The sequence below is a fragment of the Muscardinus avellanarius genome (genome assembly GCF_963383645.1).
Source record: "Muscardinus avellanarius genome assembly, chromosome: X".
Taxonomy (NCBI): domain Eukaryota; kingdom Metazoa; phylum Chordata; class Mammalia; order Rodentia; family Gliridae; genus Muscardinus; species Muscardinus avellanarius.
Window position 1 is genome coordinate 129,614,790 of NC_137792.1, and position 71,700 is coordinate 129,686,489.

The window sequence follows — 71,700 nt, forward strand, 5'->3', positions numbered from 1 at the left end:
ACTTCAGGAGGAACAGCTATAGCTTTAGGGTTAATATAGCTTTAAGGCAACTTTTGGCAGATGCAAACGTCCTAACATCTGGGCAGTGTTAACTGAATCCCGGAGGCCCGGACAGACCAGGAGCCACTGGTTCTAGGAATGTTCAAGTAGAAGGGGTTGTTTTTTTTTTTTTTTTTCCAACTGATGAGAGTTGCAGAAAGGAAGGAGAAAGAGGAAGAGAGAGGAGGAAAGCACCGACAAGACCTATCAAACAGGTAAGCTCTGGAATCAACTCCTCACATTACATTACCCTGTTTCACAGTGATGGAGGGGAAAAGGGACCCAGGACTTGGACAACTTGGCTGGGGTTGGGAGGGGAAGAGGATCTTTTATCCAATCGGGTCGTATGATCCAGGGCCATGACCTGGCTGGAGACACTTGTTCCCACTGCCTCTCAGCTCGGCGGGGCTCCACTGTGCTCACAGCAGAGGGACTGCCGACTCCAGACTCCCGGAGCCAAGCTTTCAGTCTGAGACCGGGGAGGAAGTAGTCAGGTAAGAGGTCACAGACTCAGAGCATCGGCCTGCGGAAGGCAAACTTCTGCTTGGGGACAAAGGCTGACCGGGGGAGCAGGGTCACTAATCATCTAGATAGCTGCTCATTTTCCTGGCTCTTTGGCTAATCTCCCTTCTTTGGTTTCCTGGTTTCTGCTTTAATTCATCCTTTTCCTTCAGTGATTGTCAGACCCTCTTTTCTCTCTAGCATCCTCTCCACATCTTTGTACTTTTCTTAGCTCCCCGGCGTGCTCTCACTCTTTCTCCATCCTACTTAACTGCACTTTCTAGGTAAACTCTGAAGCCAGCAATGAACAGGAAAATGAATCTTTGCCTTTCTCGGGTTTTGCATGTCCTAAAAGGGACTCTGGCCAGAATCTGCCACCTTTTTGCAGTCTCCATTTCTGAAACTCACCCCTCCAGTGAGTGGCATTTCACGGAAAGCGTGTGGGTGAAAGGTCCGGTGGCCAGTTTATACCAATGGGCAGCAAGTTTTAATGCTATCATTTATAAGCCACTTGCTCACGGGGAACCACCAAATGCTCTTATCCCATTAGAGTGAGACAGGATAGGTCCTCCTCCCCAACCTTTCTGACTTCCTGCTGGCTCCACAGAGTAAAACCAGAAGGTGAGGCTGGACTTGAGAATCAGAAGCCACTACCAAACCACCAAGCCAGGGACAGAGCCAAGTTCTAGTTACCACCTGAGACACCAGAGAAGGGAGACCTCCTGTCATGTCCAGTATGTAGTTGGTAATAAAACATAGATGTTTATGAATTGCTTCCATATGTGCAGGTAACTGGATATTCTATAAGGGAGCTATTATTATTATTATTATTATTATTATCATCATCATCATCATCATCACCACTTCATAGATGAGGAAACAGGGTCTCTGAGAAGTTAAGGGATTTGTCTAAGGCTCTGGGGCTAATAGGCAACAGAACTGGATTCACTCCAGTGTTTAATGCTAATGCTGCCGAGTAGTTTCATCCATCGTTCCTCCTGGCTCTATGTGAGTTTAATTAGGCTGTTCCTGGTCTTGATATGTCAGTGTCCATCTTGGGCCACGGAATCAGTGGCAGATAGACCCTGTCATCGTCATCCTTCTCCTCCCGCTGGGAGGAGAGGGGAGCACGGATAAAAGAGTGTGGTTATTTTATGAAGTGGGGATATTAAAGAGGGAGCTGATATAATTCTGACTCATTTCCACGTCTTCCCTCTTTCTCACAGGCCCCGTGTTTCCGCGTTCTCTCGTTCTGTGAAGCTCACAGAGGACTGCACTTGGAAAGCCATTTTCTCCTGGTATTTTTGTCTCCCTGACCCTCCCTTTCAAAGATGGCTGGTCAAGGAACTCAAAAAGGAGCTCTCTCCCTGCTGCTCTTCCTAACTCGAGCAGTGGCAGCAACTTGGTATGCAGGTAAGCTCTGGGAGCTGCTGTCTCTTACTCCCGGGGCGGGCGGGGCCTAGACCAAGCCATGGGGAGGAAAGAGTACACTGCAAGGGGCCTCCTTACAGATACACGGAAAACCATGCCAAGACAGTAAAGATGGCCACACTGGAGCGGGCTGCCAAGGGTGGCCTTGGAGGCGCCCTACCAAGAGCTAGCTGAAGCCGGCCTTGGTGGCACACGTCTGGAATCCCAGGACATAGAAAACTGACCTAGGGGGCCTGATGGTTCGAAGCCTCCCTCAGCAACTTAGCCAGACCCTGGTTCAAAATAAAAAAGGCCGTGGGTGTAGCATGAAAGCAGAGTGCCTCTGGCTAAATCCCCACTACCCCCAAACAAAGAGCTATTTGAAAATGGGCTGCACTGAACCTGAGTGAGAGCAGGTTGGACAACAGGGCCTCTGAAGTAACTATCTTACCTGCTTTAGCGCCTAGCTTCCTGAAAACCATTTTCTAACCATTCCTTTCCGAGTCAAATATGTCTTCATATTAATTCCTTTATGAGTCGAATGCCATTGTCAAGACCACAAAATTGGTACTTAGACCACGTACCTCACTCAGGAAAAATAAGAGAGAAAGGGCAATGTGTTCAAAGGAAACCAGGAGCCATCAGACTTCTCTCTCCTCCTCCCTCTCAGGCCTTATTTATGAGATGCTTTTAGCCCCTTTCTGCTAAAGTTGTTAATGACAAGCACATATTCCCCCCCCCTCTCTCTCTCTCTCTCTCTCTCAGTACTGTGGTACTGAAGGCTGAACCCACAGGCATTCTACCTCCAAGCTGCACCCGCTGCCCTATTTTATACTGTTTTCATTTTGAAACAGGGTCTTACTAAGCTGCTAAGGGCCTTGCTAAGTAGCTGAGGCTGGCCTCAAACCTGCAGTCCTGCTGTGTTGGCCTCCAAGTCCTGGGATTGCGGGCGTGGGCTTGAGTGGCATTCCCTTAATCAAGGACTCTCTAGTTTATTCTGGCATGTTTCTTACATGAGAAAGGATAGAGATTTCTGAATATGTCCCTCCTCACCAGACACAGGCAGCCCACAAGAAAGGTTTCAATGAGGAGAGGGAAAGGGGGCGAAGGAAGCATGAGAGAAGTATACGGAGCTGGCATGCCGAGGTTTTTGATGGGGCCCAGCTGGCATTCCGAGCGCTAAGAATATTCTGTGGTCCGCAGCGCCTTCCCTCACGGGGGCCGGGCAGAGTGGGGGAATGAGGCCGGCGCAACCAGTAGGGTTAGGAAAATATCCAGAGATGAGTAAATAACAAACTGCTCCCATCTCAGCCACAATCCTCGCAGCTAAAATTTTCCACATGCCCTTAGCTCCTGGTGGAGGCCCTTGGCAGTGAGCTCTGTTTGTCTGGGACAGCTGCATCAAGCTTTCAAATAAATATGCAAACTCCTTCCCCTCTTTGGCTTAACCTGGCTTTGTAGGGGGTGGAAGCACAGGGGCTGACACTGAGATGAAGAAATTCAAATCAAGCCCTTGGCAGAACACACACCATTTGGGGCTAAAGGAGCCCCAAGTCTCCAGGAAAGAAAGATGCAGCTGCTTTCCCCAACCTCCCCCTAGCTTCAGTTCAAGCCCCAAAGACCAAATTCCAGCCAAAGACCACAGAACTAAGGCGATGGATATCTGATGGCTCAAACTCCAATTCTGAACGCTCGTATAAATGAAACCTCAGTGTGGGCGAAGGCCTCTACCTTCCGCGGGATGAAAAGTCCGAGCCCTCGGAGTTCTGAGAATGGGGCACTTTTGCAAACCTTCCGTCCCTCTGAGGCTCTCGAAGGGCTCCTTTGCAAAGGCGACACGGCACGCCCTGCTCCCGTTTTCACCAGCACTCCTCCCGACGGCCTTGAGGGCCAGCAAGCCTTCTCAGGAGGCCAGGCGAGGAGAGACATTTGGGGTTCCTCTGATTGCCTCTTCTGTGCTCAGCTCTGCCCCTGGGCTTGCCCCCGTTCCACTTTCATTCCACAAATACTTACTGCACACCCCCTATGCATCCAGGGCCGCTTTGCTATCTTGTCCGAAGTCAAACATTAATGAGGCTCTGAAAATAGACTCCAACTATTAATTACATTTGGAACTATACTGTACGAAGAGCAGTGCTTGGAGGGGCTCACTGTACTGTGGCTAGGGGAGGAACCCAGTCACCAACCACCGACCTAAAATAGATTCCCAAACATATCGGCTTACCATCCACTTTTGTTTTCTTTTTGGCGGTACTGGGGATGGATCCCAGGGGCATTCTACCTCTGAGGTATACCCCAGCACTACTTTTTAGTCTTTTTATTTTTTTGAAACAGGGTCTCACTGAGTTGGGAAGGGCCTCACTAAGTAGCTGAGGCTATCAGAGAACCGTGATCCTCCACTCTCCACCTCCCGAATGCTGGGATTACAAGTGTGCCACCACACCTGGCATGGCTTACCATCCACTTTTCAGAGGGATAAACAATTACCCGGCCTCCCTCTGGATGTTTCTATCACCCTCCCCACCTTGCATTCGCACCCAAGGCTAACACCACCCCTGGTCATTCCAGCACCCCTCCACCAGGGGGCAGCATTGCCAACTTTGGGAATCTGGAAATCCTTATGCTAAAGGAACTGAGAAATGTCCAATCCCCTCCCCACAGTGTCAAAGAGAGACAAGGAGATGGTATCACGTGGAATGTGCCCCTCCAGTTTCATTCTTATCCCAGCCTATGCATAAAAATACTCAAAGGCGAACAGAGGATGAACCAGAAGGCTTAGAGTAGTAAGGTTGCCAGAGCCCATTCCTGGCACAAAGGAAACTTGGCACTGATGGAGCTACCTCCGCACCCTAGTGGAGACTGTAATTATCCGATCGAGTCTCCCCCTCTGTTTTCCACATCCCCTGTAATTCAGGGTTGATGTAAGATACCTAGTGGCCTCCAACCGCCCCCCCCCCGAACTAGGTTTCAAGAAAGATTTAGGGTTTTATTTTATCCCTACCAGACATCATCCAAACCTCTACCCCACTGCCCTTTTCTTCCTGGTGTGTATGGGCCTGGTGGAGAGGGTCAAACAGACCTTGGGAACTCCAGCCTCTGAGCCTGCTCCTTCATCTGCATAGCAGAGAGCGCTCAGAGTGTGGACTGTTGAGTTGCTATGGCAACACATGCCTAACACCACACAGCGTAGGGCCGAGTGATGGCGGTAGTCCTTACTGTCACTGTCGGTGTTCCCACCTAGCCACAGGCCCTGCCACTCCTCTTTGCTCTCTGGTAAACAGCTGTCTGCTGAGCAGTTCTTCCCAAGCTCCCCGTGGAGCGAGAGTGGGGAGACCTAATACTGCCGGGAACCACCACATCTGCTCTCCTGTTTACAGGAGCTGTGTGGCTTTAAGGCTAATACTAAACTGAACCAGCTGACAAGTGTTCTGCGCCTCACAAAGAAGCCTCCCGTGTGGGCCAAGAGAGAGCGAGGGAGCGAGGCCGAGGGAGAAATAAAGGGAGCCAGAAGAAACGAAAGGGGAAACCGCAAGGAAAAAGGAAAGAAAGGGGAAGAGTAAACGATGAACTCTCCTCTGGAATGAGGGCAGCCCGACAAGGGCATGATTTCATAAGGCACTTTCAACTTGATTCATTCCCTTGTTCACCGAGTTGGACTGGTTTCCAGCCTCCCCCAGCCTGTCCCCAGCCTGAGCCTGTGGGGAGTAGAGGAGCTTTATGATCCAGCCCAGGGCTCCACCCTGGAGTGCAGAGGGGAGGCCACCACATGCGGCCTGTTTACCCCGCACTGTGCTGGAAGCGCACTCTCTCCTGGAAAAGGCGGAGTTTTCTCAGACTGCAGCACGCCTGGTGGCCCTGTGCCCCAGCCTGTGTGTGCCTTGAAGCTCTGGGGGGCTGGAGGCAGAGTTTCCGGAAACCTCACTCCGGAAGAACCAAGTTGCTTTCCACTTAGTCCGCATTCATGGCCAATTTTCCTGCTGTCTGGTGGAACATACTGTTTAGTCTCCCAGCCAGCCGGCCGCAGACCTGCCGCCACAGGGACAGGGTCACTCGGCTGGCCTGAGGTAGATGAGGAATGCTGTATAGCTCAGCGCTTCCTACAGAAACTTCTGCTAATTAGAGAACAGGAAATGGGTCCAAAGGACTCTGCCTTGGGCTGGGGGTGTAGCCAAGTGGTGAAGGGCCTCTCTAATATACATGAGACCCTGGGCCTGCTCCCCAGCAATGCAAAAGAAAACAAAACCCAGCTACGATAACATACACTTAGGATCCCAGTATTCAGGAGGCTCAGTGGGAGGATCGAGGCTCAAGGCCAGCTTCAGAACTCAGCCAAAGTTTAAAAGTAGAAATGGCGGGGGTGTGGCTGGGGGTATCTGATGCAGAATTCCCCTGGGTTCAATCCCCAAGACCACATACAGAGAGAGAGAGAGAGAGAGAGAGAGAGAGAGAGAGAGAGGCAGGCAAGGTTGCCTACGCTTGTAAATCCCGTACTTGGGAGGCTGAGACAGGAGGATCGCAGGTTTACAGCCAGCCTCAGCTACTTAGCAAGACCCTTTTTCAAAATAAAAAGTAAAATTGTGCTGGGAGTATAGTTCAGAGGTAAAACACCCCTGAGTTCAATCCCCAATAACATACAACACACACACACACACACACACACACACACACACACACACACGTGTGCACACACACCCTTTTGAGCCATCTATCTCTGCCTTGGTATGCCACCCTCAAACACGGCGATCAAGCGGCCAGATGCTCGAGCTCTGGGAGCTAAACTTTGAGTGAAGGCCTTCCTCTGAGGGTTCTGAACAGGCACTAGAGAAGACATTAGTCTCAAATCCTTTCCCTCCTACCTGGGACAGCGGTCCACCCTCAGAGCTTGGTTTCACAAGGACGTGTATGTCTCAGCCTTCTAAATACTGGGATCACAAGTGTTTGTCATCATACCTGGGCCAGACTTTTTTTTTCCTTTTGCAGTACTGGGGACCAGGCCCAGAGTCTCATGCATCAAGGAAATGGGTCATTTAGAGTCCAGATTCATAGGGTTGATCAATGGTCAAAAAGTTCACTTATTTTGAATTCGAAAGGAGCCTTCTGAGCTGGGTGTGGTACCACACACTTGTAATCCCAGTACTCAGGAGGCTGAGATGAGAGGGTCACTGGTTCAAGGACAACCTCAGCAACTTGGTGAGGCTCTGTTTCAAAGTCAAAAGTCAAAAAAGAGCTGGGGCTCTAGCTGGGATTTAGAATGCCCCCCCTGGGTTAATCCCCAATTAAAAAAAAAAAAAAGGAGCCTTCTGGTGCAACCAGCGAACTGCCTGGCCGTGAGCTTGCCGTCTGTGCACCTGATATGCTGCCGTTCACCCACAGCAGAATGAGATGGGCCTCCCTGCCCATGGGGTGCCATGTCCTCAGGGAAGGCCAAGGGTGAGGGCAGGGAGGGCTTGAGGAAGCCCCTCCAGCAACCTGCGCTGTCTTCTTCATGCTAGGTTCCGGCTACTATCCAGAGGAAAGCTACAATGAAGTCCATGCAGAGGAGGTCCCCCGGGCCCCTGCCCTGGACTACCGAGGTAATCCCCCTGCTTCTCCGGCCACCACAAGGCTCTTCTCTGCCCCAAGGCCTAGGCATCTTCGTCCAGGTTTGGCTGCTAGGTGCCCAAACTGCAGCACAAGGAATGGGCAGGGGCTGCGATTTCTACTCTTGAACCTGGCTACTGACTTGCCTGTGACTCATCTTATCACTAAGTATTGACCGGGACCTACTTTAGCCCTAGTCCTTGCAAAGGAAGCCAATGGGCGATCCAAAATCCCCCTCAAAGGAGCCTGTGCTCCACTGGGGGCGAGAGGAAGGTAAAAGTAGCAGGAGTAAGGCAAGTGAACGCACAACTACAGGGCAGCAGTAAGGTAACGGGGACCGAGACAACACGAAGCAAGGAAAGAGGCCACGAGAGATGACACGTGTGCTGAGCCTGGCAGGATGAATGGCACTGAGGGCTGGGTGACATTGGCAAAACAGATATGGGGTGAGAAGGCCTGTCACCACTGGAGGGAACTAAGAAAAACAGTCTAAAGCCCGGCGCAGGCCTATACTCCTGGTACTTGGGAGGCGGAGACAAGAGAATCAGGGGTTCCAGGCGAGCCTCAGCACCCTAGATCCTGTTTCAAAAGAAAAAATAAAAATAGTTAGGGATGGAGCTCAGAGGTAGAATGCCCCTGGGTTCAATCCCTACCACAAAAAGAAGCAGTGCGGGTGTAGGCGATGGGACGCGGAGGCAGTAGCAGAGAGCAGGTTGAAGGGGAAGCTCTGTGATCCAGGGGCCCGGAAGGACAGGCAGGAGGGCTCCCTGGGAAGACGTGCCAAATAGTGATTCCTGGTTCGCAGGAAAGCCAGGCGGTAGCTGATCTCCCTGTCCTTACTGATCATCTTTCTCTACTTAGAAAGCCACGCAGAAGAGCCTTTGTGCTAGGAGTCATGCCGGCCAGCCGAAGCTTTTGCTGAGGGGAGTGGCATTGTGAATAACTTCAGAACACCCGCCTGGTTAATCTAGTCAAACAGTAGGGGCTTGGTGGAGTAGAGCGGGATCTAGGAGTCTCCGGGAAATGTGAGCTAGAGGGGACTAAGGGCAGTGGCAAGGACGCGAGCGTCGAGGCGCACCCAACGGCTGGAGTACATCTCAGTGGCACAGCGCTCGCGCAGCACGTGCAGATCTGGGTTTGATCCCTGGCACTGGAATAAGAAAATAGGAGGTATCCAGAGATGGCAAGAATTGGCACAGACTCGATATGCCAAGAAAGACATCAACTATTCTAAATGCCTGGAGAACTGCAAGACTCTTCTCAGAAAAACAAGGTTATAAAAGAAAACTGGTTTGATAGGGATGCCCTATAGGAGGCTGGGCGTGGGGGGCGCACGCCTGGAATCCCAGCATTGGGGAGGCAGAGACAGGAGGATCGCGCTTCACGGCCAGCCTCAGCTACTTAGTGCGGCCCTCCGCAACTCTGCGAGACCCTGTTTCAAAATATAGAATAAAAAATGGGGCTGGGGTGGAGCTCAGAGGGAGAACGCCCCTGGGTTCCACCCCCAGGATCGAAACAAGAAAAGATCGTATATAGGCAGCTGAAGGTGGAAAGATGGAGTCTTGTGCGTCGCCGACTTAGGCGGATGACTGTGCGAGGACGCAGAGGCCAGGTCAGCAACTTAGAAATGATTCGCAGATACGGATAGCAAAGTAGGAAGAGAGGGCCAGTGGTCAGCCTCGACGAAGGAGGTCAGGCCAGGGTCCATCATCCTGCGAAAGCCACAGAGGAACAGTTGGAAGAGAGCAACTGTGTCACGGACGGCCAAGAAATCCAAGCGAAAGCACAGGAAACCTTTTGTCTCTCCATCCCCCAAACCTAGCAGCCCACTGTGACATTCCACCTCTACACCCCAGTCCTACTTTTTATTCTTTATTTTCAAACAGGGTCTCACTCAGTTGCAAAGGGCCTCACTGAGTAGCTCACTGAGTAGCTGAGGCTGTCTGCAAACTGCGATCCTCCGGCCTCAGCCTTCCCAATGCTGGGATTACAAGCGTGTAGCACCATGCCTGGCTTTTAATTTCATTTTTTATATTAACCGCTCTGAATTTTTTGTGCTTGTGGGTGTGGTACTGGAGATTGAACCTAGGAGCATTCTTCCTCCAAGCTACAACCCCAACCCTTTTATTTTTTCATATTAAACAGAGTCTCACTAAATTGCTAAAGCTGGCCTCAAACTTAGCATTCTCCTGTCTTCGCCTCCCAAGAACTGGGGTTACAGGCATGCTCCACCACACCTGGCACTCCCAACCCTTTTTGTTCTATTTTTAATTTTGGAAACAGGATCTCGGTAAGTGGCAGAGGCTGGCCTCGAGCCTGCAATCCTCCGGTTTCTGCCTCCTGAGAACTGGGATTAGAGGTGTATGCCACAACTGACGACCACTCTGACCATTTTAATCTCCAACTTGGCCCCGAACTAACATCCCTGTCTGACAGTCTTACCTCTTCTTCCCCCATGCAATCTGCGCTTCAGCCCGGGCGCTCTACTTTCTGCCTAGAGCACTCTTCTTTGTATTACTCTCAACAAAATGATTATCCGTTTGACAGAAAGAGCCATGTATTGCCGGGCGTGGCGGCGCGCGCTTGTCATCCCAGCATTCGGGAGGCTGAGCCAGGAGGATGGCGGTTCGTGGACAGCCACAGCTACTTAGTGAAGCCCTCTACAACTCCCTGAGACCCGGTTTCAGAATAAAGGATAAAATATAGGACTGGGACGCCGGGCGTGGTGGCGCACGCTTGTAATCCCCACGCTTCAGCCCCGCTGGTTTAAGAGACCCTGTTTCCAAAAATAAAAAAGTATAAAATAGGTCTGGGAGTGTAGCCCGGAGGTAGAAGGGCTTCCAGGAACCCCAGTACCACCAAAATAAATAAATAAATAAATAAATAAATAAATAAATAAATAGGCCTGGGGGTGTGGCTTGGAGGTAGAACCCTCTGGGTTCCATCCCCAGTACCGCAAAAAAATTAAAAATTAAAAAAGAGTCCTGTACTGCTCCCACAGAGCCCTGGAAAGGTCACTGCTGGTTGTCGGCATCCCAGAATTGGAAGCCAGATAGTAAGAGACTGTGAATGGGCAAAGTTTCCAAATAAAAGATCAAAAGGGCTGGAAGGGCTGGTGGTGTAGCTCAGAGGTAGAACATCCCTGGTTCTACCAGCACCACACACACGCGCGCGCGCACACACACACATGCGCACACACGCACACGCACACCAGCAGCAACTGCAGCGGCTGATTTTGTGCTTAGAAAGAATATGGGTTTTGTAGCAGGCAAAGCTTGCGTTCACGTCCCAGCCTTGTTTCTTACTGGCTGAAGGACCCTGGGCAGGTTACTGCCTTGTCTGCAAAATAAGGGTAAATATCCACCTAGTGTCATGGGGCTGTTGGGAGAAGTATATGAGATGATGTATATGGAAAGAAATGAGTAGCATGGCGCCTGGACACTCCATACAGACATTTCCTAGCAGAGATTTGGGCCAGGCAGTATTTAATGACATCCGGAGGCACGTCGTTTAGTTTCCCATTGGCATTCTTTTGGTACAGTTGTCCAGCCAGTTATGAATCTCTTTAACCGTATGGCGCCTCTCCTGCCTTCTTCACCTTGCCCACGTCACCGGCATGGCAGTACGGTCGCGGGCCTCATTATTTCCATATGCCTCCTCTTCCCCGCTCCCCCCACCTGGCGGCCCTACCCAAAAAGGAAATGAGGTCGCGGCAGCCCTTGAAATACGCACCGGCGTCACCAGGCTGCGAGTCCCAGAAGCTACCTTCTTCCTAACTGGAAAACCGGGACTGCTGTTTTGTGCTTCTCCAGCCGTCGAACATTTTATCTGTACGCCACGATTTATTTTGAAACAGGGTCAGCAAATGTGAACGTATCTCTAATAGCTGGAGCCCCCTTACTGTCTCAGCAGGAATCCTGGGCTTCCTATTTCCCCGCACCGGTCCCGTTTCTCCTGCCAGTTTCCGTCTGATGTGTATTTTCCTTGACAGAATCCAGGAGAGACATGGAACGGAAGTGACTGTCGAGGTCCCAGCCTCCCACGCGAGGGCTTCGTGGCATGCGCGGTAGCCTCATAATCAACAGCTCTGCAACTGGAGTGCTTAAGAGACTTCCCATAAATTGGAGAGAAGGTCTCGAGTGTCTCCAGAGCAGCCCTGTCACTGCCACTGGCTTCAAACGAATGCTAGGAGCCCCGAGCGTGCTGTGGGTTGAAGACCAGCTTCCCGGGGCGTCTGCCTTCTCCCGCAGCACTCAGGCAGAGGCTTCAGCCTTTCTTGGTTCCTCCAGCTCCGGAGAGGCTTTGCTCAGAAGTGTCCTCAGGGCTTGTGTCCCTCGGGTTCAGGCTCGAATCAGCTCCGGCGCGCTTTAGCCTTCCCGGCCTTGGGTGACAGATCCGCGCCTGGCTGTGGAAGCAGGCTTGGCCACGTGGCCCCGTTGCTTACACGTGTCCCTTTAACATCGCAAGCACTGACATTTATTTTGTACAGCCAGCGAGGCATCCTGTGTGGTGTGTGTGTGTGTGTGTGTGTGTGTGTGTGTGTGTGTGTTGCTGGGGATGGAACTCAGGGACATTCTACCTCTGACCAATTTTATTTTTATTTTCAAATTTTATTCTATAGCCAGGCATGGTGGCACATGCTTGTAATCCCAGGATTCGGGAGGCTGAGACTGGAGGATAGTGATTCGCGGATAACCTCAGCTACTACTCAGTGAGGCCCTTTGCAACTCAGTGAGACCCTGTTTCAAAATAGAGAATAAACAGTCGGGCGTGGTGGCGCACGCTTGTAATCCCCACGCTTGGGAGGCAGAGATGACAGGATCACACAGGTTCGAAGGCAGCCTCAGCTACTGAGTGAGGCTCTCAGCAACTCAGTGAGACCCTGTTGCCAAATAAAGCATAAAATAGGTCTGGGGGTATAGCCCAGAAGTAGAAAAGCCCCTGGGTTCCATCCCAAGTTCCACCAAGGAAGGAAGGAAGGAAGGAAGGAAGGAAGGAAGGAAGGAAGGAAGGAAGAAGGAAAGAAAGAAAGAACAAAAACTAGGGCTGGGGTGTAGCTCGGAAGTAGACTGCTCCTGGGTTCCATCCCCAGTATTGCAAAAGAAAAAGAACTGTTGCTGAGATCCCGCTAAGTGGCCGAGGCTGCCTTCCAACCTGTAGCCCTCCTGTTTTGGCTTCCCACGTACTGTAATGACAGGACTAAGCCACCATGCCTGGCTTTGCCTATGTATTGTTATCCTATGTCTCTGTTATAGAAAGAGAACGCTGTAGAGCGCGGTGGGTATCAGCACTCCCTTCTGTTTCTTTTTTTGCCTTATGGACATTGATGTCCACGTTTTTAAATTCTTTTTACTGGTGCACTGTAATCAAACGTCTCAATAGCACTCCATTCTTTCCTACGGATAAACCAAAGCTGGTCACAGAAAGACATTTAAGCTGTTTCCAGCTTGGGGCAATTATGAGCAGCGTTCTTTTAGACATATGTCTCTAGAATTTTGTGTGGAGCCAGCTTTTCATTTCCTTTGGGGAAATACCCTAGCGTGGAATCGGTGAACGTACTTGCCTTTCTTTTGCTTCCCTGGGGCATCGTAACTGTACGTGGTAGTGAGATGCGAAGGGTTCTATTCATACGTGCTTCCCCCCCCCCCCCGTGCACGCTGGTCCGCTCGACGGTGATGCACTCATATACCAAAATGCTTGAACTCTTTCCTTCCTCGGCCTCTCTGTCCCCTCCTCTCCTCCCTCCCTGAGAAAATACGCCGCCTGGCTGAGCCTGGCTGCTCTCACCTGGCATGAAGTTCTTGGGCTCCGTCCTTTGCCTGCAAAGGACATTGTCCCCTCTTCTTCACGGCGGAGGAAAACTCCATTCTGTGTATATAGCACGTGTGAGTCATCCACCTGCTCACACACCCAGGTTGGTCCGTGACTTAGCCGTTGTGAATCGCGCTGCTAGAAACACGTGCACGCTAACTCAGATGATTTGGGGAAGACAGAAAGGACTGGGATAGCTTCTTGACAAGAAGGAATGATGTTACCTTTATGAGAAACTACCAAACTTCTTTCCAAAATGTCTCTGTTTCTCCATTTCCAACAACAACATATCAGCGTTCCAATCTCTTGTTCCGTCGTCATCAGCACTGGGTATTGATTGCCACTTTTAAAAAATGTAGACCTTCTAGTGGGTGTATTAATGGTATCTGGTTTTAACTTGCATTTGATTACTAACATCTTTCCGTGTGCTTATTTGCCATTGGTATAGATCCTTGTTAGCAACATGTCTGTTCGTATCTTTCAGATCTTGTGTGCAAGTCCTAATTGTTCACTTCTCTTTTTCTTGCGGAACTGGGGGTGGGACCCGGGGCACTGTACCCCCAAGCCCCACCCCCAGCCCTATTTTTATTCTTTATTTTGAAACAGGGCTTCACAATTTGCTGAGGCTGGCCTCAAGCCTGCAATCCTCCTGTCTCAGCCTCCCAAGTGCTGGGATTACAAGCGTGCGCCACCACGCCCAGCAATTGTTCACTTCCTTATTGTTAAGTTTTGATAGTTCTTTCTATATTCTAAGTAGAATATAGAGAAGTACAGTTTTTATTTATTTATAAAATTTTTATATTTATTTAAAATAAAATAGTTTATTTTATTTAAATATAATAAATATTTATTATATTTTCTATAATTTTTCTCCCATCTTTGCTCTCCTAACACTGCATTTCACAGCGTAGAAGATGGAAAGTTTGACAAGCTCACACTTACTGATCTTTCTTTTCTGAATCATGTTTTTGGTGTCATAGCTGAGACGCCTTTGCCTACCCCCAGTTTCTGGAGGTTTTCTCCCTTTTTAAAAATTTTTTATGTTTTCCTTTTTACATTTAAGTCCACCATTCATTCTGAGTTAGTTTGTATATAAGATGCCAGATTTGGTTGTATTTCTTTCCTGTGTTCTGTTTTTTTTTTTTTTTTAGGGGAGGTACATATGAAAGTTCAATTGCTCCAATTCTGTTTGTTGAAAGGCTATTATTACTCTTCCACTAAATAATTTTTTCATCTTTGTCAAAAAAAGCCTCTGGACATACTTGCATGGGTCCATTTCTGGGATCTCTATTCTTTTATTTTTTCTTTTTTATTTATTTTATTTTTATGTTAATCATATTGGGAAATGTCACTGTGTGACATTCACACAGCGCTTGGTGCCCTCCCAACAATGAGCGTCCAGATTGACCACGCTACATTCCCACTTATGCACCTATTCAAATGTAGCTCCTCTCTTTATCAACCTCAGCCTTCTTCCTTTCCTACCCTTCCTTTCTAGCTTTGCTGAGGTCTCCCCTCCATTATCTGGAGTCCCTCTGATATCCCTAATACTCCCTAGTTTGGGCATATTCGAGAAAACATATGTCCCTTCTCTTTCTGTGCTTGGCTGATCTCAATTAACATAATATTCTCCGGGTCTTTCCATCTTCTTGAGAATTACATGATTTTGTTCTTCCTTATTGCTGAGTAGAATTCCATTGTGTGTATTTCCCATAATTTTGCGATCCATTCATCTGTTGATGGAGACCTAGGTTGGTTCCATATTTTGGCTATTACGACTTGTGCTGCTATGAACATGGGTATGCATACGTTACTGTAGTTCTCTGATTTCAACCCCTTTGGAAAGATCCCGGGCTTGCTATTCTATTCCGTGGATTTGTGTGTCTGCCTTTCGCTGACACCACACTCTTGATTACTGTGCTTTGAGTTTCCTTTTCTTCTTTTGCCCTAGTCCCCCGATGGTGCTATACATTAAATATCCAGGATGGAGAAGCCACATGCTACTCGCCGAGGGGAGGAAATTATCACAGCAGCCTAGGAACACGTTGTGAGCTCTCTTGTGATCGGGGCTTTCGGCTGATTGGACGGAGGTCGGTGCAATGCCTGCCAAGCCGCCGCTGGTCTGGAACTGCCTACTGCAGGCGTAAGTTGTACGTGTGCATGTGTGTGTACGGAAGAACGTAGCGCCGCACACCTGCGGGTGTTACGGTGTTCTTCCTTCCAACGCAATTTGGAAATGTTCCACAGGTCTCCAAGAGGGCCTTTCCTCATTCCCGCATTCCACTTCCTTTGTTCTCCCTGTGATTATTGTCAAAACAATATGGCTATTTAAGAGTGGCCAGGCCTTCTTCCTCAGGGAAGCCAGGAGTACCAAAGGAGGCTGAGGCTTGGCCCTGAGGCCTGATGTGGCCCCGGGCCTCCTTCTGAGCTCCAAGTTTGTGTAGTCTCAAACTTCCCATTCATGCGAAGTGCTGTACTTCCTGGCCTGTAGCCTTAGAAGGCCTTGCTAGTGAAGCTATGAACTATCTGCTAGCCTTCATTTTCTTTTGAAAGTCAAAAAGAAGGAGCCCTAATGCTAAAATATGGCTAATAGACACACATTCAGGTTATGTCCCCTTTATCCTCCATATTCCTACTTCTTTTTCAAGGCCCACAGCCTGCCCCCTTTTAGCAGACGGGCTTTGTCCGCAGGTCCATCACTGAATACCATTTGTAGGGCATCTATGTGTGCAGGGCCCTGTACTGGTCCCCTCAGTAGCTTATTCGATTTCTCAGAGTAATGGAATCGAAACCCACATGCGTGCACGTCAATGCTAGGTACCTGGACACAGAAAAAATGAGCATTCGAAGAGGAGTGAGGTGGTCAGAGAAAATGATACAGAGGAGAGGAGAAGCCAGATAGCCAGGAAGAAGGAAGTCGGCACAGCACTGAGGGCAACTGTAAGGAAGTTGTTTTACAAATGAAACCCTAACATTTGCAAAAATGAACTGGTATTAATTTGACAAAATTGAAGTATATAAAGCTATAAATTAAGCCGGGCGTGGTGGTGCACGCTTATAAGCCCAGTGTCTGGGAGGCTGAGACAGGAGGATTGTGGTCCGAGGACAGCCTCAGCTACTTAGTGAGGCCCTCTGCAATTTAGTGAGACCCCGTTTCAAAATAAAGAATAAAAAAATAGCACTAGGAGTGTAGCTCAGAGGTAGAATGGCCCTGGGTTCCATCCCAAGTACCACTCAATAAATAAATAAAGCTATAAATCAGAAATGGAAAGAAAACCAGTTGAGATTTTGAGACGTATATTTCCAGGTGTCTAAAGCGAGTTGTTGCCTCTGAGCTTTAAATCGACCTTTCTTCTTTTTTTGGCGTTAAATCTGTCTTTGACCTTCCTCATAGGAGGCAAGAGGGCAAGCACTTTGGACCTGTCGTTTTTATTGTCATATAATACTAAGCAAACAAGTGCATCTGAAGAGAGAATTCTTTTCTCTTGGCCTTGATTTCCAGGAGATCATTTTTGCATAGGTCTCCACATAACAGATACTGGAAAGCAGAAGGAGAATAATCTTCAAGTCTATTTGACCACGAAACAAATGAACATATCCCAGATAGGCTCTTTATTCAAAACTCCCAACAACTGAACTTATTTAGGATCTGAACACAGACAATCTAAAGAAACATATGGCCTCCTTCTCTCAAGTGTCAGCTTTCTCAGGCCAGGCTTTGGCAAGCACAGGCTCACAATTAATCCACGGTGGCAGTTCCTGGCATACGCGGCGTGTAACGCACACGGATTCTTTCTTTATCAAATACCACCACACCCGCTTTTCCAGGCACTGGACTGACTTGTATTGTCACACACATACACATGGACAGAAAGCCATTCCACTCTGGCGCGTAAGTGAGCCTCAGCACCAAAATGCTACCCGAAAAGGAACCGTGGACACGCTCAGGGCATATCCAAAGCATCTGAGGAGCGGGAGAAGAAACCAGTGACCGCCGAGGCTCGAGAGGAGCCCGGAGGCCTCGATGCATTGTCCCTTTACTCTGCACAAAAACTCTGTGAGGCACTCGCATTTTGCGAAGGAAAACACTGAGACTCAGAGATGAGGCAACTGCTTCAAGCGACAGAGCAAGCGAGACGCAGAGCTGGCAGCACACCCAGGTCTGACTCTTAAGTCCATGCCCTTCAACAAGTAATTATGTGTCTTTGATTTGAGACCCCTACACCCCAAGGGCGCTTCTGTTCTTTATAATATGAAAAGGAGAAGACATGGGCAAAGGCAGTGTTAGGGTTTGGATTTGCAGTACTCCCCCTACAAGCTCCTGAGTTGAAAGCCTGGTCCCCAGTGTGGGAAGATTGAGAGGTGGCATGTGGCTGGCGGGTGGGTCACTGCGGGCATGGCCTGTGAGGGCTCTGTCTGTCCCTGAGCCCCTCCTCTGGCTTTCTGTTTCTGGGCAGCAATGAACTGAGCAGCTTTCTTACACAATCCCCCGCTACCACAAGGTTTCAGCCTTGGCACTGTTCACCCTTGGACCGAACCTCTGAAGCCATGAGCCCAAATGAGCCTTTCTTCCTCTAAGTGCTTCTTATCAGGTACTTTGGTCACAGCAACAACACCCACACAGCTGACTGCTACAGGCCCCCAAATGTCAGGGTAGCACTTTGTGTTGGCTTTCTGTGTTTCCCTGTATGTCTCTGATAGGGTTCTCCCTGTACTAGTTGCCCGGGTATCAGCTCCAGCTACTCTCACAGACCACCGAGCTTGCCACTTGGTTCTCTCTTAGAGATGCGATGCCATGCTCTGCCGTTCATCACCAGCGGCACCTACACCTGCACAAATGGGGTGCTTCTTGACTCCCGCTGTGACTACAGTTGCTCCCCTGGCTACCACCTAGAAGGTGACCGCAGCCGAATCTGCATGGAAGATGGACGGTGGAGTGGAGGCGAGCCTGTGTGCGTAGGTAAATGCTGGCCGCTCCCAGCTCTCCTGCTGCAAAGAGCCATCCTCACACTATGTCCAAAAAAGGCGCACGATGTAGTCACAGAAGGCAATCCTGTTGGCCGCGGGGGCCGTGCAGGAGCATGAGCTTAACAGAGTACCTACTTCCCCTGGGGTCAGGCTTCTTCCCTCGGTTTCTTGAAAGCCTCGAACACTTTCCCCACTCAGCTCGGCGTGCTGTTGTTTCCAGGGAACACTTGATTTTTAACCTCCACAGACATAGATCCTCCCAAGATCCGCTGTCCCCACTCACGTGAAAAGATGGCAGAGCCAGAGAAACTGACTGCTCGGGTTTACTGGGACCCGCCCTTGGTGAAAGATTCTGCTGATGGAACGATCACCAGGTGAGCTCGAGTCATGCATACCCCTGGTGCTTTCTAGAAGCTTCCCTCAGGCCTCAGGCTGCTCGCGTGGAAAGCACGCCGGCTGAGGCTAAGTGATCGTGTGCCTCACATGTCGAGTCTAAGAACCATTTTTGTCAGTAACTCCGTCACCCTTATTCCTGCAGGGTGACGCTCCGGGGCCCAGAGCCTGGTTCCAGCTTTCCTGAGGGAGAGCATGTGATTCGTTACACTGCCTACGACCAGGCCTACAACAGGGCGAGCTGCAAGTTCATTGTGAAAGTACAAGGTCAGATCGCAGTTGGGTTCTTATCCTGGCTCCACCCAGAGCTGCTAGAGGCCCCACTCCAAGCTTCTCCTCTGCGGCCCGGCAGAGGGGAAACCGAGTCCCCAAGCAGGCTCGTCCCAGGAGCCTCCGTTACCTGTGCGCGCACATGATACACAAGCCTCGACTCATGATACAGAAGCCTCGGCTCTTCAACAGGGCTCTCTCCTCCTACATCCAGATAAAATTCTCAGAGACACTCTAGCCATTTCTTTTCTTGGCCTTCAAAATGATCAAATCAGCTGGGCGTGGTGGGCACGCTTGTCATCCCAGCATTTGGGAGGCGGAGACAGGAGGATCATGGTTCGCAGCCAGCCTCAGTTACTTAGTGAGGCCCTCCGCAACTCAGCGAGACCCTGTTTCAAAATAAAGAATAAAAAATAGGGCAGGGGGTGTAGCTCAGAGGTAGAATGCCCCTGGGTTCCATCCCCAGACCCCAAAAAAAGATCAAATTGAATCCGTTTTCATGCTCAGTACTTTCCCTCTACCAAAACAAAAACTGGGTTGGTAAGTACCCGATTCTTCCTCTTTGCTTTGTGCCCCACTGTTTCGCTTTGCTTTTCCCATTATAAAAATAATTCCCACTCATTTTTGGACATTTGAAAAATAACAAAGGTTATCCTTCTGCATTAAAATACAAGTTAATTTCTCTATGTTCTTTAAAATTTCCTTAGACATATTTTCAATGACAATAATAATTCAAGGCTAGCAGGATGCAGTAATGATATAATAATAATAATGCAATAATATGAGACCCAGTTACAAAATAAAAATAAAAAAGGGCCTGAGGCATAGCTCAAAGGTAGAGTGCCTCTTGATTCAGTTTCCAGTACTACATTAGAAAAAAGAGCTATGGGTTCAAGGCCAGCTTCAACAACTTAGACCCTGTTTCAAAATAAAAGTTAAAAGGCCTTGGAGTGTAGCTATGAGGTAGAACAGCCCTGGGTTTAGTCCCCAGTAACAACACCAAAACATCTCCTCCAACTTATCTGTGCGACTGAAAGTCATTCTTTAAGGTGGCCGTTTTAATACAGCGGCTCCATTAAGTCTGAAAGTAGATGACAATATTTTCTTTGATAGGTTGATAGTCTTTTGATGCCAATATGTATATTCACCTGTATCTCCAACCTCTGTTTGAATATCAAATTTAATTCCCTACAAAAGGAACTTCCGGCTTCATCCTTGAGCACGGGAAACATAGAAAAGGCATTTGTTCTGATGAGCCCAGCCCTGTGCTCTGGGCATCGCCGCGTGGGCCCCGGCTTAGCCTTTCCTCCCCGGAAGAGACACAGACCGCTAACTAGCACCCCTCCCCAACAGTGAGACGCTGCCCAGCTCTGAAGGCGCCACCGCACGGCTACCTCAGCTGCACCTCAGCGGGGGATAACTATGGCGCCACTTGTGAATACCATTGCGACGGCGGCTACGAGCGCCAGGGCACCCCCTCCCGGGTCTGCCAGTCCAGTCGCCAGTGGTCAGGATCGCCGCCCCTCTGTACCCGTGAGTGAAACGGGGAGTTTGGATGATCCCCGTGGCGTGGGGGTCCCATGGCTATGTGTAAATAGGGGGCTTCTGAGATGTCTCCATTTCAAGAGCCCCAAGGAATACCTCTGCCCCGAGAAGGCGGCTTTAAAGTCCCCAAGTTTCTTTCAGGATTTCTCTCCAGGGAAGGGAGAAATAACCAGAAGGCTAACCCCAAAGAGTGGAAGTCCCCAAGAAGTGAGGCGCTCAGTGAGGGTGCCGGAGACAGCGGCCCTCTGCTTCTGCCCTAGCTCTGAAGATCAGTGTCAACGTGAACTCGGCTGCTGGCCTCCTGGACCAGTTCTACGAGAAGCAGCGGCTGCTCATTGTCTCGGCTCCCGACCCCTCCGACCGGTATTATAAAATGCAGCTGTCTATGCTCCAGGTGAGACCGCCCCTGCTGAGGGCGCAGGCCCCGGACCTTGCCCATCCCTCTTCCAGCTCCAGTACGTGCCCTCTGCAGTAAACCCTATCTGCCACGTGATCGGCTGGGAGCATTTGATCAGTTTAGCACGGGCGTATTTAGTACATTGTTAAAAAGAAGTCTACATTTGGGGCTGAAAAAGCAATACGCCACTGGCACAATAGGCGTGCCTTGCAGGACCCGGGGAATCGGGCAGGGAGTGTGGCGAAGCGCCATGGGGAGACCTGCCAGGCTCTGCGCCTGCCCCCTTGTGTCTGCAAGGAACGGTAGCACTAACGCCTCTGCACTAAGCGCCGCGTGAGCGCCAGGAACTGACCTACTCGCTTTACACATACGTGTCGAGTTCTCACAAGAACCTGTATGAGGCAGGTTCTATTATAATTCCCACTGAGTAGGAGAGAAAACTCAGGCACGGACGGTGGTTTTTCCAGAGCTTTAGCTAGTAAGAAGCAGCGTGGTCTTGAACCCTGGAGGTCCAGCTCGAGGACCTGTGCGCTCCGCCACTGCCAGTAGGAAAAGGACGGTGATGGCAGAGAAAAACGAGGAAGCTGCGTGATGGCTTTCTTGGTAGCGTGCATTGGACAAAGGGGTGTTCTCCCTCTGAGCTCCAGCGCTAGCCCTATTTTCTTTTCTATTTGGAAACCAAGTCTCACTAGGTTGCTGAGAGGCTCACTAAGTTGCTAAAACTGGGCTCAAATCTGTGATCCTCTTGTCTCAACCTCCCAAGTACTGGGATTGCGGGTGTGTGCCACTGCAGCCGGCTAATGACTTTTAATGTACTAAGAGATTGCCAGCCAAAGCCACTGGGGGATGAGAGAGAGGTAGGACAGAAGAGATATGACCATGAGGACCTGTAAAAAGAACGGACTCGGCGGGCGTGGTGGCGCACGCTTGTAATCCCAGTCCTTGGGAGGCTGAGACGGGAGGATCGCGGTTCGCGGCCACCCTCAGCTACTCAGTGAGGCCCTCTGCAACTCAGTGAGACCCTGACTCAAAATAAAGAATAAAACATAGGGCTGGGGGTGGAGCTCTGGGGTAGAATGCCCTGGGTTCCACCTCCAGTACCGCACACACACAAGAGCACAGCCAAGTTCCTCACAAGAACCCAGACTGTGCTGACAGAGCCGCGTGGGGTGCACACCTGTGACCCGCTACCTGGGAGGCTGAGACCGGGGGTCACAAGTCTGAGGCTAGCCTCAGCATGTTTGAAAGACCTCAACAACTTAGTGAAATCGTATTTCAAAATAAAAAGGGAAATGTGCTGGGGGTTAGCTCAGTGGTAGAATGCCCCTGGGTTCTACCCCCCAATACCCAAAATAAATAAATAAACAAATAAATGAAACACTAAAAGAAGCACCTCCAGAGAGCCGACAGGTGCCCAAGTAAAAGAAGCAGCTGCTTAGAAGCTTTCTAAAAACGGAATCACAGAACTTCCCAGTTCCATGTTCAGCAGCCCATGATGGCAGCGCTTTTGCCAACAGCACGAACCCGTAGGTCTTGATCAAAAAGGACCTTGTTCCTCCGGGAATCCAAAAAGGCAGACACAGAGGAGGAGTGTGCAGGGATGCCGAGCCCGAGGCTCAGGGATGAGGACAGCATCAAGGGTGAAAGGAGGGCCACCAGGGAAGGATTCCGGCAACACTGCCAGAACACCTGCAGGACGACCAGGGAGGAAGGCAACAAGGGGGACGCAGAGAGCACGGGCCCTGCACGGTGTACACTGCCATCCTCCTACTTGGGAGGCTGAAGTAGGAGGTTTGTAGGTTCGAGGTCAGCCTCCGTGATATCTAATTTAGTGATGTTCCGTTGCAAAATCAAAAGAAATGGGGGCCTAGCTCAGTGATAGAATGCCCTGAGCTCAATCTTCACAGAGCGAGATTGAGAGCGCGAGAGCGAGCGAGAGTGAGAGCGAGAAAGCAGCAGCACTGGGCCCTATTTGAATAAATCCTGGAAACCCAGAGAAGGCCCTGGGGCCTGGGGATGTGGTCTGGTGGCAAAAGCACATCTTTGACCTTGGGCATCAGCTGAGACTCAGCGCCTTACGGTCTTACAAATGCGGGCAGCTTCCGTTCTTTCCTATGGAGTAAGAATGCCACCACGTCCCTTGTTTCCCGTTTGGGGCCTTAAGAGGATTCGGCTGTTTCCGCACAGCATCAGGTCCGGGTCAATAAACAAAAAACAATAGCCATTATCACAACAGTCATCTGTTCAGAACCATGGGCTGAGCGGCGGTTGTTCCTGCAGGTCGGTGATTGTTCCTCTTTCCTACTCTCCTCTGTGAGCCCGGTTGCATGCAGTTCAGTGGAACCAAGGGAAGCCTCTGGCAGCCCTTCAGAAATGCCAGGGGGAAGCTGTGTCCTCCGGAGATCTCCGGGGGACCGTGTGATCACTGCAGGAGCCCCTCCCTTCCTACACTGCCCCCCCGTGGCCAGCAGGGTCAGCCAAGGGGCCTTAGTTTGAGAAGAAACTAACTGCTCTCTCCCCTCGCAGCAATCCACCTGTGGTCTGGACCTGCGGCACGTGGCCATCATGGAGCTGGTGGGGCAGCCACCGCAGGAGGTGGGGCGCATCCGAGAGCAGCAGCTGCCGGCCGACATCATTGAGGAGCTCAGGTGCCGGCTGGGGGGCTGCAGGGTTGGTGGGCAGGACACTGGCGGCGGGGTTTGTGGCTGACCCAGCAGACACTACTCTCTTGGGACACTTTTTATTTTTTATTCTTGGTACTGGGGATGAAACCCCAAGGGAATTCTACCTCTGAGATCCACCTACAAACCCTTTTTAAAACTTATTTCAAAACAAGACCTCACTAAGTTCCTGAAGGCCTTCCTAAGTTACCAAGGTTCGCCTCCAGCCTGTGATCGTCCTGTTTCAGCCTCCCAAGCACCGGGATCATAGGTCTGCACCACCATGCCCAGCTTCCTGGGACATTTTTTATGTTTGAACTTTCGTGGATGTGTTAGGTAAGACTGGAGAGTGATTCTTAACTGTGGCAAGAGAATCAAATGAGGGCTTAAATCCAGCCGGGTGTGGTGGTGCACACTTGTAGTCCCAGTATTTGGGAGGCTGAGAGAGGGGGATCGCGGTTCGAGCCGGCCTCAGCTACTCAGTGAGGCCCTTTGCAACTCATGGAGACTGTTTCAAAAGAAATAGGGCTGGGTGGAGCTCAGAAGTTGAATGCGCCTCCGTTCCATCCTTAGTGCTGCAAAAACGCAGGTTGCCAAGCCTTGTCCCCAAACAGGTGACGCGCCTGAGACATTTAACCCTAACTTGACTGACATGAGCCTCCGACCCTGCTGTCCTGTCCTCCTCTCTCACCTCTGAAGGAGCAAAATGCCTCCCTAGGCCCTGGCACTTGAATGCTGCCCACCAGCCCCCAGGGAAAGCGAAGGCTGAGTAGCAGAACCTGACTTCTCGGCATCTCTGCCCATCCGCCTCCGCACATAGCAGGGCCAATAAAGTCATCGGGGCTCTGTGTTCTAGAGACAGTACCTACCCCTACGGCCCAGACTCCGTGGGGACGGAAAGATTCAAGTCCTGGTGACAGAGGGAGGAGGCTGCCGACTTGCAGCTGCGGACAGAGGAGTTAACTAGGCGTTGTTTCTCGCCTGCGCTAAAAGGCGCACAGACGCTCCAGGGCCCCGTAGCGAGCGCCCCTAGAGTTGGTCCAGGAAGACGCGGCATGCAGTCATACGTAGCCTGCCTAAAGGAACGGACCACGAAGGCGCGAAGCTGGTGCTAATGAAGCTGCCCCAGGAGGGTGAGGGCGGGAACAGCTTAGTAGAGCTAGCGCGGTGGGGCGGGAAGACTGCAGAGACTCGAGATGCATGGGACCAAGGATGTGGTGTGGAAGGGCTCCATCCATCGGCGCATCAGCAGGGTAAGAAGAGCCCTGCGGGACCACTGCCCAGGCCAGGTCTCACATCTCCTGGGGTGCTCTCTCTAGGCAATTTCAGCGCCTCACTCGCTCCTACTTCAACATGGTGTTGATTGACAAGCAGGGGATCGACCGAGAGCGCTACATGGAACCTGTCACCCCGGAGGAGATCTTCACATTCATTGACGACTATCTGCTGAGCGACCAGGAGCTGGCGCGGCGCCGGGAGCAGAGGGATGTGTGCGAGTGACCTGGGGGCGGGGCGGGCAGAGGGCCTGCGCACCGGGCTCCCCTGGCTAGCTAAAACGGAGGCCTCTGGGAAGGGGACTCCAAGCAAGCTTGGCCAGTGCTGGGATACCTGCAGGGACCATTTGGGGGCGGTGCAATGGCTTCCCTGGGGGCGTAAGCAGCTAGGTAGGGGCTGAGAACAGGCCCTGCACAGTGGGCTGGGGCTAGTCTTCCTTTCCTAACCCGGGCCTCTGCCCAGCCCTCAAAGCCTTTTAGCGAAGTAAAACCTAACTTTATTCACCTGCTGGCCCTGTTTGCAGTGGTTCCTCTACCCTGAGGTGCCAGCAGAGGGCAGCACCATCACATCAGAGGGTTGAGAAACTCGTTAAGCAAGCCATGTTGCATTTTCCTCCCAGTTTAAGAATATGGGGGTGGGGAGCTCTGCAAAACTTCTGGAAACTGCTCGTCATTTCCCCTTCTAGGGCACTGGGTTAAAAATGTTGTCTGAACCATTGTTTCATCAAGAGTTAGCAAAACATGCTGGGCACCGAGGTGCAGGCCTGTAATCATAGTAGATAAGAGGCCGAAACAGGAGGGTGGCAGGTTCAAGGACAAGACCCTCAGCAACTCAGTGAGACCCTGCTTCAAAAAAAATAAAAAGGACTGGAGGTGTAGCCCAGTGGTAGTGCACCCCTGGGCTCAATCCCAGTACCAAAAAGAAAATACATACACCCCTGAAAGTAAATTTGAGGTCAAGCTATTGGGAAATGGAGCTACAAGCAGATCCCTGGTGAGTGTGTGTGTGTGTGTGTGTGTGTGTGTGTGTGTGTGTGTGTGTGTGTGTGTATGTGTGTGTGTGTGTCCCCCCGTCCGGTCCTGGGGATCATCCCCACAGCTTGACACATGCTAAACAGGCTACACCCCAGGCCCCAATCCCTGCTCTGACCTCAGCCACCCACCGGTGGCAGTGATGGAAGTTCCCCTTGCTGCTCACAACCTACTCTTGTACATTCGTAGAACGCAGAGCCCGAGTTGAGGCTGTGCAGCGCTGTCCTTCATTGTTACCCATGGAAAACCAGAGGGGAAGAGCCTGATGGTGCCGTGTGCTCACTGAGCCAGGCATCCCTCTAAACCCCACCGAAAGCCTCACAACGACTCCCCAAGTGAGAGCTGTTATTAGCTCCCCCACAGATGAGGGTTTCAAAGCTCAGTGAGCAAAGCAGAGTGGCACACACCTGTAAGTCCCCTTCGTGGGAGGCGGGGGCAGGAGGATCACGGGTTCCAGGCCAGTCTCATCAATTTAGTGAGACCTGCAGCAACTTAGCGAGACCCTGTTTCAAAATAAAAAATAAAAAATAGGGCTGGGGTATAGTTCGGAGGTAGACGGCACTGGGTTCAATCCCCATACCAAAAATAAATAAATGAAAATAAAAATAAATTTAAAAAGCGCTGGGGATGTAGCCCAGAAAGAATGAGAATGCCCCTGGGTATAATCCCCAGGATATCCCCCCCCCTCTCTCTCACACACACACACACACACACACACACACACACACAATTCAACAAAGTCTGCCAATCTGCCTAAAATCAGACACCTAATAAGTGGCAATATCGGGAATTGGACAGCAGCAGCAGCTTCCAGAGCCAGTGTTCCTAAATACTATGCCATCTGGCTTCTACTTCCTTTTCCACTTCCCATTTAAAGATAGCTGAAAACTCTAAGCAGGGCGAAAGCTTCTCTCCTCTCTATTCCTACTCAGACATGAGCCTCAGCACGCTCCTTGGAGGAGAGAGAGAACTGAAAGGCTCTTGACCCAAGAAAATCCACCTGTGTGTGCTGCTGGGGATCAAACCCAGAGGCGGTCTACCTTGACACATACCAACAGCTCTTTTATTTTTTGAATTTGAGACAGGGTCTCATTAAGTTGCTGAGGGACTCGCTAAGTCATTGAGGTTGGCTTCAAGCCTGCAACCCTCATGTCTTAGCCTCCCAAGTACTAGGATTATAGGCTTGTGCCACCATGCCCAGTAAAACTTGAGTCTTTAAAGCAGAGTGATGGGATATAAATTCTGCGGCCAGAACATATGGGGGTGGCAGGGAGTCAGAAGCGTATTCCCACGGGGGGTTTAGTGGCAATCTCATTTTCGTAATGCAAAACAAAAAGGCAGTTGCTGGGTGGGATGGAATGATAGAAGACATGACCGAACTTGGAGCAAAGATGGACCCTTCTCCACCTTCCCTGCTGGGAAATACAGGAGCTTTTAAAGGCCGAGGACATGTTAGGGGTAGAAGGAAACATACAATTAGTTCCTGTGGGAAAGCTCTTGTCAGACAAGGTGCGTGGCCCCAAAGGCAGATTGCTCATTGGGAAAGAAACCCTGGTTGGGTGGCGCACACCTGTAATCCCGCTACTGGGGAGGCCGAGACAGGAGGACCACAGGCTCACAATGACTCAGCAGCATAGTGAGCTCAGACACTTACTGAGACCCCATTTCAAAACAAATAATTTTTCAAAAGGGCTGGGGGTGCGGCTCAGAGGCAGAAATGCCCTGGGCTTAATCTCCAACACCAAGAGAAAAAGGGGGGGGGGGAGAGAAAAAAGAAATCCCAACTCCTAAAAAGGAAAACAAAAAGCCCATCTCTTTTCCTGGAGGGAAAGAGGTGGCCTCAGAATCTGGCCCACAGCCACACCCTAAGGAGTTAACATGACCCCAACGTATGCCCCCAAAAATATATATATATTAAATATATATATTAAACGTATGCATACTTTCTCTCTCTGAACCTCTCTGGCTCCGCTCTCTCTCTCTCTCTCCCTCTTCTTCCCTCCCTTCCTCATTTCCTCCCTTTCCTCTCCTTCCTGCCGTCCTTCCTCCCGCCCCCCCCCAACACACGTAGCTCTGCGGTCACCGAACTGCCTGGCTAACGTGCAGAGCACTGTGGTGAGCCACTCTCTGGGTCTTAGCGATGAGCTGCCCTGCCTGCGACCGCCCGTGACACCTATGTCCTTCTCATAGGTACGCGAGGGTCGAGTCAGGCCTGAATTCAAATCTGAATTGTCACGGGACAGTGGGCTTGAGTTTCCTCATCGGTAGGAAGAGGAGAGTTCCTACTTCATAGGGTGGTTGGAAAGATTAGGGGAATAGTATTTAAAGGCTTATACACACAATGTACTTGATATCTATTAATGCCCTTTTGCACAGAGGTCAAGAACCACTCAGGCTCTCCTTAGACACCCAGAGCCTTATTTCGGAGATGGGTTGCTTAGGGCCCTGGTTATTTATTTCTGAAAACTAAATGATGGTATTAGATGTGAAAGACTCCAGAAGCCCTTGTCAGGGGACATCCCCCCTCGCACCGGTGTGAAGGGCCCTGTCCTCCGTGAGCTAGCAGCAGGGCCACTGGATGCAGGAGCGAGATGGGCACCGCTGCTCAGAGGCCTCCGTTCTCTCCTTGGGCGCCATGGGAAAGGAGGCTTCCCTGCAGGTTAGGGTGGGACAGTGGCGCCATCGCCACTCCGCTCCTTGCTCCTCGAGCCAAGCGGAGAAGGAACTGCAGAAAGTCAGGCCCCGAGGCAGGGCAGCCTGAGAAGCAATGAATGCAGCCTGTACCAAGCGAGCAAGCTTTATTGAAACACATTCGTGTGAGGGGTGGGAAACAAGAGAGCGAGCGTTACAGCCCAGGAGCCCAGGAGCGGGGTGGGCTTCACGTTACAGTCCCAGCCCCGCCCGAAGAGTCTTCCCAAACACTGCTTCATCTCATTCCCGAATACCCCAGAAAGCAGCCTCGGTGCCTCGATTGCGCGTGGAAGTCCGCTAGTGCCACTCTAGTGAAAGGGATTGCTTCTCGGAAGCCGACTCCCTCCACACGACTTTGGGCAGAGTACGCTGGTAAGAATAAAAAGGTCTGATGGGAAGAGGGAATGAATACCAAGACATGACAGCTCACCAGAACTCTCTCTGGAGAGCCTGCCACACAGTGCAGCTGCGACGCACAGGTCAAATTTAGGAAAGAAGAGAACAAATGGGAACGAAGCATTCCGTAGGAAGGTCGAAGGCCTGGGGGAGCCTCTGTCCACGGTGCCTCGGGGCACTAAGAGCCCCGGCCTGGGGAAACGCTGCCCGGCAGGTGCAGGCGATCCTTGACTCTTCGGGCGAACACAGAGGTATCTGGACCATACTGTATGTGGCAGCGCACCCTGTCACCCACACTGAGAAAGCTGTGCTACACCAGAGTGAAGACCGCGGTCTGTCATTAGGGAAGCGAGGCGCTCTCTCTCCAACACCACCGTGCCCATTTGAAAATGCAGGGGACCGGCCTGGGCTGGGAGACACTTCAGCCTTGGTCCCTCGGGTCCTCCGGGGTCAGCCAGGGCTCCCTGGGCATGTTCATGACTCCGGCAAAAGGTCTGTAGCTAGTTCAAGTGCTTTCCCAATGCACCTCCATTAGGAGGGCTCCCCGGGGGTCTAGTAAAGGGTCTGGAACTGAAAGGAGCTGGGGACTTTTCTTAGCAGGTCAAGGGAAACCATCACACTCGAGCCAAGGGGGAACTCCGTTAAATGAAGGCAAGTTAAAAGCTAAGTTTTAGGAATTTGTCAAGGTGAGATGAGCTAACGGTGTAACTTGGAGAGGAAGGAGAGGGCCTCCCCTGTTTTGTGACCCAGCTCTGCTTCCCAGAGCCGTGGCCTCAGCTGGGGCACACCTTGAGCTACAGACTGAAACCGAAGGCACGGGTAGCCAGCGCTCCCCGGGGAAGGACGGGCAAGGCTAGCGAGGCGGCAGAAAGCTCTTTTAAAGGACTTTTCAAAGTTAGCGAACCCTCATACAGATACAAGCCCGAACAGACTTGAACACACACTGGATTATGCACGAATCAAACCACTTTGAGGAGACTCTGATTCTTGAGCTGCTTTTACAAAGGGGAGAAGCCTGCATCAGTCTAGCTAGCCTAGTGAGATTTGCAGAAACACGTTTGCACACACAACCCCCCCACACACACACACAAGTGTTAAATTAGGAATCTCGCTGCTTCCTCTGATGCGCCCTGGCCAGGGCTGGGCGCACACGACCGACCGCGGACTCAGGAGCCCGCTTTCTGCTTGGCCATGGAGGGGCGGAGCTGCAGCGTCCCTTCAGCCCAGGACCCCGGGTACTGTCGCATCTTCTGCCACAGGCTGACTTCTTCTCCGGTGGAATCCATCCAGTCCACAGCTTCTCCGTGGCTGATCCCTGAGGAGAGCGCCAGAGCACCAGGCTGAGCCGGGGGGGGGGGGGCTACGTGGGGAGGGGCTGTGCCCAAGACAGTGCGCTGTAGGTGCTCCCGGGATCCTGCACAGATACTTCTGTGCTCCTGAGAGTATCAGGACACCGGGCCGATGAAACGGGACTCCATATGGCGCCTACGCACTAGGGACTTTTGATTCAGGGGCCATTATTACAGGGCTCTGGTGTCTGGCGCCTCATGCCACACCTACTGCCCTTCTGTTATCACCAAATTATATATATATTGGTGGTACTGGGGATGGAACCCTTCTACCTCCGGGCTATACTCCCAGACCTATGTTTTTATATTTTATTTGGAAACAGGGTCTCAAGCCAGCGAGGCTGGCTTCAAACCTGCATGATCCTCCTGTCTCCACCTCCCAAGCGTGGAGATTACAAGTGTGCGCCACCACGCCCAGCTATATATATATATATTTTTTTTTTTTAATTGAACGCTGGTCAGGCGTGGTGACACATGCCTACAATCTCAGTACTTGGGAGGAGTATGGGTAACTTAGCAACACCGTCAGCAACTTAATAGTACTGGGATGGAGCCCAGGGCGCTCTACCTCCGAGCTATGCCCCAGCCCTATGCTTTTATTCTTTATTTTGAAACAGGGTCTCACTGAGTTGCAAAGGGCATAAGTAGCTGAGGCTGTCAGCCAACCGAGATTCTCCTGTCTCAGCCTCCCAAGGACTGGGATCACAGGTTTGTACCACCACGCCTGGCTGACCCTCAGCAACTTAGCGAGACCTTGTTTCCGAAGAAAAAATTAGAAAGGAGCTGGGCATGGTGGCACATGCATGTACTCATAACTTGGGAGGCTGAGACGGGAGGACTACAGGTTGGAGGCCAGCCTCAGCCATTTAGCAAGACCCTCACCAACTGAGCGAGACCTTGTTTCAAAATGAAAAATAAAAAGGGCGAGGGGTACAGCTCAGAGGTAGAATGTCCCCGGGTTCAATCTCTACTACCCAGAAGAAAAAAAAAAGACAAGGCAGGATGGAGGGGCGCCCTCACCGGTGCCGACGCCCAGCCTGACCCCTCCCAGGAAGTCGTTGCTGGCCAGGGGCTCCCGGTCCCACACGGTCAGTTCCAGGCACACGTGCTGCAGCTCCTCCGGCCTCACCCCGCTGTACACGAACGTATGGTTGTAGTGGGGGTTCAGGGTCTTCTTCATCACCGGCGTTTTCCGCTTACTGGCCTTGTTCCTCATGGGAAGGAGGTATCTGGCCAAGGGCAGAGAGGAATGAGCCTTTTGGGGCCGCCAGCACCTGTGTGCAGTCCCCTTCCCTTGCCCTGCGCCTCGAAGGCGAGTCGGCACCAGCCCCGCGCGCGCACGCCCTCCTCCCGCCGCTCACTCGACAATTCACCTCCTTCAATTCCTCCAACCTGGAGAGAAAATGAATACAGGATTAGTCGGGCTGTCGTCTGTGTCTATCAAAGGTGCATTTTAAAGATTTGGTTCTACTGGTCTTGTGTCAGGTAAACAAAACACTATCTACAGGCTTGGCCGGACGTGATTTGCTTGCAAGCTCAAGTCCGTGAGTGATGTATGATACGAGGAAGGCCAGCACTGCTTAAAACTGACGGGGAGTCCAGCGTGGTGGCGCACGCTTGTGATCCCAGCATTCGGGAGGCCGAGACTGGAGGATCATGGTTTGTGGCCAGCCTCGGCTACTTAAGCCTTTGGCAACTCGGTGACACCCTGTTTCAAAATAAAGACTAAACAACTGGGCTGGGGTGGAGCTCAGAGGTCGAGTGCCCCTGGGTTCCATCCCCAGACTCCCCCACACACAAAAAAGCGCTGACAGGGAATCAAGTAATTAAAGTTAGAATACCAGAGCGACACGGCCATGGCCGTGTTTACACAATTCTCAGTTATGGAATCAGCTGCCCCTTGACGGGGATGGGTAAAGAAAACGCAGTATGTACACAACGAACTCCTCAACATAAAGATCAGAACGCTGTCCTCTGCGGGAAAACGGCTGCTAGGGAACTGCACGCTAAACGAGGCCGGCCAGGCTTAGACAGTCAAGGCGCCCGCGTTTCCTCTCAGGTGCGGAAACCAGAGAGAAAGAGGAAACACGGGGGGCTTGCGATGCAGGGAGAGGGCAGAGCGGTAGAGCAGCGGAGCGAGGGGAGCGCGAGGAAGGAGCCGCTGGGACGCGCACATCCAAGATGGAGGCCAACCTCGAAGATGGAGGCCAACCTCGCCGAGCGGGGCAGCAAGGGAGGAGGAGGACAGAGCGGGATCCAGAGGGAGGCGCTGTGTGCGCATGTTGTTATCACTTTGACCCTCGCTCTGATAGCTAATCGCAGTGCACTAACAAAGTATTTGACAAATTATGGGCAAGAGAGCGCCAAGTCCCCAGAGTCCACCCGGTCGGGAGGCGCAAGCTTAATTGCGAGCAGGAGCCTCGTGTTCGAGTCACAGCCCAGTTGCAACTGAGTTCAGGCCCAGGGCGAAGGTGGCGGTGGGTTCTCCCAGCAGCCAATTTCAGGAACAAAGTTGTTGCTGGGATCGGTAGGTGCACAAGGATGGTACCCACAGAGAAAGGGGAAACTGGGTCCCTCTCTTCTGGGACGCTTCGGTTGGCGCCAGTCCAGGGACTCACCCTTTGACAAAGCTGTCTGAAGTCCCTCCTGATTTGGCAGCCGTCAGGTTCTTGGCTTCTTTGATCCACACCTGGAGCTCTCCCCCTTCCCCGCCTTTACCTGCAAGGGAGGCCGGCGCAGTGAGTGGGCCGCACGGCTCAGGCAAGCGCTCCCCCCGCACTCTGCTCAAGACCTGGGTCTCTCAAACCGGTGCTCCGTCTGTCTGTCTCAGCTTCCCAAGCGTGTGCCACGTGCCCGGCCACCATTCTTCGCTGCATCCTTTAAACGGTGACTGCGCCCTGAGGTCAGATCCTCCCCTCTCTTCTCCAGGCACTCTACACCCCCCTTGAGCTGCTCGCTCATCCCAAATCTTCTTGCTCAAAGTTTTTTTTTTGTTTTGTTTTGTTTTGTTTTTGTTTTTGTTTTTTTTTGCAGTACAGGGAATGGAACCCAGGGGCATTCTACCTCCGAGCTACACCCCCAGCCCTACTTTTTATTCTTTATTGTGAAACCGGGTCTCACTGAATTGCAGAGGGCCTAAGTAGCTGAGGCTGTCCTCGAACTGTGATCCTCCTGTCTCAGCCTCCCAAACGCTGGGATTACAAGCGTGCGCCACCACGCCGGCTTCAAAGTATCTTTAAAACCCTGTTTTCCCATGGCTGCCGATCTGGCTGAACTTCTTCCATTCAAGGGCAGTTGGCCTCAGCCTCATCTCTAATCCCCGCCCTGTTCCTACATAAGCAAACGTACCCTGCGCCAGCCCCGCTGAAATAAGGGTCTCACTCCCACGCGCGCACAGCTCCATGTTTACCAGGCCGTTTTTACCCTGTGCTCGCGCTGTGTCCACCTCGGGGTACATTCTCCTCCCCTGCTTGCCTTCTTTCTCTCTCTGGTCAAACCTGAAGGTCCAGTTTCTACAGTAATTCCCCTACCGGTGCTCTCAAGTGTATCGCATAAAACCGATCACTCCTGTATCTGGTCCCCTTAGCACACGACTGCCTTTCTTGGTAAACTAGCGTCCTCACTAGCGTGCAAAGGCCACGTCCTTCACACCTCTGCAGTCACCAGCCAGCGTCCGGCACGCTGACCGACTCCGCCTCAGCCTCCGACGTCCAGTCTCACTTCGCACCCTTTCCAAAGACCACTCAGCCTCAAAATAGCCGTTCTCCTTTGCCCGCCTACTGGCTCGCCACAGCGACCCGGCTCGGCAGCCTGAAGTAACGCTCTTTAAGAGGGCCGCCGCGAGAGAGGGCGCGCACAGAGGGACCATCGCTGGGATCTCACTCCAATGGACAGTCGTGTTGCACTGACAGAACCAGCCACACAGAGCCGCTGCATAAGTGCGGGTATCACTTTGAACCATGTGTTTAAAATGTTTTGCGGTACTGGGAATTGAACCCAGAGGCATTCTACCTTCGAGCTACAACCCCAGCCCAATTTTATTCCTTATTTGGTAACAGAGTCTCACTAGGTTGCCGAGTCTCACTACTTGCTGAGGCTGTTCTTGAGCCTGTGATCCTCCCATCTTAGCCTCCCAAGTACTGGGATTACAGGGGTGCACCACCATGTCTGGCAGTGTGTGTGTGTGTGTGTGTGTGTGTGTGTGGGGTACTAAAAATTGAACTCGGAAGCTATACCCCTAACCCTATTTTTATTCCTCATTTTGAAAAAGGGCCTCACCAAATTGCAGAGGGCCTCGCTAAGTAGCTGCAGACTTGCCTCAAACCTGTCATCTTCCTGTGATCTCAGCCTCCCAAGTACTGGGGTTACAAGGGTGTGCCATCACGCCCGGTTCATATCGGGCTTTTGAGTCATATTATGATGCATAATAATAGTGCACCAATAAATCCTAAAAAAGAATGCCAAAACGAAGGCATCCCCTTCTAGTTGAATGCAGAGAAGGCTTGCTCAGTAAAGGAACATTGCCTAGAAGGTCCAAGAACATCCTGGTCTGGTGTCTTCAATCGTGCCAATACCACCCTCACTTACCCAGCTCCTAGACGGAAGACTGAGCAAAGATCCAGGCCCCCCAAAACTCACTCTGTTTCCGATCACTTCCAACGGGGAGTTTGGAGGCTGGGACGTACTTCAGGGAAACCACCAGGTCTCCCTTGTGTGCCGGGCCGCCGCTTGGGGACTCGGCGCTGACCTGAAACACAGGGGGAGCCGACAGGGCAGGGCAGGCTTCTCAGCGATTGTAGGGACCTCTCCTTAAAGGCCGAAAGTGACTGTCAGGAAGGATCCTTCTCCCACACATACCATCCAGGGTCCCTAGACCATCTAGGTCATGGCAGCCATGAGCTTCCTTTTAATTCACTGGGGACTGAACCCTGGGATAGTTGACCTCTGAGCTACACCCTTAGCTCCATTTCAGGGTGTTTTTTGTGGTACTGGAAATGGAACCCAGGGCCATTCTACCTCCGAGCTCTATGTATCCCCAGCCCTGTTTTTTATTCTTTATTTTGAAACAGGGTCTCACTGAGTTGTAAAAGGCCTCACTAAGTAGCTGAGGCTGGCCATGAACCCAGATCCTTCTGTCTCAGCCTCCCGAATGCTGGGATTACAAGCGTGTGCCACCACGCCCGGCTGGATCAATTTCGTTTTTTATTCTGAAACCAAGCCTAGTCACTAGGTTGCTGACGGCCTCACTAAGTTGCAGAGGTAGCAAGAACCCACAATCCTTCCGTCTCGGCCTCCCAAGCACTGGGATTACAGATGTGCGCCATCTATAATGTGGCCCAGCCACAGGCTTCTACGGCAGTTTCTTCCAGAGCAGATATGGAAGAACCCACGAAGGTGCTTCTGCAATCCCCATTACTGTGCCGTTAGTGGCTACACTTACCAGATGCCAATACACAAACCCACAAAGCGCTGCCCCTTGGTGAGGAGTCTGGCTAGCAGTATTGTTAGGAATCGGCCCGAAGGGGCAAGGCTCTGAGTGCCAGTCCACATAGGGAGGCTTACGGAGTGCTTAGAAGGCCTCCGCGTGCATAGGGCACCAGTGAGCAGGAGCTCAGCCTTGGGGGTGGCTTCCATCTCTGATGACCAGGTGTACGGAAGGACAGGTAGACAGCCACGGCAGAAAGGAAAACTCAGTTGTGCTTTCTCCGATAGCACCTGGCAGACAGCCATCCTGAGACAATGTGACAGGTCAAACAGGAACTGTTCAGCTGGGCGTGGTGGTGCACGCTTGCAATCCTAGTACTTGGGAGGCGGAGACCAGAGGATCACAGGTTCGAGGCCAGCCTCAGCTACTTAGTGAGGCCCTCTGCAACTCAGTGAGACCCTGTTTCAAAATAAAGAATAAAATAATAGGGCTGGAGGTGGAGCTCAGAGGTAGAATGCCCCTGGTGGAGAAAGAGAGAAGAGGAGAGACAGAAGGAAAGGGGTGAGGGACAGAGAAGGAAAGAGAGAGAAAGAGGGAGGAAAGGAGGAGGAGGAGAAAGAACCAGCAAGAGATTGCTGAAATTCCTGTCACGCTCACGCACGCCCGCAGGGGGCGACAGAACTCTGCAGACGACTGTATCGGAAGCCGCTACCGACAGACTGCAGACAATTCTGCTTTAGATCCAAGCTGCAGGCCGAGCTGTTAAAGCAGACTACCTTTCCATGTAAAGGGAGACAATGATCCAGTTTCTTGTCGAGCTTCCAGGAATCCATCTGGACCTCCGCCTCTCCAAGGAAAGTGTTTCTGCCAAAACGACCGTGGTGCCAAACTGAGAACTGCAAGGTCCTCTGGGCCAGCAGGGATTCCGGGATCTCATACTGTGGGGCAGGAGTTCCAGGTGACGCGTTTGTAGTAAACACACACACACGCACACACACACACGATTTTCCAACCCCTACATAACCCAGACTGAGGCTCAGAGTCCTAAACAGCCAGCGACTTGTCTAAGCACGGAGTCTCCTCTCTCAAAGCCTTTATTTATCCCATTTCCCTAACTACCCCGTGCCCTGGGGACACCTGGAGAAGTCATCAAAATCTCGTGGAAAACGTTGTCAAGTGCCGAGTACGATTTGTGGCCACGTGACTGTTTAACTTCGTAACCTCACTTTCTTTACCGGGCCACTGGGATGTGAAGCGATGCCCCGGGACACCTCCAACACGTGCTCCCTGTCCCTGAGGCCGGGCCACCCGCCCCGCTGCGGAGGCAGAGCCACAGGGGCCCGGGATGGCGCCAGCTCTTCGCCCTCCATGCTTACCCTGAGGGTTTCATCATACAGAGGGTTGACGGTGCCCCTTTTGATGCTAGTTTTTCTTTTCCCTTGGCGGGACTTATCAGGCAGAAGGTAGGTCTTCACGTAGCTAGCGAAAACGAGAGTCGCGGTAAGTGCTTTGCTGCCCCGTCTCAGGCCCCCTCTTCCCTGCTCTCCTCCAAGCAGGCCACGAGGAAATGCAGCGTCAAGGATGGCACGTTGCAGCCTCCTGGCTACGCCACTCCTCCTTCCCCGTCCTCCACCTGCGCCCTGCGCCCCGCTAAGCCCAGTGGGAAAGCGCCCGCAGCGCACTCACGGGTTGGAGCGCTTCTTGTTCTCGTCGGCGTAGGCCAGCCGGTGGCACTCCTTCACGTGGATCACCAGCGTCTGCGTTTGCTGCTCAAACTTCAGCGAAAAGGCGATTTTGCCGGTCACCAAGATGTTGCCGAAGTCTCCGGCCTCGCTGTAGATGCTCATCATGCTGCCGATCGTACTCTGAGAGGACGCAGCGCAGGTGTGAGCACGGCCCGGCCCGCAAAGGCAGCAGAGGGACAAAGCCCCCCCCCCCCCCCCCCCGCCGCCGCACTCCTTTCCCCACAGCGCCGCTGCTCCCCATCAGCGCGTGTCTCGCCCGGGCTCTTCGCTGCTTCTCTTTTTCTCCTCCTGGACACACTTTATTGTGAATTTTCATGTGCCCCAAAGGTGGGCAAGGTCTAGAGGCCTTAGCTAAGGCCATTCATGATATAGAATGGAAGCTTAAACATTGGCTAGAAGGGTTTAGCCTTTATTAACGCCCTTATCTCTATCAAAACCTATAGCAAAACCAGGGATGCCTGCAATCTCAATGCCTGGGAGACTGAGATGGGAGGTCACAGGCTTGAGGCCAGCCTCAGCAACCTAGCAAGACTGTTTCAAAATAAGAAAGGGGCGGGGGGGGTAGCTTGGGAGGACGAGAGCTTACCATGGAGGAACTACTCTGCCTGCTACTTCTGGCCAGTTTCTGGCGATGTAACTTCACCAAGTGGTCGATATCCTCCTCCTCTTCTTCCTCCTCCTCCTCCTCCTCTTCTTCCTGGAACGACAAAGAGAAGCTCCGAATGAACAAAAATGGGAAAAGCTTCCATGCTCCTATCTTCTCATATCCAATTCCTTTAGTAGGAACCACAGTTGCTCTGAGGTTTCGTGTGAATAGGTACGCAGAGTATCACTGTTAGATGTCTGCTCACTCCCGGCTTCCTGGCCAGGCCAGAAAGTCCTCTTCCCAATATTGCTATTACTAGCAATGTCACTAAAGTGTACAGGGAAGGGAGGACGGGAACGGCAGGGAAGGAAACCATCAAGAGTGGGTGCGTGTGTGCTGGCATCACACTGAACCTCACTACAACGAAGAATTACGAGGTACTAATAAAATTTTTCAAAAATAAAAGTAGACTAAAGGTATGTCATATTTTACAGGAACTATAACTTTTTCCATTGACTGTCCAATCCAGACATTCCTTTAATCAAAATATGTGTTTATTTGCGCACCCAACCATATATCCGTCAAGGCATTAGAAGGTAAGAGAGCACACAGTGGTTTCCTTTAAGCAAAACAGGAATTGGATTTACTTCCGAAATTTGGGAAATTAAAGATCCATGTTGCCTTTTCCTAAATAATTAAACAGGTTGATTGGAAGTATCAGGTGCCGAGCCGGGCGTGGTGGCGCACGCTTGTAATCCCAGCATTTGGGGGGCTGAGACAGGAGGATCGCGGCTCACGGACAGCCTCAGCTACTTAGTGAGGCCCTCTGCAACTCAGTGAGACCCTGTTTCAATAGAAAGAATAAAAAATAGGGCTGGGGGTGCAGCTCGGAGGTAGAGTGCCCCTGGGTTCCACCCCCAGTACTGCAAAAAAGAAAATATATATATATTAAAAAGTATTCAGTACTGATGCTGATTCTCAACTTAAAGCAAGAAAGCACAGTGAGCAGATGGAACACACGAGCACTCGCCATGTCCACACTGAGGCCGGGGACAGATCTGCTTCTATCTCCCAAGGACCCACTTTCATGATCCGCATCTTCTGGGCGAAGATCCATCACAGATTTCGTGTATTCTGAGAGAAAGACCAAATAGCCAGGTCAAGAGACCTCCTCCTCCCCACACCAGGGGCCCGGGAAGGGGGCTTGGGGCCTCTGCCCTGAGGCACGGGAAGCTACCTGAAGGCCTGAGGAGTTTCCGGGTGTTCTTCTTGAAGAGCATCTCCCCCTCATCAACAGAGCCCACATCCTCACCCCCTGGCTGCGCTTCCTAGGAAGAGATAAGGGGGAGCTCTCAGCAGAGCCGTAGAAAGGAGGGAGAGAGAAAGCGTGAGGAAGGAAACACCTCAGATAGTGCTCTGTCTAAACATGAAGGTATGGTAACACGCATGTGCAGAGAGGGAGGGAAGGGGGGTGGTGCGGGGTGTGGAGGAAGACGCACCCCTTGCCGTGCGTGTGTCTGTTTGTGTCACTTTTAACCTCACCATGATGGATAATTTCAATGCACCGATAAAGTAACAAAGAAGAAATATAATTTTAAAACTATGTGAGCAGGGTGTGATGGCGCACACTGTAATCCCAGTACTTGGGAGGCCGAGACGGGAGGATCATAGGGTCAAGGCCAGCCTCAGCTACTTAGCAAGGCCCTTTGCAACCTAGTGAGACTCTGTTTCAAAATAAAGAATAAAAGATGGGGCTGGGGGTGTGGCTCAGAAGGGGAATGCCCCTGGGTTCCAGCCCCAGCACCGCACACACGCATAAAAGTAGCACAAAGCTGAGTCTTCACATATTACACCAAAAACTTTAGAAAACACTCCCCAGTGAATTGGAAGTAAAATTTGTTTCATTGAATTACTGACTTAAAATTTTCCTGAGCAAAGAAAGAAAGAAGGAAGGAAAGAAGGAATGAAGGAAGAATAGGAGGGAGGGAGGGGGAGGAGGGGCGGGGAGGGGAGGAGAGAGGAAAAGGGAGAAAGAAAGGAAAAATATGAAGGAAGAGAGAAAGGGAAGGGAGGAAGGGGAGGGAGAAAAGAAAATGCCAATAACCTGAAATTTACCTTCCCCTTTTCTGCTTGCGATTTGGGGGCAGACATCTTCTTCCATTCTGGAAAGAGGCCAGATTCACCCAGAGAGTCTCTCCTGGAAGCACATCGACAAGTTATCACCGAGTCTCCCGCTCCTCCTCCTCCTCCACTTGGGACACAAAGCTCTGGCTAGGAAGCAGAGTCGCCTGTTTGGGGTCAGCATAGTAACCAATTCTAGAAGGTTCTTTCACATCTGATTTGCCTCAAAGGCACTGGAAATGAACACAAACACTCACACCCCCGTTGGAATGGGACAGCCGGGCTGGGCTAGGAGGAAGCCTCCAAGCTGTGCGCATGCCCAGAGCCAACCCAACAGAAGTACTACTGAAAGCTTTCTATTGAGAGCCAGCGGCGCACACCTGTAATCCCGGGAGACAGGAGGATCGCAGGTTCAAGACCGGCCTCAGCAACTTAGCAAGACCCTGTCTGAGATTAGAGAATATAAAAATAAAAAGACGCAGTGATAGAATGCCCCTGGGCTCAATCCCCAGTACTACAAAAAAGGGTAAAAAAAAAAAAAAAAAGACTGGGTGAGGTCAGAAGAAACACTGCATTCGACTTCCTGAGGACAGAAACCAAGAATACTTAAGGGATAGGAGACCTGCATCCAGATGCCAGAGAAGACAATGGGGACGGTGGCTGGGCAGAGCGGGGCGGACTGAAATGGGGGTGTGGGGCTCACCTCGAGGTGCTGTCCGAGTCGGCCGTGTAGCTCTCCAGACTCTCGCTCTCGGCCTCCAGCACACTCTTTCCGCTTTTCAGCTTTGGCACCTCAAAGGGCACACTGGAATAAAAACCCAAAGCTGACATTAGAAGGAAGCAGTTCCTAGCTGCTGGTGGCCCACGTCTTCATTCCTCGTACTTGGGAGGCTGAGACAGAAGGATCGCAAGTTTGAGGCTGCTGTGTACTAATGTAGGGAACCAAGTTTTGAAACAAAAAGTGCTGGAGGTGTAGTTCAGAGGTAGAGCACCTTGGGTTTAAACCCCAGTATCACAAAAAAGGAAGGAAGGAAGAAAGAAAAGAAGGAAGGAAGGGAGAGAGGGAGGGAGGGAAGGAGGGGGGGGAGGGAAAAGTCCTCCTACCTCCAGTCAGGCCTCCTTCCAACCCTTCACAAAGGCAACCTGAGTGCTTTTCCTAAAATAAGCATGAGCTGACTTGAAAAATTCTTCAGTGGTTGCCCATTGCTGCTGGGACTCAATTTCAGTTTCTTAGCATGGCACGAAGATCCTTATGATCTGAACTCCACTCGCATCTCCTGCCTTCTCGCTCATCTCCCACTCCAACTCATACTTTATATTCCAGAAAGATGAAGTTCTTGTTCCCCAGAGAGCCCAAAGAGCTCCCTCTTCCCTCTTTTCTCTTCCTAGGATGTTCTTTTCACAATGACCATTTTTACCTACCCCTTCTTGAGGCCAATCCTTGCGTGTCAATTCCTCCAGATCTCTCTCAACACACCCCAAGTCTGGATTAATAACCTTGCTCTCAAAGTACCCTGGTGTGTGTGTGTGTGTGTGTGTGTGTGTGTGTGTGTGTGCATGCGTGTACTAGTAGAGATTGAACTCAGGGGTATTTTACCTTTGAGCTATACCTCCAGCTCTATTCTCTTATTTTATTTTTGTGGTACTGGGAATGGAACCCAGGGACTTTTCTACCTCTGGGCTATACTCCCAGACCTTTTTTATATTTTATTTGGAAACAGGGTCTCACTAAGTTGCTGAGAGCCTCACTAAGTAGCTGAGGCTGGCTTTGAAGCTGCGCCATGCTCCTGTCTCAGCCTCCCAAGCGCGGGGATTACAGGCGTGCCCACCACGCCTGACTCTATTTCTTATTTTGAAACTTGGTCTCGCTGAGTCACCAAGGCTGGCCTTGAACCTGTGAACTTCCTGTCTCAAACTCCCAAGTGCCAGGATTACAGGCGTGCACCAGCATACCCAGGAAGCAGTATGTCTTAAAGATAGCATTGAGAAGACCAGAGTTGTTTTTCAGCTGAATTACTTTAAAGAAGATGAACCTGGGCATGCAGAATGGTGACCCTCACCTCCGACAGTTAGAACACCATTCCTGGGTTCTATGTCAAAGAACTACTGAGAAGCAGAAAAAAGAAAGTGTTCATTCCTCCTTCAATACCTCAAGTACCTTCCCTGGGCCCCCAAGGCCCTGCGCTCCCCTCGTTTCCTCCTCCGACCTCCCTGGCTGCCCCTTCTCAGTCTCCCTCACAGTCCCTCCTCTCTCCCACAACTCAAATATTTGGGATTGTTTCCAGACTCCTTCCCCTAAATGATCTCGTCGAGACTCATGACTTTAAATACCATCCATAAACTGATATGTCCAATGTATCTCTACAGTGCGGACTTGCTTTGCCCACAGCCTCGTCGACATTTCCAACCTAAATGTCTCAACCGTGACAAGTCTAAACCAAAGCCCTGGTCTTACCCCGAACCCACTGTTCCTTCAACCTCACCAAGTGGAAACTCCCTTCTCTCATGTCTCGGGTCAAAAATCTATCAGCAACCCCCCTAGGTCTGTCTCCAAGGATATCCTGGCATCTGTTCAGTTCTATGCCTTCCGCTGACATTGCTCTGGTCCCAACCACAGTCTAACAACTGGGTGGTTATAATAGTTTCCTAATGAACGTCTCCGCTTCTTCCCTTGTCCCGAGACAATCTACCCACCACACAACAGCCAAAATGAGCCCTGACAATACAAAGCCAACACTGAGTTACCATGTGACCCAGCAATTCCACTCCTAACATATACCCCAAAGCACTAAAAAACGCGTTTGTGCAAAAACTTCTACATAAAGATTCATTGGAAATAATGCAAATGTTCATTATAGAGGACTGTATTTAAAATGTTATAGTTGGGTGTGGTGGTACACGTCTGGAATCCCAGTATTTAGGAAGCCGGGACGGAAGGATCACAGGTTTGAGGTCAGCCTCGGCAACTGCAGGAGAACGTGAGCAACTTAATGAGACCCTATTTCAAAATAAACAAAGATTTACAAAGGTCTGGGGATGTATGCCCTGTGGCTCTATCGCCAGAACCCCGAATGCTTTATATCCACTCATGAAATATTATTCATCCATAAAAGAATATGAAGTTCTGATACATGCTGCAGCATAGATGAATCTTGAAAACATTATGTTAACTGACAGAAGTCAAACAAAAATGACCACATGTTGTATGACTCCGTTTGTATGAAACAGAATACAGACTAGGAAAATCCATAGAAATTGAAAGCAAACACAGGGTTGGGGAAATGGTTGCTTAATGGATACAGGGTTTCTTTTAGAGGTGATTAAAATGGTCCAAAATTAAATAGCTGCAGTGATGGCACAGTGTTGAGAAAGTGGCACGCGCCTGCAGTCCCAGCACTTGGGAGGCTGAAACAGGAAGATCGCGGATTCCATGCCCGTCTCAGCGACTTGGTGAGACCCCTTTTCAAAATAAAAATAACAAGGGCTGGAGGTGTAGCTCAGTGGTAGAACACCCCTGGGTTCAATCGCCAGTGCTGCAAAAATAAAGTCTTAACGTACTAACAACTACAGTAGTGAACACTTTAAAACTGTTAAAAGATGACTTGCATTATGCGAATTTTACTTCAGTTTTTAAAAAGAAGAAAACTACGATCACGGCACTGGTCCAGAGCCGTCCTTCTCTTTGGGAGTGAAAGATGGTCCTTCCGGTGTAAACATTTTATATGATCTGTCCCAGCTCCGTCTTCATCTCCTCCCGTGCAGCCACCTGGCAACACTCCCGCAACTCCATTCTTGATTAACCAAAAGTGTCAAACACAAACTTGGGATCTTGATACCTGCCTACAGGATCCTCCCCTAGATATTCGGAAGGTCTGCACCTTTACTGGCTTCGTGACTTTGCGCAAATGTCTCTTTAATAAGACCTGCCCCAGCTATCCCAAGGAAAACAGCACATGTACACAGATATTCCTGCACTCCCTGCCCTTTTGGTCTGCTTCATTTTCTCCATCGCATTTCTCAACATCTGATACGCTGTACGTTTACTTAATCGATTGGGTTTCATGTCCCCTACCCCCAAATCTAAGCTCTCTTTGTATCCACTGGTGTACCCCAGCGCCGGGAACGTTGCCTGCCTCCCAGTAGGCATACGTACCACGCACTAAGTAAATCAACAGACTGATCAATGGACAGGGTGGCAACCAAGTCCATATGGTCTCAGCCGGTAAGGAATGAACTTTTCAAGATGTTACATGATATTTAAGATAGTTCTGTGAAAACAGGCAGCAGGGGTTGAAATTCTAGTGCTCGCAAGAGGGAAAACAGTTGTCATTCCTCGAAAAATGTATTTGCATTGCAGTATCCTTCGCGACAGGGGGCTTGATTTGATTTTTTAAAATTTAACATCATTCTTTCCCCCCTTTACTCCAAAGAAAAAAGAACTCCAAACAGAGTCGTTCCTTTAGAGAGGTCGTTTGGCAATGGCCCGTGGAGAGTGGTTTTTGCTTGTGTGTTTTGCCTACAGATTAATACGTACTGGTCCAGAGCTGATACAAACAACCCCAGGGCAAAAAAGCAATTATTTGACATCTGTGCAATAAAAACTAAACCAGGGCTGGGAGACCTGGCTCTAACTATCTGTATATCTCAGGGAAATCACTTACCCTGCTTCCTTTTCTGTAAAGTGAAGGGTTGAATTAGATTATCTCTGGGGCGCCATCATTATGGAAGAGATCATTTATGGTCACTTAATTTCTTTCCACGTTTAGAATAAATGGCAGTCATCTTGGTCCAATTAGACAAGAGGCCATGCACAGCCAGAAGCAGGAGGTTTCAGAAATTACATTCTGACCAGTGATGTCAGATGTGTTCATCAGTTTCAGCAAATAAAAGCCGTTATTATCCTTATCCACAAAGCAAAAGGGGGCCTCCTAACCTAGAACAGATGGATCACCCACCCAAGGCTGTGTAGATACGATCACGGTACGTACATGCAATGAAACACCAGACAGATATCAAAAGGAACGATGCTTGGTGCCAACATGGGAAGATGCCCATATATTTTTCTATACTTTTTTCTCTTACTCCTTAACTTTAACTGACATAAGTGAGTTGTGTGCTACCTGATGGGTTTTGATGTGTGTGTGTGTGTGTGTGTGTGTGTGTGTGTGTGTAGCCATCACCACACTTATGGAACACATCTATCACTTCCAAAATTTCCTCATGCCCCTTTATAATAATCCTTCCTCCTTACCCCCGTCCCTAGGAAAAGACGGATCTGATTTCTGTCACTAATAGTTTACATTTTCTACATTTTTTATTTTTTGAAGGTATTGAGTATTAAACCCAGGGGAAGTATACTTCTTTTTTTCTGTGTGGTGCTGGGGACGGAACCCAGTGGCGTTTGACCTCCAACCTACACTCCTAGCCCAATTTTTTATTCTTTATTTTGAAACGGTCTCACTGAGTTGCCGAGGGCCTCACTAAGTAGCTGAGGCTGTCCGCGAACCGCGATCCTCTGCTCTCAGCCTCCCAAATGCTGGGATTCCAAGTGTGCGCCACCACGCCAGTATACTTCTGAGCTACACTCCCAGCCCTTTTTTGGTTTTTTATTCTGAAACAGGGTCTTGCTAAGTTGCTGAGGCACTCACTAAGTTTCCGAGGCTGACTTTGAACCTGCGATCCTCCTGTCTCAGCCTCCCAAGTGCTGAGATTCCAGGCATGCACCACCATCCCCAGCTGCATTTTCTAGAATTTTATATAAATGAAAGCATACAGTAGGTACTGTTTGTGTTTGGTGTCGCTGTTCTTCATTACTGTTTTATGATTCATCTGCGCTGCTGCACATATCGATGATTCATTGCATCCCACCGTATAAATGAGCCGCAGTTCATCCGTTTACCTTTGAATGGATGTTTGGGTTGCTTCCAGGTTTAGCTATCACAAATAAAACTGCTGTGAATATTCATGTCCAAGTCTTTGAATGAACATATATTTTTGTTTTTCTTGAGTAAGTACCTAGGAATGGGATGCTGAATCACAAAATAAATACACACTGAATTTTTTAGACCATTGTTCAACTTTTTTTCAAAATGGCTATCTTAGCTGGGTGTGGTGGTGCACACCTGTAATCTCTGTTCTTAGGAGGCTAAGACAGGAGGAATGCAAATTCGAGATCAGCCTCAGTAACTTAGCTAGACCCTGTTTCAAAATTTAAAACAAATTAATAATAAAAGGGCTAGAGTGTAGTTTGGGGGTCAAATGCCCCTGGGTTCAATCCCCATCACCAAAAAAAGGCTATATGATGTTACACTCCCATAAGTAATTTATAAGAATTGATTGTTCTATATCCCTGCCAATGATTGGTATGGTCAAGCTTTTGAATTTTAGCCATTTCACCAGGCATAAAATAGTATTTTATGTGATTTTAATTTGCATTTATCTAATGACTAATAATGTTGAACATCTTTTCATATGCTTATTTGACATCTGTATATTTTCACTGGTGAAATGTCTATTCGAATATTTCCCATTTTCTATGTGATTGTATTATTGTCTTTCATACTTTTTTACTTTACCCATAGATATTTTTTAAAAGAAGCAAAAATTTTAGGGATTTAGCCCACATGTGTTTCATAATTCACATGCCAAAACTAATACCAATAATTTTGGCAGAGCAGTGAGGTTGCTGGAGGACTTAACTTATATATTTCTATACAGTCTTTTTAATATTTTTATGGGTACACTGTAATCATACAGCTTTGTGAGGTTCAAAGTCATACAGACAAACATGCACATAGGTCGTGGTATGTTTGCCTTCAGGCTCTACCCTCCCGTACATAATAGTGGCATAGGTGATAGTGATAATTGGTCAAATTATACTATGCCATATGTGAATATATGTGTATTGTCTTTTAACAATCACATCAGCCACTTGTCATCCCAATCCTTGGGAGGCTCAGCTACTTAGGCCCTCTAAGCAATATATACAAACTGCATGTCCATAATTGATGGGTGGATAAAGAAAATATGGTACATATACACAATAGAACACTATTCAGCCAGAAAACAAATGGAATCCTAGCATTTGTTACAATATGGATAGAACTGAAGACCACTGTGTTAAGGCACAGAAAGACAAATGCCACGTTATCTATAATTTTAGAAAAACCAAAAGAGCTGGGTGTGGTGGCACACATTTGTAATCCCAGTACTTAGAAGGCTGAGACAGGAGGATCACAGGTTCGTAGCCAACCTCAGCTATGAAGTGAAGCCCTCTACAATTTAGTGAGATCCTGTTTCAAAATAAAGAATAAAAAATTGGGCTGGGGGTATAGCTCAGAGGTAGAACACCCCTGGGTTCCATCTCCAGTACTGAAAAAAATATAGAAGAACTGGGTTTGGTGGGACACACTTGTAATCCAAGTACTTGGGAGACCGAGACAAGAGGATCACAGGTTCAAGGACAGCGTCAGCTACTTAGTGAGGCCCTCTGCAATTTAGTGAGATCCTGTTTCAAAAAATAAAGAATAAAAAATAGGGCTGGGGGCGTAGCTGGGTGGTAGAATGCCCCGATTTCAATCCCCATTATTGAAAAAATGCATAAGAAAGGATTTTTTGATGATTTCACCATAAAGAGGCGATATTTTTTTAGGAGTTAGATATGTTTACCCTAATTTGAACATTACACAATGTACACACTTATTGCAATATAACATTGCATCCTATAAATATGTACAATTTTATATATTAGTTATTTAAAACAAAACTGAAATAGAGAGTGAAGAAAAAAGGACACAAGTCCTAGGCTCAGTGTGCATGCAGGAAAAGCCTATAGATTAGGTTGTAAGAGAAGAAAACAGAAGCCATGTTCCGAAGGCCTGCAATGCGGGCCTTCGTGAGTGTGTAAGACACAAACCCAAACTAGCCAGCAGTTTGGTTCTTGAAATGTCTCTGAATCATGTGCAGTTAGTGGGCGAGTGGGCCAGGACCTGTCAAGACACAGGCAGAAGGAAAGAAAATCCAGTCACAATATTTTCTGTAGCAACAAATGAGATGTGGCGATCAGGGGACAGTGGAGTGTACCAAATGGGTACCGAGTCAAAAGACAACATGGCACAGAGTGTCGGTGTTCCAGCCAGGCCTTAGCGATTGGCATATCAGTAGGTGAAATGTGAAAAGGGATCTTGAACTCACGTGGAAGGGAAAGTAGACGGTGGTGAATCCACGGATGAAAACAACGTGAGGTGTCAGGCAACCATGATCATTGCTAACACTGTATTTCCAAGTGACCAGACCCCCCAAAAAGACATAGAATGGATGATTCTTCTTTGGCCACTGTTTGGTACAGTCCCATTTTCAAGTCATGCATATGATCTTTATAGTTTCTAAGGACAAGAATGAAAATGCTCTTTTCTATTAAAAAAAGTAAAATAACATTTAAAAAGAAGTGTATTCAGATACTACATAATGTATTTCAGTCAATGATAGACTGGTGATCCCATAAAATGATCTCGCTTAGTGACATCAGAGCTGTATTCATTTGTACAAGCATGCTCTATGCTGTTCGCCCAGCTGTGAGCCTCCTAACGATCCACTGCTCAGCTGTGTCCCCGTCAACAGACAATGCACGACTGTGCTCGGAGAGCGATACTCAGTCCTTAGACTAAAGTGTAGCCAAGTGTGGGGGTGAGATCAATTGCTTCAAATTAAGATGAGGAAACTGTCCAGAAGAATAACATAACCTATATAAGAGCAAACAAAAGACATGGGTGAATCTTGCCCTACTGAACTGAGCAAGGGGAAATGAAATGAGCTGGCATACAAACAGCCACAGAGGGCAAAGGATGCAAACTCACGACCTGGCCAAAGAAGATTGTCTGGAGCAAAATACAACCCTGAAAAATAAGGAGGTCTCTCATAACTGCTTTCCTCTACAGGGGAGTGTAATATATGGATTTAATATATGGATTTGATACAGAGCAAGAGCTCAAATACAAGATGATAAAATGACAAAATAGGAGAAAAAGAAGATTGAGAAGGAAGAACACTTAATATTGAAGTAAGGTAATTCAAAGTGCTGTATGCATTTATGTCCCTACCACTATTAACGTCACTATGATATGTGATGATAATGCACCAATAAAAGTGTATTTTTAGAAACAGCAAAAGAAGAAGAGGTGGAAGAGGAAAAGAAACAAAATGGTCAAAAAGTAAGTTAACCGCATAGAGAAATGAGTCAGGCTAATCATGGCTAACTGCTTTCATTTCACTTTCTTCTGCATTCTACAGTTTTAAAAAGGACATAAGTGGAGGATAAAAACCCCAATATCCCTGAGGTGGTGCACTTTGTTAATAGAACAGAAAAAATGAGTTCAGCGATATGGTACGGGGAGAAGTTTTCAAGAATGAAAGAACTAGTCACGGTTATACCACCTATCCGGAAAAATGATACAGAAAGACCAGCATTGAGTTATATATTCTTGTTAAGTTGCTGAATTTCAAGGAAAAGAAAAGGAAATATTTGGGCAAATCCAATCACAGGCACAAAAATACACACACCCCCACGCATGCACGTGTGCACACGTGTACAAACACACAGTTACCTACAAGGGAGAAAAACGAGTCAAGCTGGTCCTAGATTTCACAGTTACATTCAGTGGCAGAAGACAATGGAGCAATGTCTACAATATTCTGAGGGAAAGAAAATGTGAACCAAAAATACAATATGCAGCTAAGATGCTGGTCGAGCACACCGGCACTTAGCAGATATTGTTAACATGAAAGAATGCAATCAGTTGCACGCCTGAAGGGACTTTTCATTGACGACATGCAGACGACGAAGAAAAAAACTGAAGAATTCAGGAAGAGAAAAGCCACGGTACACGCGTGGTTGTAAATAGAGTCCTTCAAAGTCTGAAACTAAAACTACACAAACACTTTTTAAAGCTGATGACTTATGATCATGTAACGAAATGTAAATGCTATAAACCCACAGCACAATTCATGGCTGCCAAATTATGGAATCAACCCAGGTGTCCATCAACTGACGAGGAGATAAGGGAAGCGTGGTGTAAATGCACAAGAAAATTGTACTCAGCCACAATGAAGAACGAAATGATGTCGTCTGCAGGAAAATGGATGGAACTAGACAGCGTTGTGCTGAGACCACGCGGTCTCAGAAAGTCAGGGATCATGTGTATTTTTTCATATGCGGAAGCTAGAGAGAAAGTGGGTAACCGAGGGACTTTAGCTAAATGAGGAGAGAGGGCAACGGAAGAGTGGAAGGGGTTGAGGGGGAGAGGTGGGGAGGGGGAAGCGCGAGTGGATGGAGGAAACAGTTCACATAATGCTATGTCCGTACACGAAGGCATCAACACCAATCACTAGCACATACAGGGTGCGGGGGAAAGGGGCCAGGGTGGAGATGGATCTGCAGGGACGCACACCAAGTGCTCTGTGCATGTGCGCTTGTATGGCTCTGAACCTCATTATGATGGGTAACTACAACGTGCCAACCAAAGTATAAAACAAACAGGTGAATGTTATAAACCCTTATAAAAGTGCGTGACAAATCATGGGAATAGGGGAAAGAATTGGGGGCAGAATAAGAAAGCTAATCTCTTCCTCTTTCACAGGAGAGTCCACTGATAATGTATAATATCGCAGCAGACAGATTTAAAAACTGACTGACCACTAACTCCACTCCTAGGTTTCTACCTAAAATAAAAGAAAACATACATACATAAAACTTATAGCAAATGTTCATAGAGTATTCTTAAGGGCAAAAAACTGGAAATAACCCAAGTGTCTATAAACAAATGAAGAGATAAATGTGGAATATACATAATGGGATATTATTTAACAACAAAAAAGAATGACGTACCAATAAATGCTATAACATGGATGAACCTTAAAAACATTATGTTAAAGAAAGAATTCATGGCCAGCCTCAGCTACTTAGTGAGGCCCTTTACAACTCAGTGAGACCCTGTGTTTCAAAATAAAGAATAAAAAATAGGGCTGGGGGTGTGGCTCAGAGGTAGAATGCCCCTGGGTTCCATTCCCAGTATGAAAGAAAGAAAGAAAGAAGAAAGAAAGAAAGAAAGAAAGAAAGAAAGAAAGAAAGAAGGAAAGAATTTAGCCACAAAGAACCAAATATATGTAGTTCCCTTTATGTGGATTGGTAAAGACAGAATGACAGTAAGTAGATTAATGATTGTTTAAGGACAGATAAGATAGAGAGATTGGGGGAGGGTAATAGCAACAGGGCATAGGGTTTCTTTTTAAGGTGATGACGATGTTCAAAAATCAGTTGAGGTTATGATCATACAACTCTGTGCATATACTAAAAACCATTACATTCTACACCATAAATTATAACCATGTGGCTCCGTGTATTTACTAGAAACCATTGCATTGTACATCATAAATTCGTGAATTATGATTTATGAATTCTATCTCAATAAACTTGTTAGAAGAACACTAAAAAGTAACTATTCAATGGTTTTCACAGTATTTTTCTTAAGCTTAGAGTGCTGTTAATGACTAGTATCTTTTACAGAAAGAGACAGTTCTCTGAATATTTGCAATTGCACTTATTTCAATTTTTTTATTAAATTCAAGTAAACTAAATGAAATTGTTTTAATTTATTATATCATTGTCTGATGTTCTAGACTTTATTCAATCCCTGTATACAGAGACCGCTGAAATGATTTCACAGTGTGAAAATGCAGTCATAGGGATAGAAGCGCTTTGTAGCTTTCTTCTTCTTTTCTACACTGCTTCAGTTTTTACTAATGTATGGATGTTATTCATTTGTCTTCCAATTGTTCTTAGGAAGTACATGTGCCAAAATGTTACTGTTTCTATGTGGGTGGTGGGATTAGTGTTGAGTTTTTCTTTCTTTATTCTTGTTCTTTTCTGCACTTTCCAAAATGTTCCGTGATGAACATCTATTATTTGGGGAGCCAAGGAAAGTCAAAAGAATAATAAAAGAATAGGCCGAGACTGGAGGACGGCGGTTCGCGGCCGGCCTCAGCTGCTTGCCCTCCACAACTCAGTGAGACCCTGGTTCAAAATAAAGAAAAATAATTGGGGAGGGGGTGTAGCTCGGAGGTCAAATGCCCCTGGGCTCCATCCCCAGACCTGTAATAATAATAATAATAATAATAATAATAGAATTAAAGGCTGTTGTAGCATTTCTTAAGTCACTACGGGGTTCTCACCTGGACTCCTTCTGTTGCTCCTGAATGATCTTTCTTCCTGGCCAGATATCGCCCATCTGTGTCTGATGGACAGACTGCCCCAGGGTCTCTCTCTTATTAACTTCAAGACAAACAAAAGCATGTCAGGGTGATGATGAAGAGGGCAGGAAAGGGCAACAACCCTCACAGCCTCTCCCCCAACGCGCCACCACTGCAGAAGGCCTGGAGACGCCATCTTTTGCAGTCCCTCAAAGTAGCTGAGCCCGTGAAGGTAAGACACCACCAGTGGGTCTGTATGAGGTTAAGGCCTGCTGGGGACCATCTGCAGAGGCCCAGTACCTGGAGGCTGGCGACGCAGGGACATCCTGATTATCTCACTGCCTGTGCGGTAAGTGAAGCGATTCACTTTCTGGTCATAAAACCAGTCTCCAGTTGCTTTCTTCAGCTCTCTGGGAAGGAATAAAAGTGAACAACAGATGGGTTGTAGGGCATATCCCTGTAATCCCAACAAGTCCTGAGGCTGTGACAGGAGGGAGGATCACCAATTCCAGGCCAGCCTGAACAGCTTAGAGAGACCTTGTCTCATAATAAAATTAAATGGGGCTGGGGTATAGCTCACGTGCCAGAGTGCTTGCTATCATATGGAAGACCCTGAGTTCAATCCCTAACACCCCAGAAAAAGAAAGAAAAAGGGGGAGGGGAGAGGGAGAGGAGAGAACATTATGGAAAAAGAATGACTCTTGCCAGGTGCGGTGGCATGTACTTGGGAAGGTGAGACAGGAGGATCACAGGTTGAAGGCCAGCCTCAGCAACGTAGTGCGACTCTCAGCAGCCCAGTGAGAACCAGCCCCAAAGTAAGAACATAAAAAGGGCTGGAGGTAGAATGCCCCTGGGTTCAATCCCCAGGTGTACATGCGCACGTGCACACACACACACACACACACACACACACACACACACACGGGCTGGGGGTGTAGGTTGGAGGTAAAATATTTCTGATTTCTGGTCCAATCTCCAGTCGTCGTCGTCGTCGTCGTCGTCGTCGTCTTCTTCTTCTTCTTCTTCTTCTTCTTCTTCTTCTTCTTCTTCTTCTCTCTCTCTCTCTCTCTCGCTCTCTCTCTCTCTCTCTCTCTCACACACACACACACACACACACACACACACACACACACACACACACAGAATGACTCTTATTCAAACAACAAAAGCCAAGAAGAGCCATGTGCCGCGCAGCCAGCCCCCTGGTTTCTTGGCCGCAGGTGGCACTCACATTTCCTTGGCGCACACCTTGCACCTCCAGGTGCCATTGCTCTCTTGGATGCGGCAGTCCCGACACACCAGGTGGTTGCAGCCCCGGCACGTGTTGGTCTTGGGAGCTAAGCGGCCCAGACTCTCCAGGCAGCGGGCACAAGTGCGATCGCTGTAGTGCTGGCTGCCCCTCTTGGCCCCTTTCCGTTTGATCTCCAGCAGCTCATTCTTCAGTCTCCTGCCAAGACCCCAAAGAAAAGCCCAGGTGAAGGCGGCCTGCGCAGAGCCGACTCCCCAAGGGAACTCCAACAGCCTGCATGCGGGCTCCTGGGAAAGTCAGAGGAGGCTCAGAAGGCAAGGCCTAGAAACCTGGGCGGAAAGCCCGGACCCCGCTCTCTGGAACGCTTACCTAATCCTTTTTTCATCAGCCTTCCGGAGCTCCTCATCGCGCTGGAGAACACTGAGGATCAAATCCCTCTCTACCTCCGACAGAAAAGAGAGGTCTAGTATCTCCGACATGATGATGCCTCCTTCCTCCTCTCCTCTTCTTTCCTCACAGCAGCCCAACAAGGAGAGCTATCGGAGCTGCCTGAAATCAAGGAGCAGTTTTCACACATATGATTTCTTCCAGACAACTCTTTCAATAGGCTACTTCTGCCTTCAGCAAGGCTAAAGAGACAAAGTGTCTGACCTATTTACTATGCCACTCCCACTTGAATCGTGCCCTGAAAGGAAGAGGCTTTGATTTTCTAAGAAGTTATTCCTAACTCCGCCAAAGGGTTGAGTCTTTCAGCATAAACGTCTTAGTCTGCTGTGATGGCGCATGCCTGTGATCCCGGTACACTGGAGGCGGAGACAGGAGGACCGTGGGTTCCCAGCCAGCCTCAGCAACTTAGCGAGACTCAGCAGCCTAGCAGGACCCTGTTACAAATTAAAACATAAAAAGGGCCGGGATGTAGCTCCGCAGTAGAATGCCTCTGGGTTCAATTCACAGTACCAGAACCAGAAGCATTTTAGTCTGGAAAGAATAGAGAAGAGATAGTATGGTTGGAAAGTCAAATGTCCCTTGGACCTCCACTCTGCAGGCCACCATGCTCAGTGGGGAATCCCTGAGTGAAGGGAGCCTCGGAAGGTAGGGCCTGGCTGCCAGTGGGACCCTCGAAGTAGGCCTTGGGAGCGACATATGTCCCTCACCTGAGCTTCCTCCCACCAAGCCCTAGGGTGCCCGTGTAAATGGACTGAAATCTGCAGACACTCCAGCAAATGGGCCTTTCTTCCTCGAGGGTCCCTGGCCGGTGTTTAGATCATAGTAGTGATCTCCGGCTGAAACAGCAGCGGAGGGAAACTCTCCCTCCATCGTCAATTCTCAAGCCTCTCAAGTGTTTTCAAGTCCCAGAACCATTCACCTGGAGCAGCAGGCGGCTGAGCTCTGGAGTGGAGGGATGCCAGGAGGCCCCTTTAGCTCCATTTCTCCATTCCTGACGAGCTTCCGTGTTCCTGGGATTCAGGAAGCCCTCACTCTATCTTCAACAACTCCGCCACCCACTCTACCTTCCAAAGTTCGAGCTGCACTATCACTACACCTCAAGAACACCTCGCCCCATCCCCCATCCCAGGAGGATCTATTGAGCACATGTCTGGGCACTGTGCAACGTGCTGGCCATACAGAGATGCGGAAGACTCAGTTCCTGCTCTAAGTTTGCCGAGTAGCGGGAGAGACAGTCACATAGAAGCACCGTACAATGGAGTATATTTATTCAAAGTATAAATCGAAAGCCAATTTGGTGGTATATAGCATATTCTAAAATGAGCATATTCGCCACTTATAAGTATCTACCTAATAGAAATAAATACACACAAACGTGCAAATAAAGGCATATGTATAAGAACATTATCGAAACATTGTTAGAACAAAAAAACTTAACAGAGGAATCATTAAACAAAGTAATTCTTCTATATCAAGTAATAATAGGCAGCCCCTTAAAAACGTGGTAGATCTGCACGCGGTGATGTGAAAATGTGTCTATGAATGCCAAAAACATGTCCACGAAGGACAAGACTGAAGGATCTCTCTCACAAGGGATTTATCTAAACATCTGAATACCCAAAGAAAAAAGGCTAGAGCAAAAGAAAACAGGATCATTGGTTTCTCTTGGGGAGTAACGAGAGGAGACGCTTTTCACATTTGACTTTATGGAGTTCAAACGTGTTTTTATATATGTCCTCCTTTTACATTTTAAGAAGAAAACAATTCAGAGAAAGCAGAGAGATTATCGCAATGGCCCAGGCAAAACAGCATAGGTTTACTAAGTGTACCTCTAACCAATTGGACGCATGGTTTGATTTCTGCAATCCTCTGGTTTCTCATCCCCAAACTGCCTACCTCACGAGGTTGTGAAGGAGATGACGATGTCAAAGGGCCAGTTATGCCCAGGACCCAAGTGTGCAGTCCAAATGCTTACTGAATCTTCTAAAATGCTAAAGACCGGGGCCAGGGAGCAACGAGGAACCGAGGACATGTTTGAGGAGGACAGCTGGTGGGATGAAGCGAGTGAACGGCTGGCTTGTGACCACCGGCACAGGGACAGGAGACAAAGAAAGATATACAGAAGCAGCTGGAGACTTCTGGGCTGAGCCTCAGAAGGAAATAATGTTCTGAAAATGCAGCTTTGATGATCACAGAAGTCAGAGTGTCCAGAGGACACATAGAGATGGAGAAAAGAAATGAGGATCATACTTACCTTCTCTGCTGTCCTCTCAAGCTAGGCAACAAGCCCCTTTCACTTTATTACTATCTTTTACTAATTACCCACCAACAATAGAGTGCATAAACAATACAGGAATAAGAAAAATATAGAGTCTTCATGTAAGCAGGGACTTTTTAAACATCATTATCACCCCAACAGTTCCATTTATTGAAAATTTACTCCGTGCCAAATAAATACTTGGTATATGTGTTAACTAATTTAATTCTCACAGCACCAAGGGTGAGTGGTTATTATTATCCTGACTATATAGATGAGGATTTGACATTAGTTTAACTTGTCTAAGAATAAAGAGCAGGTAAATGAAATTGCTGGGCTTCAAGCCCAGATGATCAAATTCAAGACTTGGAACTCTCTTGACTCTTCCCAGAAAGAACCATGGCCAAAGCAATTATACAAAACTGAACAGAGCAATCAAAAGCATCGTGGAAATAAATTGTTATATGTATAATTACGGCTGAAGTACTCGCCAAAATCAGTGATTTGGGAATAATACCAGTTGCCTTGCAGCTATGTACCAAGGATAGCATAGACACGCTGGAAATATAAACATGCCAGGTTTATTAGAAAGCTGGTGCTTATGGAAAGGCAGAAGGGTTCTGTAACGAGAAAAGCACATTGGCACCAGAATGAGACCAAATAATATCAAAAGACAGGGAAGTAGGGGCCTCCTTGAGGAAATAAATATAGCACCATTAAAAACGCAACTGCTAACACTACACGTCTCCCCTTCATTCCTTCATTATTCATTCATGGACCTGATCAACCAGACTTGCCTCTTTATGGAATCTTAAATTCAAGAATCCCCACTTTCCATGTTAGTCAGCTTTGTGTCACTATGACAAACTCTTAAGAAGAACTCAGAGGAGGAAAAATTGACTTCTTTTGGGCTCATGGTTTTCAAGGTTTCTGTCCATAGTGGGCCAGCTCCATTGCTCCAGGCCTGAGGTGAGACAGAGCAGAGCATTATGGTGGAATGGTATGGCAGAGAAAGGCTGCTTCACTCATGGCAGCCAGGAAGGAGAGAGAGAGACAGAGACAGAGACAGAGAGAGAACGAAGGAGAATGCAAGCAAGCGTAAGCAAGCTAAGACGAGATCTAGTTCCCAAGGGCACACTTTTAGTGACCTGCTTCCTCTAACCATGCCCCACCTACTTCCAGTAACCACACAGTGCTCCATTCAGCTATCCACGGATTCCTCCACTGATGAGGTCAGAGCCCTCAGGGTCCCATAACTTCCCAAACACCCCACCTTGAAACATTCCCATCTTGGGGACCAGCCTTTAACACATGAGCCTTTGAGGGATTACAGATGTAAACCTTAATACTCCATCCTGGCCCAGTGGTACATGTTAGGTCACTGGAGGCATTCCCTCAAAGGGGACTGTGGGAACTCGGTCGCTTCTGTGTGTATGTGTGTGTGCATGTGTGTGCATGCATGCACAACTGGGAGGTGATCAGACTTTCTCTGCTGCACAAGGAGAGATGTACTGTACAACCACTGGCCAGAAACAAGGGGGCCAATTGGCAAAAAAAATGAGATAAAACAAACCTTTCCTCTTTATAAGTTATCTAGAGTTACTTCATTACAGGAAAGGCAGGCTGGCTAACACAACCTTCATCCTTCTGCCGCAACTACCCAAGAAAATGCCAAACGTACCTGCCTGCTCCCATACCCAGGTGATATGCAATGTCTGCTCAACAGCCTCAGCTTCATCCTCATCGTCACCCGCAAATCCTTTACTTGCACACATTCAGTTCACTTGCACAGTCCCTTTAGGTTCCGCCTTAAACTTGCACTCATCTTACATGCCCACTTTTTTCCCTCGAATATGATCAGACATTCTTATCTCATACTCCCAAAATAATTGTAAGTCTACCAGCCACACACAGTATCAGCCCTCTGCTTCCTCTTCTCCCATCGCTTCCCATCTGACTCCTTTCAAAGAAGCCATATCCTTAGCCAAGTGCAGTGGTCCATGCCTGTAATCCCAGTACTTGGGAGGCTGAGAAAGGAGGATCACAGGTTCGAGGCCATCATTAGGATTCAGCAAGACACTCGGAAACTTAAAGAGACCTTGTTTCAATTAAAAAAAAAAAAGACTCGGGGGGTAGCTCTAAGGTAGAATGCCCCTGGGATCAGTCCCCAGGTCATAAAAAAAGGAAAAATACCTCCTACCTCAGCCCTACCTTTGAGCGTGGGATACTGCTGTTTTCAATATTGACTCTGTTACTAGCCAGCTCACTTGAGATGGGATCTTGCAGAATAAGTAGTGGGAGAAAAAATGGAATAATGACTATAATTAACAGGCAAGGAGAAGGAGGAATGCATAGGAAAACAAGACACGGAAAACCAAAGGCAAGATGACTGTTAAAAAGATCAGTATGTCAACAAATACAGAACACACACAGCAGCGAAACTCAGCCTTTAAAACACAGAGATTAAGACATTATTTTTATATATTGACTAATTTTTGTTAGTTGTTAATAATTGGCATGTTATCCTACCATTTTGATGGTCATTTTTTTTATTTCCCTCTGCAGTTGTACTTAATCTTTTCTATACATTTTAAGATATTTTGTTAATATTTTTGCAGTCCCATGTGTGTATGTAGGCACTCTACCACCCTTTTCCATATACATTAGCTATGGAACTTTCTAAACTGGCATTGTAACATTACAATAATGTTTTGTCGCACCAATGTTTTAAATTTTACAGTGCAATACGTGTTATTTTCTGAGGCAAACCAAAGGTATATTTCTCAAGGTTCTTGCTGCCATCTTTAGCAGCATTTGATGGAGGATCTTTTATATACATTTGTAATAGAACAGATTACGGATCCTTTTTAAATCGTAAACCACATACTAAGATTTTGGTTGAAATTGTGTAGGATAAGTTAAATGCGTTCCATTAACCAATATGAATATATTTCTATAAGCATAGTTATGTTGAAATAAAGTTTTAAAAAGCAAAAAAGAAAAAGAAGAACTGTGCTCACTAGAATACTCCAAATCTACGGAGAGGAGAGTTTAATACAGAAACCAAGCCCAAGAAAGAAAACTTGTTACAGCCCCGTATTTACATTCAGCTGCTGGTGTGGAGTCAAAAAGGAAAGGATAATCTAGTGAGAAGATCAGGGCTCAGATGGACAGTTTGTTCCTGTTAGTCCCGGAGCATCAAAACTCCACTGAAATACCTTAATACAGCATCCTTGTGAGACCCATGCCCACAAGGAGATACTTTAGAAAATTTGGCTTATTTACTCAGCAATTATATACACTATTAATGGAAAATCAGATACTTTAATGTGAATATTTCCAAAAGCAAGGGAGGGAAGTCTATCTTCAGAATGAGAAGTTAATATATCTCTTTCAATTACTGGTAATATGAGCAGATAAAAAAATCACTAAATATATAAATAAACTATGCTAACAACCTTATAGATGACAGAAGAATTTCTGAAAAATTGACCCATGCCCAAGGGCTAAAATTTGAATGGATGTGCTGTTATTCCTCTAAACTTATAAGTAGTAATTATATGTTGATTTTACATATAAACTCTAAAGGATTATCATTTATGTTCCACCAAAGTGATATGATATGAAATATTTTGCTGTTTGGACTAAGGATAGCAAATGGTTTTGGTAAAACTTATACTTTACTGGGTGTGAAAAAGTGAACCAGTTTTTCAAAGGATGTTAGTTTAACCAAGATGCCCTAAATTAAACTGCTCATGTTAAACAAATGATAGTGTGTCTTACAGAAACAAATTCACGATGTACCTCTGCATGTTGGATTCTGTATACATGTGAGCAGTTGTTTTGAACTGATTTTGCTATGTCAAACAAAGAATGTGATGGTGTCTACAGTTCTGAAAGATGATAATTAAATTTGGGCTAAGATTATAATTGGTCTCAATAGCAGATTATAAAATGTCAGGGGACTTCTACTTCTGCACAAGATGGAGCCACAAAGAATAAGTTTATGAAATAATGGTTTCCTTCCTTCCTTCCTTCCTTTTTTGCCCTCTGGTACTGGGGATTGAACCAAGGGCAGTTCTACCTCTGAGCTACACCTTCAGCCATTTTTATTTTTATTTTGAAATAGGGTCTCACTAAGTTGCCGAGGGTCTTGCTAAGCTATTGAGGCTGACTTCAAATCCCTGATCCTCCTGTCTCAGCTTCCCAAATGCTGGGATCGCAGGCATGTGCCACCATGCCCAGCTGAAACGATTGTTTTTAAGACACTGGACCTCAGGCAGTTCCAGACTATGATCTCTGAGAGACGGGAAGCAACGAGGTAAACCTTTTGATTTCCCCAACTTGCTGTCTGGATAGAGTTTTCTATCAGTTGAACAGGGAGAGCCTGGTGAAGTTCTCAAGTTGAGGAGATAGGGCTGAGAGTCTGAGCAAAACAAGTGGCTAGAGTTCAAAAGATAGAGTATCTGAGAACTGCAGAGAGAGAGAGAGAGAGAGAGAGAGAGAGAGAGAGAGAGAGAGAAGAGACAGAGGGAGAATGAGAGAGGGAAGTAGAGAGAAAGAAGAGGGAGAGGGAGAGGGAGAGGGAGAGGGAGAGGGAGGAAGGGGGAGAGAGAGAGAGAGAGAGAGAGAGACAGACAGACAGACAGACAGACAGACCAAGACCTGCACAAGGTCCCCCACAAGTATTCAGCAGAAGACTGATCAGTGTATGGCATACTAGTTAGGAAACTAGTTCAAGGCCAAGGAAAAAATCATCCCAAAGCATTCAGAAGCCTTGTGCCTGTCACTCACAAAGGGCCAGGAACAGTGCTGGTGCCACCAGTCACGCCTCATGATTCACAACGGCTAGAGTACCAAGAATGCCCCCCAATAACCCTAGACTGCGCAAGGCTCCGGCCCTGCCCACCAAATGGAGAGAGAGCTTAAGAAGAGTTACAGTAACAGAAGAGCACGCAGCACGAAACGATCTGGTACGGGAAAACACAGGCATGCAAAAATAAAAGAAACAGCAAAATAGAATCCGTAATGAGAAAATCAATTAAAACGACCAATTGACATAAATGGTAGAGTTAGCAAAATCATTAAAATAGTTATTATAACCACATCGAATGTGTTCAGAAAGTGAAGTCGAGACATGGGAGACAGAAAAACAACTCATCAAACCTAGAGATCAAAACTCCAATGTCTGAGATGAGAAATACAATGAAGGGGGTTAATAGCAGATTTGGTAATACAGGGAACTTGAAGATAAAAATGATTCCAAATAAACACAGAAATAAAAAAATTAAATAAAACAACAGAACTAATGAGCAGTGAGACAACATCGAGCTGCCTAATATAAATGTGACCCAAGTCATCAAAGGAAGAGGGAGCACTGGAAAATAAAGAAATAATGACGTAAATTTGATGGGCACTATAAATTCATAGGTCCAAGAAGCTCAACGAACTTCAAGCACGAGAGAAAGATCACAGGTTCTCGGCCAGCCTCAGCTACTGAGGCCCTCCACAACTCAGTGAGACACTGTTTCAAAAAAAATTAAGAATAAAAAAATGGGGCTGGGGGTGTAGTTCGGAGGTCCAGTAGCACAAAAAAGAGGGGAAAAAGAAATTTTTCAGACATGCAAAAGTTGAAAAAATTAATCAGCAGCAGACCTGCTCTATTAAAAATGCTAAAGGAAGTGTTTAGGCAGAAGGACAATGATATCACAAGGAAATATGGGCCAACAAGCGACACTTGTAAATAAAGCAAATGAAAACACTCTGGAGGTGGACCTCAGGAGGTGGGGATAAGGACAAAAGGGGCCCAAGTTACTTTTATAACAAACCCACTCACACAATGATAAGTCATACATGAGGGCAGAATTCTCTAACGAAAATATTTCCCGTTGGGCCCTACCCCAGTGCCCAGCACTGGGAATTAAGTTTCCAACATATTATCTATGAGGAACACATTCAGACCAGAGTAGGAGGTATATGTTCATTATCTTGATTCTGGAATTGGTTTCATGAATATAAATAGATGGAAAAATTTATCCAGTTTTATATTTTATTTATTTATTTATTTGGTGGTACTGGGGTTCCCGGAAGCCCTTCTACCTCCAGGCTACACTCCCAGATCTATTTTATACTTTTTTTTATTTGGAAACAGGGTCTCTTAAGCCAGTGGCTGGCTTCGAACCTGCGTGATCGTCCTGTCTCCACCTCCCCAGCGCAGGGATTACAAACGTGTGCCACCAGGCCCGGCCAATTTTATATTTTAAAACATGCATAATTCATGGTATGTCAATTATGACTTGACAAAATTGTTTAAAAATTTTTAAACACCAAATGTTCATGGAAACCTTGTCAAAAATAACTTGACAATATAGGGAAGAATTTAGCTCTAGGCTTTTATTTAACTCCAATGGTTTATATATCTGCCTTTAGAATAGTACTACACTGTTTCAATTATTGTAGCTTTATATGGTTTGAAATCAGAAAATATATATCTTCTAGCTTTGTTCTTTTTCAAGATCGTTTTGGGTATCTAGAGTCCATATTCCATATTAGGATAGAGTTTTTTTCTGAAAAATAAATATAAAAATATATGATAGTTTCACCTAAAAAAATAGAAAAAAATATTCTCTGGTAAGAAAGAAAGTAAAAAGAAATATTGAAATGTTATCTTTAAGTCATCAAAAGCTTGGTATCAGACAAATGAAACTGTTATGTGAGATTATCATTTTTAATTTTGGATAAATTGCTATAATACTAGATGTCAACCACTAAGTCAAGCATGGGAGGGAGGGATGGGGAGAGAATGGGGTGGGGATCGGGTGGGGGCTGACTGGGCGATGTGTGCATGTATGTCTACAAAAGTTTGTATCCCACTATGATGTATGAATACAGTGCACCAATAAAAAAAAAATAAATAAATAAATAAAATTTTAAACATGAAATGTAACTAAATTTTCCTCTCATAGTCATACATTTTACAATCCCAGAATAAGTACATAAAGGGCATTAGGAATATTTTAATTAATTAAACAGTAAGATATTCTGTGTCAAGGGTTTTTAAATAGAGAATAAATAATACAAAGCAGATTTGAAATATTTTCATTATTATATAATATTATTGCCTAAAAGATGTGCTTTGCCTTGTAACTCTTTCGTAGAAAGGCTTTCAGTGGATTTTGAACAATTTGTTAAAAATGTAAAGTGTGACAAGCTCAAAGAAGGGAAAGTGGAATAGCAACACAACATTCGTAAGACTGGCGCCTGGAGCTGTAAGAGAAGACTATTTAGGAACTGCACCCAAGAATGCAATTCTTTTAGTTGGAGATTTATAAATTTTGGCAAGTACTAGTCATTAAAATCAAGTATAAAAACAAACAGAAGTTAGCTTTATCATAAATCAAGATTTTGTTTAAATGAAGCACATTTAGTGTCATTGTTCTCATTGATGAGAGCCAAGGTATTATACAATAATAAATATTAAAACTGATCTAGTCATGGCAACACACCTCTGGAATCCCAGTACTTGGCAAGCTGAGACAGGAGGTTTCAGGTTCAAGGCCAGGCTCAGCTATTTGGTGAGGTCCTCATTGGAACTTGTTTCAAAATAAAAAATAAAATAGGGCTGGGGGTATAGCTCAGAGTGTAAACACCCCTGAGTACAATCCCCAATATCACAAAAATATAAGTAAATAAATATTAAAATTAATAGTAAATGGCGTTCATCTTTTACCTTCTTTATTTCTGGTTTTATGTATGCTTTATAATACACCATTAGTATAGTATCAAATATATAATTTCTAAATAAATATATATTTTAAAGGTGATCAAAAACATTTTTTGGTGGTACTGGGGTTCCTGGAAGCCCTTCTACCTCCGGGCTACACTCCCAGACCTATTTTATATTTTTTTATTTTTGGAAACAAGGTCTCTTAAGCCAGCATGGCTGGCTTCGAAACCGCGCGATCCTCCTGTCTCTGCCTCCCAAGCGCGGGGATGACAAGCGTGCACCACCACGTCCGGTGTGATAAAAATTTGGATGCTCAAAAAAGTGAGAAAGTTATCCAGGCACAGTGGCACATGCCTGTGATCCTAGCACCTGAGAGGCAGACTGAGACAGGAGGATCATGGGTTCAAGGTCAGCAGCACACAGTAACTTAGTGAAACCCTATTTCCAAGTTAAAGATGAAATAGGGCAAGGAGTGTAGCTCAGAAGTAGAATGCTCCTGAGTTCAATTTCCAGTACCATGAAAAAGCAAGAAACTCTGCTTAAAGAAAAGGTGAGGGAAACCATTCTTACAATTGCCATACGTTTTCATGATCCTGCTTACATATAGATAAAATCATGTTAATTGGGAAAGAATAAACGATTCTGATTACTGTATTTTGTGCAGCCATAAGGTGGACTACGTGGACTGTCACCAGGCAATGACGATACCCAAGGCGGGCCAGCCTAAAGTACTGTCACAATTGTCTTTGGTCTGTCACAATTAATGTGGAGTGTATGCATGAGTTTCTAAAACATGGGTGAAACGTTAGCCCTACAGGTAAGTAAAATCCAGCACCTACTGGGGAGGGATGCCTTATGTGGTAACCTAAAGGTAAGACAGAGTCAATTTTAGAGTGAGGAAAATGAGAACAAATCCAGTGGATGTGATGAGTCTATAGAATTTAGAGGGCAAACGACTCCATGTAAAGAAGGCTTCTGGCGACCTGACACTTCCCCAGATCCCTTGGTCTGAGGCAGCCACCTACGCACAAAGACACGAGTTGATAACATCTTACTGGTGACATCTGACTGAGGGCAGGACATTGCTTACAGTTAACAGATATAATGTTTACATTAGGACACTGTGTTAATCACTGTGTGAACTTCGATTTTAGGGTGATGCGCCTCCTAGAAGATTCTAACATGCTTATGCAAATATATGTGTTTGGGCTACCTAGTCTAGCCTTCTCAGGCAAACTCAGAGTAGATTCAAATTACAGAGCATCTATGCCCAGTTTCTCAGAAGCTTCCAAGCCCTTCTTGGATGTAGACCGCACCAGGCTCCTTATGGCTCCTGAATTAAATAATGCACATTTATCTAGCCCTAAAGATTCTTCCGTGTTACCTCCCTGGGCCATCTCGCTGCTTATATCTGAATGTCTGCATAGTTTCCACCTCTTTCCCCGGCCCGGAGCTCTGCATTCCAAGCCATTTACAGCATGATGAGCAGCTAGGGGGACCGACTGTGTTGCTACGCTGGCAGCTGGCTAAGGATCAAAGAGTAAAGCATAGTTTATGCCCCCAAAGACCTCCCGGTCCTGTGAAAGCCAAGAAATATATGCAAGGAATATTCTGAGGATGCCCAAGCGGGCCACCTGATCTAGCTAGGAGAAGGAACTAGAAAGAGGATATTCGGCAGGAGCACACGAACAGATTGTAAATTGCTGCGTGACAGTTGGCCAACCAGGAGAAAGACGGCTTTCCAGGAAGAACGCGCGACATTGACAGGAGCATGGAGGCAGAAAGCGACGTGCTCTGAGCACGCGGGGCGGTGGTGCTGGCTGGTGCACCGTCACGGGGGACGTGGAAGGGGCAGGTGGGGTCCTGCCCCACGGGGAAGGGGGAGCTTGCTGAGCTACTCTCGGAAACGTGGCTAGCCTCTGACGACAAGACCCACGGACGGGTTTTAAGAAAGCCAGAGACCTGTTGGAGAACGGCGACGGGCAGAATATAGATTTGACAGGATGTGACATCCATCCAGGCGGAACGTGACAAAGCCAGGATTAGAGGGGATGTCTGTGGGGAGGGAAAGGGGCAAGTGTAACACTACGGCGAAACGTGCGGGACCTGCCAATGTTCTCCAGCACGGGAACTGCCTCTTCTACTAGGACATGGAGTTCCGACGTGCTAGATCTCGCATGAGGACATATAATATAGAATAGTGCTTTAAAGCCCTGGGTTTGCAGCCAGGCTGCCTGCGCTCAAATCTCAGCTTCACTGAGCTGGGCAACGATTTAGCCTCCTTGAGTCTCCGTTTCTCCATTTTGTAAACGCGGCAACAATAAAAACTGTTGCCTAGGGCTATGGAGATTCAAGTGTGCACGAGAGTGAAGAGCAGTGCCGTGCCCGGCCTAGACTAAGCACCCAATATCGCTGGCTGTTTAGTTTTAATCACTATTAACCGTATGCTTTGGAAAATACAGGAGCATATGGCTGTTTTGACATCTTTCTATGAAGCTTGAGAAATCTCATCAGCATTCTTGCCCAGATGGAAAGTCACACAGTGCCTCTCCGCACGGAGGTAGCCGGACAAGTACATATTAAACACATGTTAGCAATTAGATACGATCAGTTCTAAAGATATTTATTTATACACTGTTCCAGACAGGGTTTAAAGTGACTTACAAAGATACATAAAATATAACAAAGTGGCATAAATTTTTAAAATGTGGTCAAAAAAGAAGAAAAACAGGAACGGGGACAAAGAATCAAGGCTCCCAAAAGCAAAGAACAACTGAGGCTTCGCAGCGATCGGCTGCTGGGGTGGAGACCCCATCCACAGAATGCAACCACGGTTCCCATAGCATGGCCCGGGCTTCCCCTTGTGTTTTATTTTCCCCTACCAATGGAAAATTTACAACTAGCTCTCAAGTTTCCAGGGTCCTGATTGTGTTTTGTACTAAGGTATTGGCTCCGGACAATCCTCTTCCAAATGGGCTCTATACAGGTGGGATTTGCATGCGCGGAGGCAGCTTTTGATGATGCCGATGATGTAAACGCTTGTGGAACGCGTACTTTGCGCCAGTACCTTACATACATGGAGTTATTCGGACCTGATCAGCACACAACTGTGAGGCAGCTACTATATTAGTGTACTTACTTTACAAAGGAGGAAAGTGAGTCACAAATTAAGCAAACAACTCGCCCAAGGTCACACACCTTGTAAGTGATAGTCTCATTTTTGAACCCAGGCAGTCTGGCTCCAGAATTCTTAGCCACTATGCTCTAATGTCTCTTCATATTCTGGAAATTTGTTCTGTGTGGTAATATTTGGAAAGGGAGATATTTTACCCTTGGAAACTTGAGTTTTTTTGAGGTGAATTTTTTTTTATTTTTTTATTTTTTGCGGGTCAGGGGATGGAACCCAGGGGCATTTGGCCTCTGAGCTACACCCTCTGCCCTGTTTTTTTATTCTTTATTTTGAAACCGGGTCTCACTGAGTTGCGGAGGTCCTCTCTAAGTAGCTGAGGCTGTCCGCGAACCGCGGTCCTCAGGTCTCAGCCTCCCGAGTGCTGGGATGACAAGCGCGCCCACCGCGCCCGGCACTGGGGTGGAATCGTAAAGCTTCCAGCTACTAACAGATGGAAGTTCAAGAAGCCCTGATTCTGACTGGCTTCTTAATCCAGTGACCCGGCCTCTCCCCCACTGGACAGGGCCCATTCTCATTCAGAACACTCCTTCTAAAGGAAGGCAGGAGCACCCCGGTGGGGGAGGGCAAAAGTAGAATAGAATCGTTTTGGGTAGCTCATAAAACTGCCTGTGGGGACGATCTGCTCCAGATGGAATCCATGGGGTTACCTTTCAATAACATCCAGTTCGAAACGTAAGTGCTTTGAGGAAGCTGCCACTTCAAATAAAACATGACCCCCTAATTGGAGTCCTAGAGAGAAGCTGGCTGTCATCATCAACATATTTCTCCTGAAGAATGGGTGTTTGGGATGTGTTGAAATGTGGTCTTAGTTTTGTAATTGCACATTTTTTCCGGATCCTCTTCAACTTAAGGCATCTTAAGCCTGCCACCAATCCTAGAGGGCAGATCTCCAGTCATGGGATCCACAGGAGTATAAAGAAGCATAAAAATGACACAGTGCATCTAAACGCCTGTGAACTGGGAAGACGCATGCCAAGGCAAAGCCCATTTGGCTTTCCACACCTACACCAGGCAGCAGGCTACACCAACAGCTCCTCAAGGGTCAGTGTACTGTCTGCTCTGCCGAAGTCCCTTCCTTAAGAACCCAAGAGTTTTTCTTAAAGAAGAAAAAAAGAAAGCCGAAAGTCCCCGACTAAAAGAACAGAGGTGCCGGGGTGGCAGTGCATGGCGGCAATCCCACTTCTTGGGAGACGGAGGCAGGAGAAGCACAGGTTCGAGGCCAGCCTTAGCAACGTAGGCAGACTGTCTTTCAAAATAAAAAAAAAATAGGGCTTGGGGTATAGCTCAGGGGTAGAATGTGCCTGGGTTCCATCACTAGCACTACAAAAAACTTTTTAAATAAAAGTAAAGAGGTAGAGGTCAGTGCCTACCATGTGGAAGTCCTGGGTTCAGTCCCTAAATGCAAAAAGCAATGTTATCAAAACTACAAATGCATAAAACATCTTTTGAAAAGTCTAGTGATATCGAACACATTTTTTTGTGTGGTACTGGGGATGGAACCCAGGGGCATTCTACCTCTAAGCAACACCCACAGCCCTATATTTTATTCTTTACTTTGAAACAGCCTCACTGAGTTGCAGAGGGCCTCACTAAGTAGCTGAGGCTGTCCGTGAACCGCGATCCTCCTGTCTCAGCCTCCCAAATGCTGGGATGACAAGCGTGCGCCACCTCGCCCAGTTCCATTGTTGTTTTCCAGTAAGCCCCATCGCTGCCAAGAACAACACCATCATTCTCAGTCCCCGAGCTCTGATGCACCCACACAGGGAAGACCCTCTACTCCCACCAAGGCCACAGATGGCGAGGATCTCTAAGGCGAACTCTAGCTGGCATCTCATTGCTTAGCACCTAAAACTCACCCACACGGTCTTCTTAAATGAGACCTCATGATGGTCTGCGGCTAATCCAGCCCATGTTCACACATAACTGTGATTTCATGCATTTGGTTTCTTTTTAATTTTAGGGATGCTGTGATCTAGCTACGTCCACAGAAACCTTAAACACAATCAAATTACCTGGACTTGAATTTAAATTGAGCTGTATACATGGCATTCGTTTTTAAGTGTCAAAGACTTAAGACAGTAAATGAACGATAATTTCTTTCAAGGAAAATACGAATGAGTATGTACATGAGCATATGCACACAAAGTTAGGTAAAAATTAGAGCGTAAGACAAAGTAAATGTAAAGTAGTAGCTACTGCAAGCCCTCTTTCCCTCCTAAACTGTTTAACCATAATTACTTTGCACACTGCATCAAATCCCTATTGCAAGATTAGTACGTGTATTATTAACATCTGGTGTACAGCTAGAAGCAATGTGCTAATATTTTTTAAATTATAAAAATTAAAACCACTAAAATGTCCAAATTAGATTTGTATCTATTTATTTGTCTTCGATGCTAGCATATCACGTAAGAGTAGCCTAAAAAGTTCTAAGAGGGAAGAGGGATGAATTCTCATAATTCAATTAGTAGAACTCAGGATGAAATATGGCCCTCCCCCAAGTGTCCAGATATGCTTTCCTCGCCCCATATGGGTGCATCTTTGACCCTGCTATCATCATTAGTTCTAAATAGAACGACGCATACAGTCAGCATATCCATAAGGATGCCCTTTTATTTTATAAAAATAAATGCTCTTTATAATTATTGCATCAATTAAAAAACAATCACCCCTCTTGATTGTAAGCTGACAGAAGAGACTTTGTGGCCTTTTCCGTGGGGTCGGGGAGCAGGAGTTAGTTTTGTTTCAGTGCCTACTGTGCTGCTTGGCCCATAAGATGCACACCATGTGTGTTTGTCGAGTGAATGCCCTGGCCTCAACAACACCACATACCACCAAGCTGCACCCAAGAGCTTATCATTCAGGGCTTCTCCGCCTCTGATGTCAATAATTCCATCTTTCTCTCTGACTGTAACTCCCATCTAGTCTTTTTACCTAAAGACCTCCCCTAGCCCCGTACCTCTCTGCCCTCATGGAAGCAATAGTCCATGGACCCTTCTACTTCCACCTCGTCGGCTCATTCCCGTCTGTCCTTCCTTCCCTAGAGATTTTGGATTCTGATTTCAACTGCACTCTTGTCAATATCTTCAATAACTCATGATTGCATTCCAAGTGTCCGATGAATACCTAACCTTTCGGAGCCCAACCCTGGTACTGTGTGCCCAGCCAGGGCCTCCTGAGAGCGAGTGCGAAGCAACGTCAGTCTGGTAGATTATTATCCACGTGAATTCTTGGTAGCCAAGCTCACCTCAACACTGCCTGGCACTGCAAGTATGCTTCCCTGGTCCCGGCTGGCTCTCGCGCCCCACAATGATGATCCAAACCTTCCCCGAGCCCCTCAAATACCTTCCCCAAACCTGCCCCACTGCAACCGCTGTTCCAAGAGGCTAGTCTCGTTTCTCACCTCAGACAGAGATATGGCACCAGCAGACAAGTTTCTGCTGCCAAATCTGTAAACTATCTTCATCTATACTTCAGGATAGGCCTTCACTGCATTCTGACCTCTCCCATCTGGCATAAGGACTATGCCCAGTGAGGACCTTGCTGTATCAATTATTGCTTACTCCCACCAGTCTTTAAAGATATTAAAGTTAGCCAGGGATGGGGCATATGCTTGTAGCCCCAGTACTTAGGAGGTTGAGATTGGAGGAGCACAGTTTTGAGGCCAGCCTAAGCAATGTAGTGGGACTCTCAGCAATTCAGTGAGACTGCTTCAAAACTGAGTAAATAAAAATGGCTGGGGATGGAGCTTGGAGGTAGAATTCCCCTGGATTCAGTCCCCAGCACATTAAAAAAAGGATATTAAGATCCCACCAAATTTACTAAAATAAATTTATTAGCTCTCAATTCCTTTCCCACCACTAACTACCTTCTCTCTTCTCTTTGGAGCCAAATCTCCCTAAGAAATTATTCTATTCACTGCCTCCCCTTGCTCACCCAATTACTCCCAGCACACCACATTGCCCTGAAGCTGCCCCTCACCAACGTCACCGAGAGCCCCTGAGGTCCAAGGAAGGTCTCCAGTCCACGTTCCTAGGCCTCCCCGAGTCCTGAGCACCACTGAGCATCCCCGGGTATACTGAGATGTGCTCAGTGTCTGAAACAGCAAAGCAGGCAAAGAAAGGTGGGAACTGAGGAAGGGCTAAATAGTGCTGCGCGCGTGTATGCCGCTATCGTCTTGCAGCCCTTGAAGATGTATGACCGAAATGCACTAGTGAAAAATTAAAAAGAAAAGAAAAACAAGCATCAACGGAAATCGGACCAGTAATGATACCTACATATACGGGAATGCTGTGCAGCTGATCCAGAGACAGTTCCGTACATCCTAACGCTGAATGCTTGCTGCTATGGCAGAGCAAGTCAAAAGTACATTGTAAAACATATGTATTGTGACTC

At 47.8% G+C, this 71,700-nt stretch overlaps 2 protein-coding genes across 2 annotated transcripts; one reads left to right on the plus strand and one right to left on the minus strand.

Moving 5' to 3' along the window:
- Window positions 1-1,871: 1,871 nt before the first annotated feature.
- SRPX2 (sushi repeat containing protein X-linked 2) lies at window positions 1,872-25,074 on the plus strand (the record flags this gene model as incomplete). Its single annotated transcript, XM_080719645.1, has 10 exons — window positions 1,872-1,953; window positions 7,443-7,523; window positions 15,293-15,484; window positions 18,125-18,301; window positions 18,557-18,683; window positions 18,848-18,969; window positions 20,326-20,505; window positions 20,778-20,911; window positions 23,441-23,562; window positions 24,894-25,074. The coding sequence occupies 10 exons, from the start codon at window positions 1,872-1,874 to the stop codon at window positions 25,072-25,074; spliced, it is 1,398 nt and encodes a 465-aa protein (XP_080575771.1).
- Window positions 25,075-30,133: 5,059 nt separating this feature from the next.
- SYTL4 (synaptotagmin like 4) lies at window positions 30,134-54,164 on the minus strand (the record flags this gene model as incomplete). Its single annotated transcript, XM_080718555.1, has 16 exons — window positions 30,134-30,282; window positions 31,337-31,545; window positions 32,935-33,034; window positions 34,955-35,063; window positions 36,518-36,679; window positions 37,118-37,220; window positions 37,428-37,606; window positions 38,073-38,183; window positions 39,112-39,206; window positions 39,310-39,400; window positions 40,188-40,269; window positions 40,897-40,998; window positions 52,419-52,518; window positions 52,737-52,846; window positions 53,668-53,883; window positions 54,055-54,164. The coding sequence occupies 16 exons, from the start codon at window positions 54,162-54,164 to the stop codon at window positions 30,134-30,136; spliced, it is 2,028 nt and encodes a 675-aa protein (XP_080574681.1).
- Window positions 54,165-71,700: the final 17,536 nt, after the last annotated feature.